General features: G+C 47.5%; 2 protein-coding genes and 1 long non-coding RNA gene across 8 annotated transcripts; 1 reads left to right on the top strand and 2 right to left on the bottom strand.

Moving 5' to 3' along the window:
* The first annotated feature begins 22323 nt into the window (after positions 1-22323).
* On the top strand, positions 22324-25738 carry LOC142043581 (uncharacterized). Its single transcript, XR_012654084.1, has 3 exons — positions 22324-22533; positions 22898-22999; positions 24948-25738. It is a non-coding gene; the product is annotated as an uncharacterized LOC142043581 (long non-coding RNA).
* Positions 25739-26572: 834 nt separating this feature from the next.
* Positions 26573-42915, bottom strand: TMEM268 (transmembrane protein 268). 6 transcript variants are annotated; one of them, XM_075055926.1, is made up of 11 exons: positions 39178-42915; positions 38750-38903; positions 36446-36778; positions 35552-35657; positions 34479-34588; positions 33812-33919; positions 32435-32584; positions 31252-31362; positions 29495-29575; positions 28397-28582; positions 26573-27549 (listed from the first exon to the last, which is right to left on the bottom strand). In XM_075055926.1, exons 4-11 carry the CDS (start codon positions 35589-35591, stop codon positions 27370-27372), a joined length of 966 nt encoding a protein of 321 aa, XP_074912027.1. In that variant the 5' UTR covers positions 35592-35657; positions 36446-36778; positions 38750-38903; positions 39178-42915; the 3' UTR covers positions 26573-27369. The 6 variants fall into 6 exon arrangements, with proteins under 6 accessions (XP_074912027.1, XP_074912022.1, XP_074912021.1 ...); XM_075055921.1 differs by lacking the exon at positions 35552-35657 and having other exon boundaries at positions 39178-40186; positions 40309-42914; XM_075055920.1 differs by lacking the exon at positions 35552-35657 and having other exon boundaries at positions 39178-42914.
* Positions 42916-47622: 4707 nt separating this feature from the next.
* On the bottom strand, positions 47623-51537 carry ATP6V1G1 (ATPase H+ transporting V1 subunit G1). Its single transcript, XM_075055927.1, has 3 exons — positions 51375-51537; positions 49837-49937; positions 47623-48398 (listed from the first exon to the last, which is right to left on the bottom strand). Exons 1-3 carry the CDS (start codon positions 51454-51456, stop codon positions 48225-48227), a joined length of 357 nt encoding a protein of 118 aa, XP_074912028.1. The 5' UTR covers positions 51457-51537; the 3' UTR covers positions 47623-48224.
* Between the last annotated feature and the right edge of the window lie 19080 nt (positions 51538-70617).

Here is a 70617-nt window from a genome sequence, read left to right as displayed (position 1 = left end):
AAACTTGTGTTTTCATTTCTGACAAGGCAGGTAGAGTTTGTGCAGTTGAAGATTATTGCATGTTCTTTCTAAGCATGGAAAGGAGACTAGTGTGGGATCCAAGAAATTCACTCGGTGTTATTCTGTGCAGAAAAGTGTATTTCAAGGGAAGGCATCAGCAAACTTTCCCTCCACCCTTCTGTTATACAGCTTGGGCATAGCAAAGCATGAGCTATTCAGTGTAACTATTTGAGGGGGGTGTCTTCCCTTCAGAAGAAAATTGAAATACATATTTCTATATATTCCAGAGAGACAGAGCACCCAATAGGTGGAAACAGAGAGAGATGTCTTTCCTTGGAGATATATAGGTATATCCCAGTAAATGGAAACAATAAGAATAGGGAATCTTGTGAAAGCTGGACAATGCAGCCTAGGGCTTGGTAGGTTTATATTTTACTTAGACTGCAAATTGCATTTCCAAATACCTGTTTCCACTCAATAGCTAAGATCTCCTTTGCCCATCTGAGATAATTGTGTCTATTGGGGATCAACCTCAACGGCTTTCCATGTGCCAGCTGGCAAGGAGGATCAACTGTAGGATGGCAAATCCTTGACATGAAACATCACCAGAAGCATCCTGAGACAGGCAGGGAAAGCTTTGTCAGGAGCACCCACAGCTGCTTTTTTGAAGCTACCACCCTCTGTGTGCACAACTGCCTGCACAGAGCAGCCACACCAGCAGCTTTGTTTTCAGTTGCCGGGACTGCAGAGAGGTTACCACCAACTGTACTTCTCGGAGCGACTTTGAAGTTGTTTTCACAAAGAAAAGAAAAAACAAACCAGCTTCACTGGGAACAGGCACAGAGAGATGTGACAGTGTGGGAGGCCAAAGCCAAACCCAGCAGAGCGGGCAGCACTGGCACCACACAGCTCTCCACGGGACTGGGCTGGTCCCATCACCTTGTGACAGAGGGCGATACCAGCAAGCAACCTCGGTCTTCTTCTCCAGGCTGGGAGAGGTTCTGGCCTCAGCACCTTCTGCCCAGGGTCTGCAGAGATCAGCTAACAGCAGGGCTTACAGAAGATGGGGGAGAAGAAATGGTTAAAATATGGGAAGAAAATGCAGGTAGGGCTGGATGGCTAAAGGCAGCAACGCTGGGCTTTACAGCTGGAGGGGAGGGTGAGAAGGGGAACCGTCAGAAAATGTTTAGCCAAAGTTCAGACTAATGAAGCTGAATGTTGGGCTGGGAGCTTTATCCCAGCACAACCCCAGTTCCCTTTCAGACGGCCACCACAGAGGTAGCACAGGAACTTAACGGGTGACTTTGGAGCTGTACAGCAAGAAAGCAGCATCTCGCCCTCAAGCAAGTCCACCAGCATGTGGAGGAGGGTGCCCCCAGGACAGTCTAGCACAGAGAATGGAAGAAGCTGTTACTCTTGCAGAGATGTAGCAGAAGGAGCAGGTAGGGGAAGGAAACGAAGAGAACTACAGGTTTGATCCTGCTTCTGTTGGTATTGGTGTAAATCAGGAGCAGGTCCATGGTGCAAGAGCAGCAGAAGACCAACAAGCTCTGAATCATGATGGAGGTCTCAAAAAAAAAAAAAAAGGAAGAAAGAAAAATTCAAGAACTTAATAAAATGTTTTGAGACTTGTTAGGATGGGCTTTTTTCTTTGAATTCTGCTACATGGTACCACCTGGATCATCATAGCAAAAGAGGCAGTGATTGACAGGGATGCTCACTGAAGCAGCAGACACCCAAGCTAGTCACTGCCAGATCTGATTGCAAACGACCAAAGTCAGCAGAAGACCAAAGCAGCCTTGTTGCTGCCCACAAACAGCATCCCAACTGACATTTCACTGCCTGCAGCCTCTGGGCATCTCAGCTCCAAAATTCCTTAGCGGATGTTTGCGAAGTGGGGCACAGCCACTTGGATTAAGAGAATTCTGAGTCAAGTGAACGGTGAGTGCATCTTGTAATGGAAAGGATATTTCTCTAATTGAGAGAGTTTCCTGGCTCTGACGTAGCTGGGAGAATTATTTCTCAATGTGTCAGCTTTACTGTCAAGCCACAGCCACATGCTCACTGTAAAGGCTCAAACTTGTCTTGCTTACGCCATAAGCATGATAGTTATTTATAGCTGGCATTTACACAGCCACCACTCCCAAAGTACCTGAGACCTTCCCAATTTGAGGGTGTTCCTGCATCCTCCATCAGGGATGCAGCCGAGGGATGGAGGGACATGGGGGCTCAGACTCAGCCCCTTGCCCAGACTGTGGCAAATTAGTTATTTCCATGCCAGCCACCTAAATTTCAAATGACTGCCTTAGCTATTTGTCTCTATTTGCTGTGGCTAAAGGTAGACAGAGGTGATGGGAAATGATGAAGTGCAACATTTTGGACACTTTGCATGTCTACCTGAGCAGCAGAATCCTCTAGAGTTTGCAAAACGAGTCCGGAAATTGCTCAATTACAAAATTTCTATTGCTTTCTACTTCCAGTCAGGCTAAAAATAAAATAAAACCTTGTGCCAGGCTCATTTCTGCTGCAACCACACTTGTCTCAGCAGAGTTAAATGGGGGCGAGGATGGGCCTTTACCATGTTGTTTTTCTGTAGCGCAATTTCCAGTCACAGCCAGAACAGGGAAACGGAAACCAGTGGTGAGCCAGCCGGCCCCAGCACCACTCCTCCATGCTCCTCACCGGCAGGTCTCCATGTCCCCAAAACTTGCCCCATCTCCTCCTGCTCAGCACCAACACCAAGGTGTCTGCAATGCAGCTATTAGCAATGTGTGTTTGAAAGACCTGAGGCAAAACTCAGTTCCATCCCACTCCTATCGGTAATGTCCCACCCTTGTGTTTAGGCAGTGGCTGGATGCAGCTTAAGGAGGTTTGAAGCTGTCTTGTTTTTGCAGGGCTCTTTCGTACAGCCTTGCCTTTCCTTGTCTTCTACAAAATTGGCGTATTATTTCGGTTTTGTTTGCTTGGAGATGATTCATTTCTCCTGGAAGTCCCATGCAGCATGTGCTGCAATGGGGAAGAAACTCTATTGTTTCACCAAGGGCGAGAGGCAATGTTGATCAACCTGCTGGACAAATTGCATATGTTTCTGCCTCCCCACAGGGTTATGACCGTAGGTGTGACACAGCTAATGCTACTCGTGGTATTCCTGACCATCATGAGTGTGGTGCTAGGAGTTAGGAACGTGGGATACCAGCCAAGATACAGGGCTTCTGGCTGGACACTCTTTTTTCCAGGTATTTCTCCATTCCAATACAATGACCTCCCCCACAGCGGTATTTTTTGCACCTGGGATACCCATCCCAGCAGCCTCCTTCAGCAGAGCTCAGAACGAAGGGCAAAGCCTACAGCATGGGGCCGTTTTGCTGCAGCAGGTCCCACAGATAGTGATAGAAAGGGGACCTTCAACTCTGGTAACCCTAACTTCTGCTGAGAACAAAACACAAGCAGCACTGGGAAAGGCTGGCTGTCCCACGTGGCAGCTGTGTACATTACAGAAGCCACAGAAGGCCCTTAAGTGTCTCCTGAGAGAGTTTCTGTTGTGCTGAGAGCTGGCTGCATCACTGATGTAAGGGGAGAAGGGAACAGGTCCCATCTTGGGGGTTTTAGAAACCAGTGAGTCAAGTATCTTTGCGGAACTGCTTGGGTATGGCTGTGAGCCAGGGCATGGCTCTTCACTTGGAACATCCTGTGAACTTCTTCCTACTCCCACACTGCCTTCCCATCCTTCAAAGATGTATCCATACATCTAAGGGATGTCAGAGAGCTATGCTCGAACGCACGCATTCATACACACAGAACCTTAGAGTTACTTCAAAACAAACCTTTGGGAGCCCTCATGCTCTTGCTGCATGCAGTAGAAGATGCTCCCATGGAGAAGCCACTCCACTCCGGCGCCATTTGACATCCACAGGCCACCTCTGCAGCACCACCACGCTCACAGAAACATCTCTAAGCACTACAGAAGACAAACCTGTACCAGCATTGCACACCTCCAGCCTGGTTTGGCCTGGTTTGTACCCAATCCTCTCCACCCACCGCCAGGTGAGGGATGGGTTCAGCCAAGTGGAGAGGGTTTGGGGCTCCCTTTCCCGGCTGCTCCAGATCAGCACGGCTCTGCCCAGGGCCAGCTGATGGGGCAGCTCAGGCAATCACCTATGGACCTCGCTGTGTTCCTAGAGGCTGTGTGCTGAGTCTTTCCCAGGGCCAAGGGCAAATGTCTAATGTGACTTGGTCCAGCAAAAGGAATCAGCTGTTCAAAGTGGCAACCTATTGCTATAAACCTTAAATAACTGTGACGTAAATCTTCCTGAGCTTGGTGGAGGCACCTACCTTCCCTCTGCTTTTAAAATAAGGTGAAACCACTGATATTCTGGTATTGGGGCTCAGAGCTTCAGCCAAGAGGTTTAATGGTTTGTCTGGTCCCAAAGCCACAGTCAAGCTAGAAATAAGAGAAGTCCCACCAGACTGAGTGTACCCTAGTTTCTATTAAGGGTGTGGACTTTCTGCTCTAAGTTTAGACCAAACAAAAGAGATGTGCCTAAACAGAATTGGACTTTCGCTCTCTAATGAGCATTTTGCTGAGAGGTTATTGCTCTGCACTGTGTGACAGGAGAGCAAGAACTGAGTCAATTAAGTGACAAGCAAATTCCTAACAAATAAACGGGAACAAGTCTATGTGGGCTGTCTTGTCAGCACACTGGAGGGGATAAGGCTCAGCTCCCACTGCAGAGACTTCATGAGAACTGATACTTTTTTAAACCCTCATCACACCTTGGATGAATAGAAAACATTCTCCAATATTTTATGCTGTCTCTGACAGGGTGAATACAGAGTTGTGCATTGCCCTGGGACAGGAGGACCTGCAGGTCACCCGTAGAGAAAATATTGGATAAGGTTAGAATGACATGCAGATGCTGAAATTTCTCCAACTTTTACTTATTTTTCTAACCAGTTCTGAGCTGGGGAGGGGAAAAAAAATATATCAATCATTTGAAACAATAGGCTGGAAATCGTCCAAAATCAAAGCAGCCGAAGTCAGGATCTTGCCTATGCTTTACTGAGAGCATTCTGCTGCCAGGATGATTTTTGCAGCCCTTTGGGAAGTACCTCCGCTGGCCAGCTGGCAGCAGGGCTGAGGTCTCTATCCTTCCCCAGCTGCGGGTGCTGCGCCTCTGCTTTCGGCAGCCATGCCATTGCTGCTTTGAGACTTGCTGACATGAAAAGCAGAGAGTTCGTGCCAGGCCCAGAATTTCTTGTGTTTGGTCTCATAGCCACTTCCCAGCAGACAGCTCTGTGCACATGTACTGGTCAAGGCTTTACAGATGGCACGGCGGGTATCAGTGCAAGGACATTTAATTTATGCATCCAAACCGATAGTGTCGGGACCTTGGGAGAGTCACATAATTGGATAGTTTCCGAGTCTGACGCCTCTTATTGTTTACCACAAATTACTTCAGCAGCCACCCATTAAATCATTTCAGAAAACGCATGGAAATATTAAGCAACAGAAAAATTCCACCCCATCTTTCCATTCAGTCAGATATACATATATAAACATATTTTGGCAGAAAAAAAGCAAACAGCAATGAGTTAAAACGTCACTTGTAGCTTTGCGGTCCCAGTAAAAGTCCCCCATCCCTTCCTCGGCGCTCTCGGTTGCAAGTTCACAGAGAACAGGTACAAGGGCCAAAGCTTAATCAGGAAATAAAAACTTAGGTAGAATGGAAATTCAACAAACAATGTATGATTGTTGTTCTGAGGTTAGGTTCATCGCCGAGCCTTGGGACTGCTTCCCAGCACATTGTGCCATTGTGACCTTCAAGATAACCACACGAGAAAGGGCTTTTCAGCACTCTGAATCCTGAAATGACTGACTCTGCTTACTCAGGCAGCATCCTCCTGGGCAAATTACTCACTTTGTCACTTGTTCTGGTTTCTTTGCTTTCTTGTTCTCTCTGCAGCGTGACACTGGAAGGCACCTCTGGGTCAGGCCCTGCCGTATCTTCATCACCATCATGCTGCTGCCTGCTCAAAGGGCATGTTAGTCACTTGGGTACAGAAAAGATTAAGCCCAAGACTCTGCAGGACAGTTTTGTGCATCCCGGTCTGTGTTTGCTCATACGGGGGATTTCTGTAAAGATGCTTTATTTTCCTGGCTATTCTTAGCAACTTGTACCATTCGTCCTTTCCCAGAAATCCGCCTGATCAGAGAAATACCCACCAGCCTTGCAATAAATGTTAATAAATTTGTCTCACACTGTAAAGTGTGAATATCTCTGACATGGAAAAGGAAGACTGGAGTTTAGTGGCAGTGGAGTGGTGTCAAAGAGCAGAAATTAGTCTTTTACCAGACATCCCACCCAGACCTCCCTTGGCATTGACCCAAAACCACCTAAAACACTGCAGGGAGGCTCCCCTGCCACAGCCTGAAGTGAATTCCCAGCTTTTGGCCACATCTGGATTTTGACACCGATGTTGCTCTCATGCCACTGGGAGCCCCAGAGCTTCAGGGCACAGACATCTCCTGCTTGAGAGGGTCAAAGAAGTCTCCTGCCACCGAGCTCCCTTGCCATGGGAGGTCCCAGTGCTGTTGCTTGCTGTAGCACACTCAGTGCTCTGCTGGCCCATCCCTAGAGCCCTTTCCCTTCTCCCAACACCTCCCTTCCACATGACCACTGTTCAGCCTGGGGATGCTGCCAGCAGGCACCTTTGTTCCAGGAAGATGAGCAACAGTTTCCAATCAACCAGCTGTGATGGCTTCATTAAATGATTCTTATCCCTTCAAAAACAGCAGACGTGAACCTTTTCTTTGGGTTCTTGTTTTCCCTCCTGTCACTGCTCTGCTATGACCGAGCCTTGTGCTGGAAGGGTTTCAAAAAGGTTGAAAAGCATTTTTGAAGATATATTCAAAAAACTGTGTTCCCACAGGTGCCCCATGATAACCTCGTGGCAACATTATGGACAAACCTGTAGTGAATTTATGCTGCCCTTGAGCCAGCACTGCAGTGAGAGTCCTGCAGCCCTCAATTTTCCTCTCACTCAACTTTTAGGCTCTGAAAGGAATTGTCTGAATTCAGCACTGAGCACACACAACAGACGTCCTGTCTCCCAAAACAGCATCTCTGAGGGAATGCATCCCCTGAAGAGTTCTGCAGACCCCTCTCCACCAGCCCTCCCCGCTCCTCCGCCTATGCAGGGCTGCCTGGAGGAGGCTCCTGCCCCACACCTGGGCAGGGGGGCTGAGCTCAGCCCCCCATGGTCACAGTGGGGAAATACCTATTTCCTAATAGGTATTTCAGCTCCATCCCTAGTCCATGTTATCACCATGCTGGCACTAATATCACATCAAAACCCTATCAGCCTGCACCAAACAGGTTAAATCTACCTTGAATCTTGACTTTCCTCAAGTGCCTCTCATAGCCAAGGCTGCAGGGAGGGACCTGCACAAAATCTGTCCATTCAAGCTCAGCAGCACCCATAAAAACCTTGTGCTCTCTTCCTTCTTTTACAGCAATACAGTTTTGCAAGTAGAAAGGGCTGGTCAGGATGATCTAGTCAGTTTACCTCATCAGCCACAAGATTTTCCTAATTTTGCTGAGATTTGGAACCACCCCAAGAAAGTTGATATCCTTTTTTGTTTGGCTTTCGGTGCTGGCTCAGATTCTTTAATCAACCTTCTGCTTTAACATGAGCCAGAGATGTCTGAATGTTTGCACATGAGATACCTGAAAGGTTGATACACAAACAATTGCTAATCTCAATTACGAGACATAAATCACCCCTGTGTGCTTTGTTACTTGACAGTGGCAACTCTATTCATCAGCAGATCAATTATGCTAATAATGCTCATAAATAACTTTCCTGTTTATTATAATTAGATATTGGTGTGAATGTGACTTGTCTAACATGCTGTTGTGCAAGATCATTCATCCAGTATGAACCTGAGCAGAGTTCTTAAACCAGATTTTTAACCTTTAGCTGGTATAAATCAGGGATAATTCCCTGATAATTCCACCCAAGAAAATTTTTTCATCCATTTGCCTTTATTGTCCTGCATCCATTGTAAGTTCTGAGACACTTCATGACTGCCCTTCCTCTCCTGTCCATTTTGGTCTTTTCCCCATCCCCAAATACTGCCACATCATGTGCGACCTGCATGAACACCCAGGCACCGCTTGTTTGCCCCCAGGAAACCTGTTGTTTGAAAAACATGGTTGGTCTAAAATACTACATCTCACTGAGGACCAGGACTGACCTCCTGCTTTCATCACCAATTTCCTCCATGAGCATAAACCAGTCGCTCGCTCTTCGTACACCTTACTTTACACACAGCTGTGAGAAGGAGATGATGTGTTTTTCTCACTTACTTTGGTGATTCACATGTGATGAACCCTCTTGGGGCAGGGACCTCTGCTTGCTGATAGGGCACCGAGGACTCATCCAGCCCAGCCTGCAACCTACGTGCTTGCAATGAGGAGCACGGTTGCCTGCACTCCCTCCCAATTCACAGAATCATAGAATCATTTATGTTGGAAAAGACCTTTAAGATCAAGTCCAACCGTCAACCATGTCCACTAGATTCATAGGGTCTTTCACCACCTCTGGTGGGTGAATGGGGTTACAGAGGACCCGACTCACCCTCGCTCTGCCCTGCAACCTGGGAGGGCTACGGTCCTGCCGTTGACTTCCCCCGTTAGTGCTAAGTGTTCAGGAAATGGGAAGGCGATCAGCCCACAAAAAGGAAAGACCCTATTAATAGCATCGGCTGGCTAATTGAAGTTGATTGACTTGTGAGCAAACAGCACTGAGGAGATGGCAGGCTGAGTTTTAATTTGAGTCAGCATCACCAAACCAACCCATGGGAGACATAGTACCTGCAGCGCCCAGAGCAGCAGGACCAGGGCTCCCGTCAGGGGCACCAGGTACTCCCAGAAGACCTGGAGCCGTGCCTCCAGGCAAAAAGCTTTTCTGTGCTTGGACTACATCCCAGCAGCTGTACATAACAAAAAGAAGAAATGGGACATCCTCCTTTTGAATTTTAAAGGTGTCAAATGGTCTGTTTGGAAGTGCTGGTTTCTCTCCTCACGCCTGCTCTCAGTCATGAAATAAATATCACCAGCACCACCAGGCAGCCCTTGTGCTGAAATCTGAAGCTAACCCTCTGGGATGGACGCAAGTCTCTGCTCTTAACTGTACCCTTGCAGATACACATCTGGCCACTTTGCTAAGAATGTTTTTCAGCAGCATTCGTATGGTGACTCGCAAATGTTGATAGGATCCACTGGCACCGAGTACCGGTGATATATTGTGTGACACCTTTGCACAGAGCTGACATGCCATTCTGCCAGTGTACCAACAGTACTTGTCATTTCCCTGAATCCCCCCCACCTCCTGTCTTTTCCTGAACAGGCGGATTTTCTGCATACCCAGCTCCTCTGGATGAGCACTATAGATCTGTGCGGAGAAGGGCTGTTTCCCTTCTCCAGCCTCCTGACAGTGCAGCCTTATCAGCACTGTCTTACAGTAGTCCTGACCTGTATAATATACCCAGACATGAAAGCGTTGGCGATGCTGAGTGCACTAATGATAAGGCCAATAATAGACACCTCGTGGGCTAAACACACAGGGATGCATTTATCACCCATTTCCTACAGATAAGGACTTGAAACACAGATAAACCTGGTGTGCGCTGGAAGTCCCAGGTGCATCACCTGCCACCACAAGCATGGCTTGCTCTGTTTGAGGAGTGACTCCGCATGGCAACTTTTACTTTTTTAAAAGCATCTGTATGACTCACCGAGAGCATCCCTGAGCATTATGCCCAGTGAAGCACCACCGATCCCTGGAGGCACTTTTTTTTTTAATCATCCCTCACAGCCAAGGCCTGAGGAAAAAATTGTTAAAAAGGATGGCTTTGCCCTTGGTGTGCTGAAAGATGGGTGCCTCATCTCTGATGCAGGGCATGCAGCCTGCTTACACGAGCAGATCTGGAACAGACCTCTGCTCCCGCAGCACTTGTTTTGCCATCAGCCCTCTCCCCTGGCTGTGTCGTTAACCTGGCGTTTCTGCCAAAGCACGGGAGCTACATGAAAGCCAGCTTGTTTGCTTTTCAGTTTAATAAATAAACCTCATTTCGCAGATTGCTGTTTTGATTAGTGGAAGCTGCTGTTTGAACAGTAAGGTGCTTATCTGAAAATGTAAAGCTTTTGAATAAACTGTTCCAGAGTGGTAAGCTCAGATCTGGTAGCCTGGGCTATTTTTAAGTCTTCATTTTATTTAATGCAGCTAAATTTTCATGCTAGCCCAGGAACTCAGTGTTGGATCTGGGATATAAATAGGAATTAGTCTAACGGGCTGCAAAAATAAACTAGTTTGAGATGCCTGGTTCCAGCTATCTGTCTACAGCCCTTGCTCTTGGCACCTGCACAAGCAACCAGGTGGGAGGAAGGTCCCGAAAGTCACAGCTAACATGACCATCCACTCTGCCGCTTGGCCTTGCTCACCATAAGCAAACTGGCTCTGATGAGGTCACCTGATTGTATAAGGAAAACATGTCTTACCCAGATCAAAAAGAGGCTTGGAATCTCATCCCCTACATAGCCTGGCACCCTCTTTGGGAAGAAAAGGCCCGTGCTTACACCAGTCTGCTCCATTTCTGCTGCAAGCTGCTTTGGTTTCCCGATATCCCCATGAGAAAGACTGGGCACCTCTGGGTGCTAAAATCTCTCTGCCTCCCCCAGGTCAGGGATATGCAGAGAAAAGGATGGTGGGAGAAAATAAAATCCAAAAGCTAGTGCCAGGCATAGGGAGAAAATATTATATGAGCGTGGGACCAATGGCTACAAGAGAATTGCCAAATTTCATCAGCTTCTCTAAAGGCCTGGCTATTTCAGCAAGTGTGGCTACTCAGAGGATTTGTTTCCCTTTTCCAAAATTAGAGTAAACAAGGATGCTGTCAGCTGGCAACCAGGGAAAAGTCTCCACCCAGCAGCGTTCTCCAAAAAAAAGCTGTTTTCTGGAGTGCATCATGGGAAACCACCATGTCATGCATGCTCTGGGCACATCTCACCAACAGCCGCCAAGCACATCTGCACCAGCCCTCGCCTGTGCTTCCCCAGAGCTCCCACCCTGCCCCACGAAGGTGCTTTTGGGTGGGTTTGTACTAACAGCGGTCGGGTGCTCCTGGGTCACCTCCTCCCGCTATGCCAGGCTTCAGAGGTCTGGGGGACAAAAGTGGCTCTGCTCCCTGCAGAAGGCACACAGCATCCATCGCTGATTTGGTTTCACTGCTGCTGGAACAAAATATTTGTGCTTCCCTGTTCCTTCTTTGAACCAGCATCTCCCAGCCCAGCCACTATGAGCTTTTGGCAAGGGGTTGCACAGAGAAGTAGTTAAAAAAGGGGGGTCGCTGCCTTAAATGCTTTGCCGGTGGGATACAGTGGGGGAGGCAGCGTGCATGCTTCCATTTCAGAAATGGCAAATGGAGAAGAAGAAATTGTAGCTGTGTCCCTACAATCACCACGGGCAGAATACCAAAGCCCCAGCTCCCACGCAGTCCCAAAACACAGCGAGGGTTTTGAGAACAACTGGCTCCCGGTCACGGAGAAAGCCTGTGATAAAGCCTGTATGGAGCCCAAATTACCCAAACCCCTGTAGCCACAGGTCTCTGAACTCTCTGACATCAGCAGCTTCAGATCTGCAGAGGGTAACCACACTGATGAGTTTTCTCTGCCTTTCAAGCCTGTTGCAGTAGCTTCTTGCCACAGTAATTTGTAATACAGATTTTCAATACTATCTAGGAGTTAATGCAACCCTGTCTCTAGTGCCAATGGATGTGATACAGCAGAGCTGCTGGAATGGATTAGGTACAGAGCTTTTTACCAACAGAAATATGGATGAATGCAAATTTATGAAAACCCTCTATCTAGCAGCCTATCATAGGAAATGAATTCTAAAGCATCCTCCAGCAAAATACAGTGTTGGCAAAATTCATCAGAACAACATTTAATCTCCTTGGTGCTTTGTCATTTTTTTTATCCCATTTCTCCATTTTTTTTGTTGGGTTCTTACAAAAGAAGAGTAAGAACAATAATAGTGTAAGGTGGCCAAGGGAAAAAATGAGCTAGCTGGAGTTATTTCTATGAACAACTATAGTAATGGGCTTGAACATACAGTGAAGGCAAATGAGACTGTAATTCTTAATAGGTATATATTTAATAATCCAAAGTCTGGAAGGAGATTATTAATTGCCTTTGTAGAGAATTATTTCTTAAGATTTATACAAAGGAGGAAATAACATTTTCCTGGAATCAATGCATCTTTACTAGTATGTTAAAAAAAATAAAAATTAATAATTTTTTGAGACCTCTCTTGACAAAACCTACAACAGCCCAAGCCACATCAGCCATTTAACTCCCAGCTGTGCCCTCTTTCCCTCTCCCATCTGAGTCCTGCCCTACCCGTTGTGTCTTGCTAGCACCCAGGACCCAGGAAGGCGGTTACAGGGAGCAGCAGCAGCAGCACCCCAGGGCCTCCAAGCCCCTGGTGCTTGGGATCCCACGCAGGCACAGATGAAGACCCGCAGCGGGGTCCGTGCCTTAGGGCAGTGCGAGGCCACATGCCCTGGGAGTGAGCTGCTCCTTGCACAACTGCCCAGGGCGAGAGCTGCGACGTGCTGTGGTTTTTTATCCCATCAGCTTCCTCCAGCCTCTCTCACAGGGGGTGCTTTGCCCAAACAAAATAAAGCGCGGTCCCTGCCCAGAAAAAAGCCTTAGCTAATCAGATGTGAAGGAAATGGAGAAATGAAGCTCTTGCGTAAAAGCACAGTGAGAACACAGTCAGGAGTGGAGCTGGCATCTCCTGCCCTACCCCGGGCACCTGACTGTTGTGTCTGTTTAGGAAACCTCCCACTCAATTTGTCACATCTTCCATGTCTGGCTTGTCTCATGGTGAAGGAGAAGAGCGAGGATTAAAAAGGAGGGTCGACTCTGCAGGGGTGCTGCGTGGCTCCACGTGGAATTGCTGAGCACGGCTGGCAGGACAGCCTCAGGTTACCTGCAGAGCACCGGTCCTGCACCGACCGGTGCATCGCCAGAGCTTGCAGGTGGCAGAGGCCTTTTGGCATTTCTTTACCCCAGGAGACAACATCTGTCCCTTATAGGGGTGACTCCTGAAGATCTTTTATCCCTGAATTCCCTCACTCCTGTCCAGGGAAACTGGTTCTGGAGAAATTTTCTTTGCCATGGAAATCAAATAGCAGAGAGGAGAGGCTGGATGAAAAACTTTGCTTGGGAAGCAGAATGTGCAGGCAGCAAGAGGAGTTATCCCGTGATGATAAAGCACAGACCTGGGACAGACCAAGTGCAGCCCAGCCTCAAACAGGACAGCACAGGCACATCTCACAACACAGATCTCAGTCTTTTCACTCATCTTGCCACAGCTAACTCTAGACGTGAGATTTCATCTGTGCCTATTAGACTGTCAGCTGGACTGGACCTATGGAGACAGCATCTGCTGTGCAGCATGGGAATCTCTGCTTGATTTCTTCTCATTACCCCTCAATAATTATTAATCCATTTTTCGTAGGAACACTTTATTCAGAGACACCGGTGGTAGATTTCAGGATCAGGCAGAAAGTCCTGGCTCTATCACCCCAGCCCAGAAACTGCTGCACAGGTAGGACAGGCACCATCGACTGCTGTTACCTGCAAAGGAACTTTTCCTGCTGTGCAACAAGGAGCACAACAGCAGACTCGAGCTGGCCCACGCACCGGCGGCTTTGACTCAGCAGCTGCTCCTCAGTGATCTGGAGCAGAGGCACTGCATTCCCTGTACCCGTGACCAAGCACGACCGATGCGTGCCTTGGGGTCTCACTTAATCCTGATTTTCTGCCCAGGCTCAGATAAGCAGAGCATAACTCTTGCTCAGCCCAACTTTTCTCAGGTAGCAACAAGAGATCCTGTTTTCTCCGACTGGGATCAATCTCCCACCACAAAGCTTCAGCTGAGACAAGCATCACAAGCCGTTTTGACCACCCCTTTTGGAAGACCCATTGTCACCTCCACGCGCAGCATTGCACTCTTAGCATCTGCAAAGAGGCGAGTGACTGCACACAGCACGGAGCAGGCAAGAATCAGGTCTCATCTCCGTGGTCACGCTCAGCGTCATCGCTGCTTATCTGAGGTCTGCCTGAAATCTCTGCAAAACCTCTGAGCTGTGACCTCTTTAGCAAATTTTCAGCACTTCCCAATTCCAGTCAGGCAGAACATCTGACGAGAAGCAGCTTTCCTGCAGTCAGCCTTTTGGTTTCAGGCACCACGGGATCCCCCGTGGTGGGGACTATGGGCCTGAGGGTGCTCCTGTGCCCTGGTCCCCTCCGTGGTGCCAAGTGCTAAATGTGCACCCAGGTGGAAGCAGTTTCTGCCCCACCACTTTGCTCATGGACCCACCTCCTACTGCCACGTCCCTGGCAAAAAGAGATGCTGATTTAGCCAACCTAATTTAGAAAGTGGTTTAATCGACTTAACCTCCCTGTGCTAAGGCTAATGAGTCACTTGAAAGCAGCTTGCCTTAGAGGGGCTAGTCAGGCTTTTTTCTGGGATTTTCAGAGCTTCACAACCCACAAGGTAAGTCCCACTGGAAGTCTTTTAGGTGGTTCTGAAAATCTCACTCTCAATCTGCTCTGAGATTCCAGTATTGCAGAAGCTTTGGCTGGCTGGGCTTTTTGCAAAGACATCGATTTCACCCTCTAATAGGCACAGAAAACTTGATTTCAGCCCCACTTAGTGTGCTGTAAATCCAGACTAACTATATTAGAGTCAAGGGAGCTGACGCTGGAGACTTAAAACTACTATGAGTAAAAGTCACATCAGGTCTATGCAGCTAACAGCCTGGCCTACAGCCATGGGCTGATTTGCAAAGCAGTCCAGAGAATTTTACTATAAATGTTCCATTAATATTAACAGCTAAATCCCTGGCCTGCTCTAAAAACCTCACCCTCATCTAAGTTAGTAGCAACTGTTCTTATTTAATTTGCTCCCAAAGCTGACAGACCACACCATCAGTGGTTGCAAGCTGATGTAGTTCCCTTGGAGTCAATCACATTTATTACTGTCACTAGCAGGGGTATAGTTAGTACACTGGCTAAGGACCAAGTTTTTCCACCATCCCCTTTCAAGGTACTGGACAAAATCTGATCAGAAACCACCAAAGACCTCAGTGCTATGACTTCTCCCTCAATTTTTCATCTAAACTTCACCTAGTGGGAAATTCCCCATGAGTATGAATTCTAGTGGGTTATTTTCTCCTTCAAGAAATGAGTTTTGAGGCTTTCTAGTATTCGCCCACCGTGAGAAAGAGTTTTAAGTAAAACACACCACGAAGCTGATGCATCAGTCCTTGCATTATGCCCAGCACATGAGGTATGCTGGGCAATATTCACCAAATGATATGGCTTATTAATAGGAAGAGAGTAGCCCTTTTTTTTCCCCGAGATAAAAGCAGCAACTGAGCCAACAGCCAAGCACAGCCCTGGTTCATCCTGCACCTAATAAATCCTCTGGCACCAATTTCCCCGCGGCTCCCTGTGATGGTGAAGCAGGGCTCAGCAAGGCACAGTTCACCCTGCAACACTTAAACTTTCCCTGGTCCCTGACTAACGACCTCCCAAACCTGACTAACACCCAAAGCAGGAGTTTCACTCAGGTGAGAAGGAGGGATTAAATACTATTTCACATAAATAATAACCGGCTATTTAAACACAACAGCCCAACCCAGAGGTAATTTCTTGCCTTGGCAAGAATGCCCCGGCATTTCCTATTTGCAGCCTAGAGCATCCTCATCTCCTGTCTTGCCTGCCCTGTGCCCTAACCACCAGACCACATGGCCCCAGTAATAAAAAAAACAAAACAAAACAAAACAAAACAGAAGCTTCAAATACTCAAAGGAAGAGTGCAGCCATTCATTACTTCTCCTGATGCAGCTTTCTTATTATTTCAGCCTGAAAAAAAAAAAAATCTGTGATCCAACTGCATAACAACAGCCAGTGTTGTCAGGCGAGACACTTCCTTTTCCATCCTGCTGCAGTAGTCTCCCTTTTATTACTGGAAGTTCTGCTGTGCATTATGAGCCATGGTTTAGAACTGGAAATTAATCTGGGGTCACAAAAAAATCAAAAAGTCAGTATACTCAGTCATGAGCCAAACATCCTTCCTCACTTGGCTGTCCTGTAGCATTGTAACATGATTTAACCACAGATGTGATTCTTTCCCAATAAAAAACTGCATCACATAAGACTCATTGCAAACATAGTGGTAACATCCAAGGCTTGTGGATAAATACTTTCTGCTTGAATATTTAAGGATCCCAATACTACTTTTGGCTTCAGTCAAAATAGTTGATCTCTTGAAGTCAGGAGCTCTCATTCTTGGCGATAGGCGAACCCAAATGCTGGAAGGGAGGGAGGAAGAGCGTCTGCATCACACTCTGCTATGGCGTGCTCCAGGCAGCACCTGCCAACCCAGGTGATGGGCGGACGGAGGGCTCCCTCGCTCTCCCATGTCCTATTAAATCCAGCCTAGGGACTGGTGCATACTGGTGTGGTTGCACTGATGCCCACGCCAAGTGAAAAACACAACCACAGCTTTTAGAGAGAAGGCAAACTTACTCTTCTAAATTGTTTCAGATCATGTGAACAGTCAGTTTTAGTTTTAGTTCATAACATTAACTGACTGAAAATCTGAAACCAGAAAGTAATCAAAGAGAAGCAGAAGAGTGGGCAGCTCATAAAAGAAAAATAAAGGCAACATAGCAAGCCCTCTCCATGCAGAAAAATAGAAAGTGTTATGAAGAATGAGCATAGTTACAACAAGACTTTCAGAAAATCAGAATGAGCAATACAACACCTAGAAATGAAGATATGTGGGTAAATACCATCTAAGAGTAGCACAAGTACTTAGTGATAAACTCAAATGCTGAGATTCAAACTGAGATATGGAAAGAAAGGGTTAAGAAAGACACCAAAAAAAGGTTTTCTGCATTCATGGGAACTAAGAGGAGAAGAAAAGGAAACACCGAGAGACACAGGGAAAGCTACATATTAGATACCCTTACTGTTTCAGTCTTCAGAGAAAAAAACCAAGCTTAATTCTCACCAGCTACCCAGCAATGAAGCAGGAATACAGCACAAAATAAAGACTGTATACTTTAAAAAAAAAATGCATCAAGTATTTGATATTATTGAATACTGTGGTATTTAATGGATGAAAGACTCTGAAGTGCTAAAGGCCATCTCAAAATCTCCTTGAAGACAGTGATTACCTGGGGGCCAGAGGAAGGGGAGAGACGAGCCACTTGCCAAGAAAGGCGAAGTGGAGCATGGATGGTCAGGAAGATGCAACATCAAAAGGCTGAACAGTCTCTACGCGAGCCCTCCAAGGACACCACAATGCCAAGAGACAACCAAATAGCATTGCTCAAGAGCAAACTGGGTCACGTAACAGCTTTTCTGACAGTTATCTGGCTGTGTGCATAAGAAAGAAGAAGATATGTCCAGTTTCAGCAGGGCTTTGAGCATTGTTTTACATGTATGCCTTTATTGTATGGGTTTTTAAGGCTGCCCTACATGACAGCAGGCTGCTGAAGAAGATGCACACGGGTCCTTGCAGCTCTGACTTGTGTCTTTACTCATTTATGTGCATCCAGAGAAGATGTAGGGGACAGTGATCTTTATCCTGTGCTTTGTGGGCAAATTACCTCAAAATACCGTTCCTTCAGAGGTTGCCAGTAATTGCTAGAAATGCCCAGCCAAGAATGATAACTGCAGCAAGGCCAGGCCAGATAATGGCTCCCACGCCATTAAAATGATTAGCAAACAGCAGGAGACGAAATACACCCCGAGGGATCTCCTCTCTTGGCTCTGCTGCCGGTACTTGCTCAGAGTGCCTGGGGATGAGCCAAGCCAGGCTGGCATTGCTGCCACCCATCTGCCCTTGCTCCACGGGGGACAAACAAATCCACTGTCTCTCCCTGGGGCTCTTACAAGCCCCCATCCTCCTGAAACCCTTCCCATGATGGCTGAGAACTTTTCATGTCATTGTTATCAATTTTTTACTTGTATTGGTGTTTCTCTTCCCTCTCAGCAAGGATGTCACCTTGCCAAGGGCTGGGAAAGGCATAGGTAAAAAACTTTGGGGGTGTTTTGCCATGAAAGGCTTGCAGTCACCTTCATCTCTTCTCAGACTTGCAAATGCCAGGACCAATTATTCAGAAATATGCTTTTTGCAATGACTGCATTCAGGCTGGAGAGGAAGAGCTGGGCTGGGCCAGTGGCAAGGGCCTGCCAGAAGAAATGAGCACCATGCCACAGTGAAGACTTCATCAAGGTGAGAAGAGCCAGTCCCACCTGAGGAATGTTCGATTCAACAGGAATTCCCCACCATCGATGCCAAGAACAAAGCATCCGGAAAAACACGATGCCAGCTTTGGGTCCAAAAAAGCTTTTCCCTGTCTTGTTATCCATAGTCACAAATAATTGCTGTCACAAGAGTCTCACCAGCTCCTGCATACCAAGACCCGTCCATCCCTGCATGCTGGACCTCTGAAGGAAAATCTTGTTTGGACTTGCTGACATTTTGCTTATGCCTTGACTCCTCCTGACGCCAATGAGGTTTTCCGACATAGCGCATCAGTCTGCCTGATGTTGTTTTTCAGCATTTAAGTAAACAGCAGCAGCACCATGTTTACAGAAGCGCATTTTTCCTCCTTGCTGCCCTGCGGCCCACTGAGCTGCTCCAGAGCAGCAGCCACGATGCTCAGCCAGTTTGCAGTGACACAGCCCCCTGGGCAAGAAATATCACCTTTTCTTTCCTCTGAACTGGGCCAGACCCCTAAATCCATCTCGCCCAGCTTATTTCCTCCTAACCAAGCAGGTGCTCAAAGAAAGGTACAACTGTGGAGCTAAGCTGAAGTACTGGGAGAAGGGCAGGTGTAGCAATGCTGAGGGTAAAATCCACCAACAAAATGGGGAAAATAGTGGGCATTTAGCTGTGACCACATCGCTTCTTGCAACAGCTCTAGATTCACTCACACTAAAGGCTTCTCCAGGTCTAGCTGCAGAACCCACAGGTCACAGAGATGGCTACAGCAGAGATGCTCTGAAACGGAGTCAGGCTGATGGCTGGAGATGAGCTCCCTCATTAACTTCACAGGTTGATGTTCCGTGGTCATGGGCAATATCAGAGGTTTTAATGGTAGGTGGCCTGCAGCCCATGGATTAATTGACAACTAATTTTTTAGAGGTTCTTGCACTTCTTCAGGAGGAGAATCAAGAAGCTGAGGAGTCTCATCTTCAGAAAAGCTCAGGTCTCATGTTAGCACTCAGATAACAGCCCTGCTTTTCCCAAAGTCCTGGAGTGCTGGGTGCTGTGCTTTACAGAAAACATGGCCTCGAGTAGCCTGATATAAACTGCAAAGCGCTGAGTGCTTATGACCATAATTTGCTGCTTACAAAGGGACTGAGCTGTTCTGAAAGCCAAGCCCAGATTATGGGTTTCAAATACTAGAAAATCTGTCCCTGAGCTCTTAATCCAGTTTATGGACTCATCACAAATGGAGCTGAGCCATTCTTGGAAGGAGAAGTTGGCAAAAGCAGTCTTTCTCCACTGTATCAGCAGAAATCACATTCAAAGCTCAGGCCAACAAATTTAGATTGGGGAGTAATTAAAACCTGTAACAGCCTCTCTCCATGACTGAGAGAAGCAGTGATGTTGGGGCAGCAGCCAGAGCTAATTGCATAGGAACAGGACCCACACCAAAACTCGCTTCTCAGGTTGCTCTCTAGGTCATGCACCTGGATGGGAGCTGAATGCTCCTTGGCTCCAGTCGAGCTAAGCCTGCTTGTGCCAAAGAGCTGTCTTCTGCAGCCCTACCGAAAACAGCAGGTTATGCCTTGATACTATCGGCGCGTACGAACATCTTTTCCCTCTGCAGAACAAGGCATGGGGAGAGGAGCTCGATTCTCCTCTCCCAGCAGCATTGCATCAGTACAGTGCTATTGTGGTTAATAGAGTTGTTCTCCCCCTACTTATACTTAGTGGGAAGAAAAACAGACCCAAATGTAGCTATTCTTTTTAAAAAGTCTCTTCTAACAATAGCTCTCTTTCAATAGCTTATTTACTGCCCATCTGTGACTCCAAAGTAAAATCTGTTCAGCTGTTGATCTAAAAGACCTCCCCTTTACAGCTAATCCCCAATGATCCTTGCTGTTCTCTGGCAGCAGGCTGAATTCTCTCTCAGTTGCCCACATCAATAAACCATACATTATCTATGCCTGAATTTGGTTAAGATTCTGACTAATGATGCATGAGATAGAAGAGGACTCAGATGATGTAGTCTTAGTTGTGCTGCTCAGTAAAACTGGTTGAAGTGGAAAAAAATAGCTAAGATGGATTTTTGCTGTTAAAAAAAATCAACTACTCTGTTTTAGTGCATGGATAGGAGCAGATGCACTAATTAAAATCGTGATACGTTTGTGGAGCCTCACACATCAGCAAGGGAAATATGAAAGTGGAAGAAGGGCCTGAGAAGTATTTACTGCAAATAGACACAATGAGCGCCATGGGAGAGCACCTGTGCAAACAGATGGGTGCCTCGCTGGGAGCAAGCAGAGAGAGGAGATGTTCTGCTAGTACAGGAGACCTCAGCCAGATGTGCAGAGACAGTGCACCACAGGACAACCTCTCCTCCAAGGCCTCTCACCACCCGCCTTTTCTCTTTAGCTTAGCACCATCTAGAGGGATGCCTCTGCAAACCCAAGGCGTCAGCTCTGCAGTGCACGTTTGGCAGATAACACCCATCTGAAACATGCTGGATTTGGAGTCAGGGAAAACCAAACAATTGAAAGCAAAGCCTCAAAAGAGCAGTTTACTCTTCCAGCCACCTTCACTATTTGTTAAAGCACGAGGCTGTGGTGCAATCATTCCCCTCGTCCTGGTGAGCTCTTCTGTGAAATGGAAGGATGAGTCCTCCAGAGAGGATTGGAGGATAGGGGGTTTGGAGGGGAAGGCCTGGAGGGGGATGCTCAGGGTTCGGGCGTTTTTTTCTTCAATTTTTTTTTTTTCTTAAACACCTACAAATCTTGCATCTGCAGGCTTCGAAGACATCTGATGATGTGATGAGGAGTCCTCTATGGTTTAGAGCAGAGGTCGTTCTTCATGTCCGTTCAACCTTTTCCCTTTCACTAACACCACACAGCAGCATGACAGGACGCCAGCTGAAACAAAGGTTTCTATGCTGCATTTTACAGTTTTCAGCCCAGTGCATCAGAGCTTACTCAAATCTTCCGACATGGAACACCAGAACAAAACCGAGGGTAGGGTGGAGTGACATTAGCTCCTCTCTATCTCACACACAGATCTTGCACTTTCTTCTGCAGCAGCCCAGGCTGCTGACTTGCAGTGCCGTGAGATGCAATACCTGCACTCCATCAACCGTGTCTCTGGCCAACCTTATACAATCCCAAGGCAAGGCCATCGAAACCAAAGTCTGACCTGCCTGAATCAGGGAGTGCTTGGTTTGGAGATAGGAAGCACATTGCCCTGGTCAAAGGGCAAAGCAGAAGCTTTCAGAATTCACCTGACTTCGAGATTAAGGAATAAATACCAAGCATAAACAACCGCAAAGTTTTGCAAAGGATGGACAAAACCTGCATTTCTTTAGTAACTAGCTGCAGTGACCCCAAGGACAAAAATCAAGCAGTGCTCTGGAGATGGTACGGGGGAACGACCGCAGAGAAACCAAGGCCAATGCTACTGCCTACATCTTGTCTGCTAGGGATGTCACCCTTACCTTCCCCTGCATACGTGCTATAAGAGAGTTTGAAGGTCTGGCTGGGGCGGGGAGTCTGCTAGGGATGTCACCCTCACCTTCCCCTGTGTACTTACTATAAGAGGGTTTGAAGGTCTGGCTGGGGCAGGGAGGACGTTTTCATCCCTCCATACCTGCAGTGTTCAGACAGCAGCAGAAAAGGAGAAGAAACGTCCCTTTCTTCACCCCTGCTTCACACAAGCAAAATGTATGCTGCAGCAATCCTCTCCAGCTCAGCTTAGAGATCGCAGCACAAGGTTTACCTCCCATTCCTCAAACCCAGGTCCTCCATCAGCCACAAAGCACCAACAGCAGCTCCTCCAGCTGAGGCCAAGCCATCTTTCCGGCATGGCCGGCTCAAACCTCGGTGCCACTGCTGGCAGCCGATGCCCAGAGCGCTTTCTCCTTTTGGGGAGGTGCAAGGATCCCACGCCTGGCACGGCACAGCCCTGCCTGGAGGCAGCACCAGGCTGAGCCTGCCTCCCCGCGTGTGACCGCGTGTTACTGGAGCAACATCCCCGCGGGAGGGAAGGAAGGAGGAAGCTGGGCTGTAAAGAAATAAAACCACTGCAGAGCTGACTGCGAGAGAAGAGAGAGGAAGAGACAGGCTGGCTGGAAAGGACAGCTTTGCTGAGCCCAGGAGAAAATGGTCTGAGTAATTATCAATGGTAAGGAAACCTCTTGTTTGAGGCAAGAGAGCTTAGAGGGATTTCTGCACGGTAAATACTCTGCATATTTTATAGCCTTGGCTTGTGGGGGGAGAAAGGCTGGTGCTGGAGTGGTTTGAAACACAGCCAGGATACCAGACACGGTTACTCCCTTTTAGCCCTCTAAATCCAGTCCTCTCCCTTTCCTCTGTTACTTTCAGCCATAACCCACCACGGGTCCAGCACAACCCCCAGCCGATCCTCCTCTGCGAGGATCCCCAGCTCACAAAGATGTCCCACTCTGGGCTCTCTGGGGAGGGTTTTTCGGGGTAGCTGGTGTTTTGCATTGCTGCAGCGAGCAGACAGGTCTCCCCTTTTCCACCAGCCTGCCGCTATGTGGCCAGGAAGATGGGGACCCTGTGCCACCGGGAGCACCGGGAGCCACCACCGTGCCCACTGCAGGCAGCCCCCCACCGCCACCACCAAAGTAAGTCTGCAGCTCGCTGGGGATGGGGACATCCACACACCTCGGCCCTGACCACGCTGGGGACGGAGGGGCCAGGGCTTGCCTGGGCTCACGGGGTGGGATGGGGAGGGGGGCACCTCCTGTTGCTGCCTGCTGTCCCAGGCAAGCTGCTGCCCTGCAGCAGGGGAGATGCGCTGGGTCCCTATCCCTCCCTGCCTGTGCTCCAGCGACCATCGTCTTCCTCAGAGCCCGGCACTTTGTCTGAGGAAGAACCGTAACAGGTATAAGTTGAGAAAGTTTATTTTCTTTCCTGCTTTATCTTCCCTTGCTGCGTTTTGCCTTTAAATGTCATGGCTGCCTCCCGGTCCCTGACAGAGAGGATGAGCAAATCGCAGCCTTTAGAAGGGAGGACAGACTTACTCTGGGCGTAATTAGAGGGGTGAGCGGATGTAACCTGCTGAAGCACCACTTCCCCAGAACAACGTCTCCCTGGGGCAATTTTTGTTATTTCAGGCACCCTGCTAATAACAAAATGCATCACCACGCACCCCAGCTGGCAGTGAGAGATTTCTGTCCTTGCTGCCAATCTTCCCCAGCCCCTTCCTGGCCCATTTAAAACACAGAAATCGCTATGACTTTGCAGATCGCTCATGCGATGTCCCCAAGAGCAGCTGCTTCTCCTGGCCACCCCCAATTCAGCACAACGGGTGCAGCAAAGACCTTCCCTGCTCCTCATCCCTGCTCCAGCCGCAGGGGCTGCTCCCGGCGAGGAGGGCTCACAGGGGACCTGCTCCTGCATCGCCCGGCCGTGCTGCTCAAGCGTTAAAGCTTGCTGTCAAAAGGAAATCATTTCTGAACAGCAGACTAAAGAATCTCAGCATGGGAAAGACCTGCCCCACCAATACCAGTTTCACTGGTTTGGCTGAGTCACTCCTGGTTGCTCTTGTGCAAACATGCCCAGAGCCGCACTTAGGCATGAGCACATTCCCGGGCAGCTGCCACAGCGGTCAGGTCGTGCCCCGTGGTCTCCTACCTCTGCCAAGAGCTCAGGGCTGTCACAGGAGACTCGCAGGGAAGATGTCGGGCTGAGCTATTCCCTTTCTGCCGCTCCCATGTGCTGTGCGCGAGGGGAGGAAAGGGAACTGTGTGCTTAGGGGGTCCTATGAAATCTCCAGAAGACTGCCTTTCCCCTAAAATAACAGCTGGAGCCTTAAAGGGGGGATGAGGTGAGGGAAAGGGGATGTCTCACTTCACTAATGCCTTAATTAAGTGCATATGGAGGAAAAGCAGAGGGAGTGGAGCCAGGACTTTGCAGAGGCCCCGAATGGGAAGATCAAGGCAGGCGCTTGGGTGTATTAGCGAGAGGAATCAAACTCCTCCTCTGAGCAAAGAAGTTAAGCTCCTTCTCTGCAGTTAATTCCTGGGTGTTTAATGGCAATCGGGGGAGCTGCCCAGTTGGCACTGGCAGGGGGTCTGGCCCCGCGACTTGCTGGCAGGTTGGGCACACCAGCCCCTCAGCGGCTGTGGATGCAGGGGGCTGCACCAGCGCGAAGGGCAGCGGTGGGCTGCACCGCTCTTCGGCACGGAGCAGCCCACAGCTTTGAGCTCTGCGGCACGCCAGGGAAAGCTGGCCCCGGACAGGGCGCGAGGAGCGTACAGCTCAGCAGAGATCAGATCTGGCTGGGAAATGGGGATGATCTGGAGGCACTGGTGGTGTCCAGGTCACAGCTTGGAAACTGCGGAACTGTATTCCCCTCCTTGCAGCAAGGTGGGCTCTGCTGGGGGGTTATCTGTGTCGTAAACCTGGCCTGACTCCCTCACACTAAGCTAATGCTGTTTACGGTTCCCATCAGGAGGTTTTTCTGAGCAACTTGCCAGTTCACACCCCAGCCTCATCCCTTCAGCAATAATCTTTCCCCTTGGCTAATCCTGAATCCCCCTCTTTTCTCTGATGCTTGTGCATTTGCAGATGTAAAGGCAGAGGTATCAGCAGCCCCCCAAGCACGAGCCTCGCTTCCCAGGAACAGCAACCCCATCCAAGACCAGCCCTGCAGGTCCTGAGGGTAAAAGTGCTCGTGGTCCTGACCTGAAGGCCACGAGCTTTCCTCCCACCAGATTTCCCAGAGAATGCATTTGCTGGGAATCCTGCAGCCCAGGGATTGGAAAATATCAGCAAATCCCTCCTGTATCTGCTCTCAACACAGAAGCACAATGACAGAAAATGTCCTGATCAGTCTCTCGTTACCAGAATTTTCCAGCTGGCAGAAAAAAAAGATTGCCAATGTGTATCAGATGCTCCCAGCACTTTTGGGCTGCGGAGCACCGGGGGAAGAGCATGAGACATTGCATCCTAGCAGCGAATTGGATTTTTATACTATGAAACCAAATTGTGCCCCTAATGATATTAGTATACATTCAGACAATTTCCATGAAGGTAAAATCAGCTCCTGAGCTAGAGTAAGAAGTCTTAGAGCTTAGATCTGTGGAAATTCCATCATGTTTTGTACGACCCCCTTCCCCATGCCCAGTAAGCTGGTTAAGCTGTCCTTACTGGGCAGCCAGCACCCCGGTGTGACGCACAGCACCCACAGAGCAGAGGGCTGCAGGGACCACAGTCGGATCCCCCCACTAGCAAACCCTGCACCGTCACAGAGAGCAATGACAGCAGAATCGCAAACTCCGCATGTGCGGGGAGGAATCTGCCCGACCCCTTCCTGTGACAGCCCAAGCTGAACCAGAAATAAAGACAGATGAAAAGAGGCTGGTTGGGAGCCTGGTGGTTTTTCTCCTGGAAGGGGTTTGCTGTCATTATGGTGTTTGAATAGACTGATGCTTTGGATTGTACATTGGCAGCACTTGGGCTTGCTGCTGAGGCTTGCCTTGCTGCCTGTGTAGGAAGAGATGGATCTTGTCTCACCATTGCTTGTGATACAGACAACAGGGGAGGGAGCAGAGTTATCCTGCACCCCTGGGGAGAGCTGGCTGTAAGCTCCTGGGTCTCCAGGGCTCAGCCTCTTGCTGCCACCCTGAGTGATGGTTTGGCCTTCGGTACCAAAACTTTTCTGGCACAATATCGCACAAAGGGGAGATGCTCAGTGGCAGGATGGGATGTGCACAATGGAAGGATGTGCACAAACTAGTGACCTTAATTTTAAAACCCTCCTGGCTTTGTGCGGGACAAGTATCCCATGCTGAGCTTTGTTAAGGTGGGAGAGGCACAAGCCCTGCCCGGGGGACCGCAGGGCTCTGCCCGAGATGGGGAGGGACGGAGGGCGGGAAGGCTGGAAGGTGAAGAACAGACCCGTATCTCCCATGCACACTCAGCCACAGTAAGGCTGGAAAACAGACCTTAGGACTCTTTATTCTGACCATTGCCCCTTCCTAGGACAGCTACTGCCACTAAACCATGTGGTTAGGTGGTTGGGTAAACATCAGTGCATGGAGTCACCTGAAGTTCATGGAAATGCCTGGCTCTGGGGACAGAGGAGGACATGAGCAGTTCCTGGGCCATACAGCAATTCTCCATTCATGGGTACCACCTGAGCACACAACCTCTTGTAGGCTTACAGCACTTCATTTCCCATGGACTCCACGCAAATGCTGAAGTCTCCTGCTCACCACTGGCTCCTCTTATGTGCTGGGTGTATACGCAGTGGGGAGAAAGGAGGAAGGGAAAAACAAAGGAAATCAGCCTGTCCCAAAATGGAGCAGGAAGGGGAGTCTGAAAAGAGCTGTGCTCCAGCATGCCCTACCCAGTGCCCAGTGCCTTCTTTAAGGCTTAATCCCATGGATCATCAAGAAGTCCATCACCATCCTCCCAGGGGAGGCAGCAGAAGTGGCAGTTACCGAGCACCGTCCCGAGCTAGTTCTTAACTGGAAAGTTTGCCAACTCATCAACTGAGTTGCCTCCCACGTCTGTCACAGGACAAGGCTCACTGTCACTGGCAACTACATGACACAAACATAATCCAGAGCAAATATCACATTTGCAACACTGCTATGCACAGAGTTCCCTGTCTTCCTTGTATTAAAAAAACCCCACGTACTTCATTTCGAAGGCGTGGGGCTGGCACCTGCAGATATTCCCCATGGCTCTCCGAGGCCCCCAAGTAAGAGCAGTGGGAAATTTCCCAAGGGAGCTCCAGGCTGTCCCTGGATTGTTTCTGACCCCCAGAGCAGCTCCTTCACACCAAGCTTGTGGGCAGGCAGAAGGTCTCAAAGGTAAGCAGCTTTCTGGTGAGTGTCTTGCATGTTTTATTAGAGTTATATTTCCACTCATTCATCTGGATAAGTCCAGGATGCACAGTTATAGCCCTCTCCTCTGCCCCATGGCTTCTTCACACTGTTGTGGATGGGCAGCTTTTATTTCAGCGTTTTCCAGCCCCCTCTGGTCACCTGCCCATGAACCAGCTCCAGTGTGTGTTGAGCGCGGTGGTCTTGATGAACTGGCAGAGACAGGGCACGCCGCTGTGCTCCAGGTGCCCCCCTGCCACGGCCCGAGGGAGACGGCCGGTGACCAGGAGCCGGACGTAGCATCCGCTGAAGATAACCAGGAGCTGCTGGGCCATCACCTGGAACAAGCAAGAGAGGTGTCAGAGCAGAGAATCTACCTGCGGGAAGAGTGGATGATACATGAAATACCATTTGCTCCCTCGTTCAAGGACTGTCCTTGTCTGAAGGAAACAGGACAGGAGCCAATGGCATATATAACTGTCCCAGATCCCCTTCTGGTCAGCAGTGCTGGCACACTGTCCCCACGGGGGAGTGACATGAAATGACCGCTTGCCAGTGGGTGGCCAAGGAGCCAGGCTTCTTGGGGACCTGCCTGCTCCGTCACTGCCTCCTGTTGCTTTTTTTTGCCTGTAGATGGCCAGAGAGCTTCAATCTGCAGGGATGTCACCTGCACCAAATTCGCTTAGTAACAGCAAGAGGAAAACTGTAAAATAAATCAAAATCATCCCTTTTGAAACTTCTTGCTGAGCAGCAATGAGGACACATTTGTTGCTCAGCATGGCACAAGTCTTTGAAGGCACACTCCATGGAGGAGACAAAGGCTGAGCACATCCATGCCTCATCCCCAGCCCGGACACAGGTGCTGGGTCTGTGCATGGACCCTGGGAGACGTTGTCTTCCAAAAGAGGACCCCTGGCCACCAGCAAGGAAAAGCCCAATCCATGAATTCCTCAAGGATTAAGCACCTGCTGCTCAGTAAGCATTAGCTGCTCAGTAAGCATTAACTGCTCAGCAGTGTCAGGGCTGGAGAAGGTGTGTGTGGATCTCCAGGCTTCCAGGTGCTTCTACTGGTGAAAAAGGAGGTGTCCCCCATGGCTGGCAGCTGATGAGGGGAGTTTTGGAGCCAAGGTGCCTGGGGAGGTGATTTGGTGCCTCTGTCCATCAGGGAGGGATATTTCTCATTACCTCTGGTGGGCCCTTGGGAACAAGGTGGAGCAGCTCGTTGCATGTCACGGGCTCTTTATTTGGGTTCACTCCACTGGATAAAAGAGGGGACTCTTCACGCAAAGCCTCCTCCTCCGTCCCCAGGTCAGGCCGAACCACCGCCTCCATAACCACACAGAGCTGGTCCAGGCTGCGCTGCAAGCCTGACTGGAAGAGAAAGATATTTGGGGGGGCCTCCAAAGGCAGCAGCAGTGTCCTGAGGACAGCCTTTAAAGAGCACGATTTCCTCCTGCACGTTTTTTACTCCTGGGAGTTATCATCCCAAGAGTCAAAACCAGCATTGGCCAAGAGCCATGCCCAACACTTGGAGCTGAGTGTCTTCATCCCACAGCCCTCCTGCTATCATCAGCTGTGTCTTGTGCCAGCAACTGCTCCCAGCATGATGGTCAGAGCCTGGTATGGAGAATCGTGTCTTTAAAAATCATATGAGTTATATCAGCCAATATATGAATTGATGTGTTACTGTCCATCCCCCGATCTGCATTTGTCAGTTCATCCAGGGAAATGAGCAGCTTTGGGATTTTCGGAGGGTTATATCCCCTCGTCTCTCATCCTGCAGCCATGGTCAGCAAGGGCAATTCAGTGCAGGAGAGTGCGGTGTTTGTATATTTATACAAGCACATAGAGGAAAACATTTTCTTAAGGCCAAGAGGACAAAAATTTTATACAGTTAACCCAGTACAGTGTTTACTTATTCCTCAGGCTATCCCATTTATTTCAGAAGGACAGCTCAAGGTGTCCATTATTTCAAGTTGCGACACATGCTTTCAAAATTTACCCTTGATTCTTGATGACTTTCCTTTATTAAAGTCGTACAGTTAATTATCCAGACATGCACGTACCACAGGACCTAAACCAATTCCTGCTGAACTGGGCACCGACAGATGCAGTTTATCCACCTCCCAGTCTGTCCAGCTCCCAGTTCACAGCAGGGGATGCCCAGGAGGACACTCAAACACTCGGTTCTCCTTGCCCACCTCCATCCCACCAAAGCCGGGGCGTAGGGGTGGACCTGCACGTGTCCCTGCGGGAGCTCGGGCTGTGCCCACCATCATTTACCTCTCGCATCCTCTGCAGGTCCGTGACGTGGGCTGCCAAGGACTGGAGGCAGCGCTCCGGGCTGAAGTGCACAAACCACAGCTGGGATGGTCAGGGTTAAGGAAGGGTCTTTCCACGCTTCCCCCTCCGCAGCCCTCCACCTCCGTGCTGCTCTTGGTACCAACCTTGCAGGAAGCGGAGCAAAGGCAGGTGGTGCCCATGGGGTGCTCAGGACACAGGAACCAATAACACGTCACAGGGCTAATTTTAAGCCAAGAGGGTCTGGGCTAATGCAAAACCTCAAGGGAAAGAGGAAAAGAAGAGGGGTGGCAGGGAATGGGGACATTGCCCCAGAGGGCAGCCAGTCCTCCTGGCACACCTCCTGCATCCTGGTGGGGTGAAAACTGGGATAATCCAGGGCCATTGCCCATCACTTTCTTAGTGGCCTTACATCTAAATAAACTGGTGAGTCACCTTGACTTAGCTCCCCTAAACTCCTTCCTGCTTTCTTTCCTTTGTTTCTAGGGATTCATTCCATTTATTTTTTACAAAATTTACTGTACTTCATGCTTGTCTTCAGGACAGAGGCACTGTTTGCAAAGAGTCTACCAAGAGCAACATGTTGGGGTTGTTAGTTGTGCCAGCTTTGAGAGCAGCAGCCTCCGAGAGGGCAGCCAAAGGTCTGCCCTTGTAAATCTACTCAAGCTGGCATTATCAAGGGGATTCAGGAACAGCATAAAAGCTAGAGGGTTAAAACGGGTATGACATTGGAGCAGACTGAGAAATCATAAATCCTTGGGTTGTTTTCTGCTCTCAGGCAGTTCTGGGACACGTAGGTAGAGGTGAAGGCTTCTTGGATTAGTCCTCGCTTACTGAGGTGCAAAATTATGCTGGTCTGAACAAATGTCTAATTCAGGTTCTTAAGTGTTTTCTCCTCATTCTGCGTGACTTCACCCCTGCTGGCCCTCCTGCGGTATTCCCTGCCCCCTTCTCTGACCCTGTGTTTCAGCCTTGGCTCCCCCTCTATTTCATACCTCTGTATATATGGAGGGGAGTGAGGCCCAGCAGCAAATCTGGGAGACCATCTCTCTCACCTTCCTTTAACGCTTTCATGCTGTCTTAGAACTCTCTTTTTTCCCCTAAATCTTTGGCTAGTCCAGAAAAGGTATCTCTAAAAAGCAGCAAATGAGCCTCCCTCTACCTAGTTTCTTTAACCCACACTTTTAAAAGGCCATGAAGGTCAGAAGTGCTTGGCAGCTACAGACCTGGCTGCCAGAGACACGCAGGGTGAAATCAAGTTCTCTAACATGCCTGAAGGAGGGAGCCCAGGGTTACAAATCACCTGGAGAGCAAAGGCACTTGGATGCTGTTGGCTTAGTTTGTCTCTGCAAGGCAGAACACGAGCTCCCAGGGACAGGCACTCTGTTTTCTCTGTGTTGGTTTTTTTTTGCCATAGGCATATTGCTGTCACTCTGCTTATAATAAGAATCATTACTGTCATGTAAGTATAATACACTTTCAGGAATAATTGCCTGCCGAAAGGACTAATCCCGCTTCGATCTTTTAGACTCATTATTTCCAATTGCCTTTGGGCATATCTCAATCCTCACTTATAGGAGAAGAAAAGATACCCAATCCCTTATGCCATCCAATAGGAGAAAAAATGAATCCTAGAAAACCCACCCACTGGAGATCCTCATGGATCATAACGTCAGTGAATACCTCCATATCATTAGCTACCCAGAAGGGTTACAAATAATTCCCTACAGAAAGGATACTTGTAGGATGTTGTGTGGCCCATCCAGGGCATCTGTAATCCCTACTATTAAACCGTGTTTGATAAAGATTTCATTGACAGCTGCCAGCCTCACATCTGTATTCACGTTTATCTATTAAAGAATGAGGGGAAAATTAACACACTTGACAGCAAAAGTTGGGCCAGCCTAATGCTACAAACTGCAGCTGGATAATCCCAAATACCACAAGAGCAGTCTGCAGTCAGGCAGGACTGTCACCAGCCATCAGTATTGGCCTAGCCACCGCTGGTGGATGTCTGTGGAGCCAGAAATCTCACTAAGGATTATTTCTCTTACAGACAAGATGTCTGAAGGGGAATTGACTTCCAGTATCATGTTCTCTCTTCCTTCCCCAGCAGTCCCTGAGTGAAGGACTCCTTTCCTAAACCTCTGTGCACCTGCATGTTTGCCAGGTTTCCCTTTGGAAGAATCATTGCACAGCTGTCATTAGAGGCTTGCTCCAAAATCCATGCAATTAGAATCAGTGCAAAGACCCCTCTGGATTTTGAATCAAGCCTTTCTAATATTACTCTTCAGATCACTTAGTAATTTCCATACTCCTGTGATTCCTACAACCAAAAGTTGACAACAACCAAGCACTGGATGCTGCAGGCTGGTTGCCTCTCATGCTAACGTCATCTCCCTACTTCCTTCCACTGCCCAGTCTACCTCAGTTTTATAATTTTATTGCAACTTCCATAGGTTAGGAGCTGCCTTTTTGTTCTGGACCTGTTGCAAGGTCCAGAGCACCACAGCAACACGAGTAAACGATGCTATTAGTGGCTGCACACAGCCGAGACTGCAAGGACCATCGACAGAAGCAGGGCAGGAGCCAGCTCTGCTGGCGAGCCCCCGTGGCTTCTCACCGGCCGTGGGAGTGCGAAATGCGCTCTGCAACAGTTGCTTTATCTCCAGTGACAGCAGGCGCTTGGAGCCAGCCTGCTGGGCTCCAACACCTACTTTTGAGGCATTGACACCTAACTTGGCTGTAAAGCATCCCTTGCCTGAACCTGATCTCTGAGCCTGCTGTAAAAATATTCCTTCCTCCCCGGGTAATTCTGTTCTTCATGTGCATCTAGGAGATGACCTGGGTCCCAGCACTTTGGTGGGAGGGAGTCCTGCTCCCCACGCACTGCGTGCCTGCGCACAAGCGGCCTCCTCTTACCTTCCTCTGGCGACAATCAATAACCAGTATCACAACTACAGTGACTGCTACAGCAGCCAGGGTCACCAGCACGCTGGCCTCCCAGTAGCGTCCAAAAGAACACAGCTGGACTGTGGAGTAAATGTTTGTCCAGAGAGACACATAGAAAACCTGTAAAAACCCAGAGAGACTGATGATAGCCACAAAACTATGAAAGTGAGATAAGTCACAGGAAGAAGAAAACTACCAGTCCCTTCTCTCAGGGTAATACCTTACCATAAATCAAGTCACACAAGATTTTCAGAGAGTGAGGAAGGACAGAAGTTCTTTCCAATAATAAATAGGGGAAAGAAAGGACTAGAAGGACTGAGTGAGCCCTGGTTTATTATAAATAATTACTAGTCATCAAAGACAGAGAGTGAATTATTAATGATGATTCATACCTAGGAAGGATTTCGACCGAGTTCTTCCATTTAGATAAGAAATGCACTCACTGAGGCATATTGATAATACTTCTAATAGTCCCTGTATTTAGAAAGCTCCTATGTCAAAGCACTCAAGGTGGTGCAGAGACTACTCAATTACAATAACGCTGAAATAGTGGATACTGACACTGGACTCAAGGACTATGCTAAGGACTGACAAACCTGGTCTTTGCATAAAGACAGGCAAAACTGAAATAATTTGGCCTTTACTTTAGATAGCAGACATTCGGGCAGGAGATTGCCTAGAAGCAAATAAGATGTGTACAGCACAGCGTGTCACAGCATCATCTTGCAATAATAAAACTCATTTGCACTAAACAGGCACCAAAACCCTCAAAACACTGAGCACCAATTCCTACAATATTAGTGAAAGGCGAGAAAACATGTATAATTGCTATCCAAAAAAATAAATGCAACTAAAACAAAGGAATCAGATTTTATCACACCCTCAGCACGCTGCATCTTGCTATAGATGCTAATGATCAGGGTCTCTGGAGAAGCTTCTCTCACCAGAAGACAACAAGCAAGACTAGACAATCACCTCAGTAACCAAAGTTGACTTGTCCATTAGTCTAAATTAGCATCAGAACCAGAATATCTACAGATTTTTAAAATCAAGTTAAAAAATGTCTGATGTAGGTAGTACTACTTCCACATATGCTGGTTATCCAGCCATGGACAGCCTGCTTCAGTGGGACTACCAGCAAGGGGTTGGAGAAGGTGCCTTGCCCTCCATCTACAGAAATTCTGTGAACTGGGATTTCCAAAGGAACCCACTAGGATGTGTAAAAACCACTATCTCCTCCCCACGCAAACCCCTCTCCCTCCCTGGCCACAAGAATCCCAGGTATAGGTCTTGATGCATCTCAGCGAGCGCATGTCTATGGCAAGCAAGAGACCCCACCGTCCTTACCACGGCGATGGCTATCTGGAATGCCCTGGAGTTGTAGAACATGTACCGTCTCACTTCAGGCTTCAGGACAGCGTCCTGGATTAACCTTCTCCACTGATCCTCTGCCACCTGCTCAGGGAGCAAACAGAAAACTAGGTCCACCCTCCAGTTTTGGGCTCCTAGTCCCATCAGAACTAGCCTGGGCAGTCACCGAGGGGCCAGGCTGGCACTGCGACTGAAAGCTCTGTCCCAGAGCACCCTCCTGCAGAGTGCACCTCCAATCTCATCCATACAGCTGTCACAGACCAAGAACTTGTGTTCTTGCCTCATTTGCAGTGAGTAATATCTCCCTGGAAAGTGCAGGGAAAGTCACAAGAGAAAACCACCTTTTTATGACAAAGGACAAGACAAGACAGATTGCCCCAGGGATGCTCCATCCCATCAGAGTGACTTTCAAGCAATTCAATAGAACCTATGTTGAATGGGTTTCTTCATGGAGGTTTAAGTCAAGACCATTACAGTTGACTTGCAGTCCAGGGGGAATAGACTGAAGTTGAACTGAAACAAGCAACTCTCAAACCAAAAAAGAGAAAAGCCGTCTGTGATGTGGGTGCAAATGCAAATGATGCTAACGCAGCTAGCATTCACTCCTGCAGGGTCCCCAGGGGAGATAACACGAGGAGCTTACCTGAACCCCAAGGGACTTCAATTTCTCTGCACAAAGCTCCATGTCAAAGGAGGTGGCTGAGCAGTTGTTGGCCATGCTGAGCACCATGAGCACCTGGCCATTGGGGCGTTCTGCAAGAGTCCAAAGGAGTCATAAGCACAGCTCTGGCATGGGTTTTCCTCCCAGCAGCTAAGTAGCACGTGGCAAAGGGAAGACTGAGGAATGCAAACCACCCTGACATGTTTTAAATGGATCCAGAATACCCCCTTGGACATTTCTAAGAACATCACAAGGAGCTTTGGAAGCAGCCTGATGTCACCTGTAAGGAAACAACCTACAAAGAGGGAGGAAACCCCAAACACATTCCAGGAGTGAGCAGTCAGAGATAACATGATGCTCTGATCTTCAGCAGGATAATGTCTTGTCTCACTGACCCCTGACAGAAAGGACAATGGACTCAAGCTCCTCCCTCTTGCTAAGGCCTCTTAGAGAGATCCCCCATTGCCTACCCACCCCACCCACCACAAGAAAAAACTTGAGCAATCAAATTAAAGTGCTTTCCAATAATCACATTGTCTGCAATGTGGCAGGGCTGCCCTGGAGCATGAGCCCCATAGGTCCTCCAACGTCCAGTTCCCTTCTCCAGCAGTGCTCCTGGGCAGCATGGCTCTGCTCAAGGGTCTCAGCTTCCCAGTTTCAGCTAGGGCTAGGATCAGAGATGTAATCTAGAGACACAACTTGCAGTCAGGAGCCTAGAAAGCGTGAGGACAGCCTGTCCTAGATTTGAGGAGCAGGCTGCTCCGAGCTGAGGCACAGCAGCCTTGGAGCAGCACAGGAGAGCTCTGATCTCCAGGCGTCCCATCTGGCATTCATCTACAGTTTACACAAGCTGTGCTACGTCAAGGGGAAGAGATCGAGTCTAAGGAAGTGGCTTGTTCAGATGAGATCCTGTTTCACTGAAACATTTCACCCTGCTTTCCTTCCCATTTGCAGATCCGGGGTCAGCCAGGTGTCCCCTGGGGCTGCTCCTGCTGACACTGCCACTTAGTGCTCTCCCAGACTGCTGTGCTGGCTGAAACACAGCATGCACTCACCTTCCCCTTCTCTCCCACTTATGTCCTTCATCCTCATCATCTCTTCACTGCTCAGGAACAGGAGATGCCAAGTGAAACGAGTCAATTACATTACAGTAGGGCGTGACTGCATCGAGTAAAAAAGGGAAGAGGACATGCATCTGAAACCTCCAGGATAACAAGGTCCTGCTTGTTTGCTGAGGTTTATCTCCTCCTGACACAGAGCAGTGGAGGCGGTGAGTATAAAGCAAGAATAAAAACAAATGGCCCCAGCCTTGGGCTCAGCTCTCCTGTTCTCCGTGGCTTTGGCCAAGTTGCTTGGCACAAAGTCTAGCAGGTTGGGTGCCAAGCTGAGATCCCCAAGATTTGCAGAGCTCCTTGACCTCTGCTGGAGCCTGCTGGAGTGACAAGAGCTGCTTCACCCCTGCAAAAACTGAGCACTAAGGAGGTGCCATGAACTGAGCAAGCAAAAAGGATGCCCTGCTGAATGGTGCGTGGAGATCTCGGTGAGAACAGCCACCCATGGCACTGCCTTCTGTCTCTGCACAGCACCTCAGGTGGTTTTGGAAGTAGTGCTGCAGAGAGGGAGCAAATTGTTACTGGGGAAGGGAGTCAGTTGGAAAGCACAGGTCAAGTTTCCCAAAGATTTCTTGACTTTTGAAGGCTAAGAGAAGAGGACTTCCAGGGTCCTGGTTTTCAATAGGTGGATGTCCATTCATTCCTATATATCAGGCTTTCCAAAAAAGTCAGTGTCTCCGTCCCCTCCCCGAAATGCTGAAACATCCATAACGTTTAGTCACTTTTGCAAATGAGTTGCTGTTAATGAGCATCTTTGAAAAATCTGTCTTCTGCTATTTTAAGGGCACCGTACTCAGTACTGCCTTTCTCCTTATCATCAACAAGTTGCTCGCTTACCTTTCGCCCACTGCATGGATCCTTCCTTTAAATCACTCTTACAGTAGAGGATGGAGGAAAGCGACCTGTTTTTCTCAATTCCACCAGCTTGGCTTTTATGGGCCATGCTGAAGGTGCCTCTCCTTGAGGGACTCTATGTTGTATTGTCAGAAATCCAGCACTTTGTATATATGCCTTATCTTTCACTGCTAAGAAACACCGGTTCAGCCCCAAGGCAGCAGGCAGACAGCTTGCTCTCCTCTTGGGGAGCAGATTGTGAAATCCTCATTCACATTCCCTCCGATGGCTTCTTCGAGATCCTGCTTTCCATGAGCAAGGAGGCTTTTTCTAGCCCTGAAAAGAGGAAAAGAAAATCCCAGATCTTGCAGAGACAGCAAAAAAAAGGGTAACAGCACAGACTACTTGGGTGTACTCTGCTCTTTGGACCCCGCTCCCTGTGGATGTTATCACCAGTAGGTGTTAGACAGCTATGAGTGGAGTACGCACAGGCTCGCCTTTTGCTGCAATTACTCTTTTTCTTTCATTAATAGGTGGAAAAGTTATCCTTAAATATTCCTTAAATTATCCTGACATCCTTAATTATTCATATTTTGTAAACAATTAGTCAAGAAATAGGCAGGATTTCTCCTTGTGAAGCCAACAGGCTTTTTGCTATTGCTTTCAGCAGGCACTTTCAGAAGAAAGTGGAGACGGTGTAAATGTCCCTCCCTGGAAGTGATGCACCCCACTCACTGACACCGTGGGTAATTCCCCACCACACGAAAGAAGCAGTGCAGGTAAGGAAGAAAAATGCATCCACTGAAGGCAGAGGCAAGCAGGAGCTCTCACCCAGCAGAAGCAAAGCCTTTGAGGGTCTCTGCTTTCCTTTCCCCTCTCCTCTCCACCGCGGGCAGTGCAAGAAGCTGACGGGGCACGTCCCCGCAGCAGGCACCATGCCCACCATTTTTCCAGGCAAATGCTGCTGACGTAGGTCTCTAACCTACTGCCAGGACCTGTGAGTGGTTATTAAAGCAAATGCTTGGAAGACTCTGAAGTTTACTTTTCAATTATCTTCCACTCCTGTGGGTCAGCTGCATCCACACTGGCTCTCCAAAACTACCATTCACTTTTTAACCTCCGCTTGGTCTTACTTTTGCACCAGGAGCCTGTTGCTGTCTCTTGGTGTAAGAGTACCTCACAGAGCTCATCCGCTCTCCTTCCAAAGAGGATTGCTTTATTTTTGACTGATGGTTGTTGCTGCAATTACCCCCTTACACAAAGCCAGGATAGTCACCAGTTGAAGGACTGTCGAAAAGGAAGTTGAGGCAAGAGAAACAACATGAAAAGTTCTTCTGATTGCAGAAAAAACCTGCAGAGGGCTGGAAACTCACACTTAAAGGAATCAAGCCATGGTACACATTGCACAAGAAGTGTGCAGTGTGTGTGTGTGCATACACAGGATGGGCACAGCACCCACTTTTCACCAGCGCAGGTGTGGAGCAGTTCTGCTGTACGTTGAGTGTGGCTCTCCTCTGCGATTTCTTTGCCAGGAGTGGGCAGCCACATGTTACAGAGCACGTCTCCTGGCACCAAAATGTGGATTCAGACAGTGAATTTTCTCACTCTTTTCCCCCTTTTGCCTTCAATCCCTTTGGGTTAGCATCAAACGGAAGGGAAAATGAAAAACAAGACAGAAAAGCCCACACAGAACAGCAGCAAAGCAAAGAGTGAAAAACAGAGGAAACAAAAGGAAAACCTAATTAAAACCTACCACTCTGTTGTTGCTGCTGTCATGTTAAGTTAGAGGTGAATCAAGGCTCTCTGGCTTACATGCCGAGAATTTTGAGTCTCTGCAGGACAGTCCCCAGGAGATGACAGCAAATGGTGCAGCAGGGTGAGGGCAGCTCAGCCTTCCCCAGCCCGTCGGGGAGCTGCAGGAGGGAAACAGCCTTCCCCAGCCAGGACGAGCTCGTCAGCAAAAGCAGCTTTGCTTTTACCTCTTTGTGCAGCATAGACCACGTTTGGTTCCATTGCCTTTTGCTGCAGAACAACTGCCCATTTTTGGAGATGGGTCCCCCCCAAATCTTCCCCTGCCACCTCCTGTGCTAACACCAGGGGCATCCTCTCATCTCCTGCACTCCCCAGGCTCTGTGTCTCTCTACATCTCTTCTTATTCTTTATGCAATGCCGACATGGCTCTGGTGACTTTGCCTCCTTCAGCCTATGAACCTTCTTTTTAGGACACCTCCAAGCCCTAGCTAAACAGCAGAGAAACGTTCAGCAAGTCCTTCTGCTTCATTTCCACAACAGCTGGCAGAGGCTTACCTGGTCCAGCTCGCTTCATGGTCCTGGGGAGCCAGCTCAGCTCCCTCCTCCTCCTCCTCACTGTCCTTTATCTGCCACCATCCCACTCCACACTGCCCAGATGCCGGGCTGTCCCACCACTGTGCAGGGATGTCTCCGGTCCCACAGCCCCGACCTGCATGGAGAAGGTCACTTTCTTCCCTGCATCTCCCGGGGACCACAGGCTAACCAGACAGCTCACCCAAGGCAAAAAGCCTGAGCCCCCGTGCTCCCTCCCATTACCCTAAGCTGCAAGCACCAACTTGCAAAATCTCCCTTGTGCATGTGACATTTCTTTCCCCTAGGCTGGTTTCAGAAACATGGTTTTAACCCTCTAGAGTTCCTCAAAAGTGCTTCCGCACTGAAGACACAGCCATGGGAGGAGATTCTGCCACAGGAGTTATCCTCACCTTTTGCAGGGTGGGGGTCCAGAGCTGGAGCTGGACCCTGAAGGCTGTGAAGAGCTGAAGAGTGGCACAGACAGGATGCTGTCTTCCTCCTCGATCAGCTGGGCAGGACTCACGAAGTACAAATCCCAAGGTTGCGTGAGATTAATTGCCGTGAATATATTAATGAAAGCTAAGCATCGACGATAGGGCTGGAGAAATCGGAAGAGGTGAACGAAGATCAAGGCTGAGAACGGGTCACTGTATATTTAGCAAAAGGTCATGTTAAAGCACAGAGAAACAGGAATAAGTTGCAGAAGGGGGAACCATAACCCTCCTCAAAACAGGAGGCTGCGCTGGTACAACGGGTGGGTGTGAGTTTCCTCTCCAGCTGCTGTACTCTGAAGAAAAGCAGTAGGCTCTAACACACAGTCAGACAGACCCCCCAGAAGAGCTTCAAGTGCTGGGAAAGTCATTCGCTTTCATGCAAAGAGATAATGTTGAGAGACGCCACAGGAGAGAAGACTCCTTTGCCTGGGAATTACGGTTTCACGGCTCACCAAAAGCTAGAGGATCCATGGAGGCTAGGAACGGAGTGAATCAAGTATCTTAGTGACTGTTAGTCTTAGTGAATGGTTTAAAAAAAAAAAAAAAAGAAGAAGCTTTATTGCAGTGCCTGTGTACACTTCCTGGAGAAAATGTCGTTCTCTTGGAGGGATGAATTTCTGCAGCCCTGCTGGCTCCAGACATTGCTGAGCAATGCGTTCATTACATCACGTGGCTGCAAGGGCAACAGACTCCAAAGCTGCTTAACCACATGGGATCTTGTTACACTGGAAACCGGCATCTCACATAGTAACATTGCCCAGGTATTGAGAAAAATCAGATAAATCTCTTGCTGTTGTCACTAGCTCAAGGCCCAGCTCAAATCCCCACCCAAGATAGGGCCATACAAAGCTTTAGGTTTTTTTGCAAACGATTCTCATCAAAAGCTTTGGCTTCGTTTCCTCCTCTTCTCACCCACGTAAAGATCCTGCCAGAGGGAGGATATGACAACCAAAGTGCTTAGAAAGAGCACTGTCAGCTCACTGCAAAGAAATGCCCGAGGCAAAACTCTGTGTGGGCAATAAACTTCAAAGCAATGTTCATAATTACCTGCACCACGTACACTGTACACCTCTTGTTTAGCAAGACGTGCATGTATGGGCTGATCTTGGCATCAACACCTCATCCCACCAGCACAAGCAGAAAAATCGTGCTCATATAAAAGGCCACACACTACTAAATCTTTAGGAATTTTTACACTGACGGGCTTTGTCTCTGAAGGTTTTCAAAGCATCTGTTTCACACCTATCTAAGGAACCAAGGAGGAAGATCCACAGAAGCTTAAACAAACCTAAATGGAATGCAAGGTTTTCCAGTTATTTTTCTGAGATAGTTTTCCACCCAACCACCTCCCTGAACTTGCAGCTCTGGCCCAAAGGAGATGATGGATCTGCAGGTTGCATTGTAAGGAGTCAGGGTCTCCTAGCCCCGACTCTTCCTGACTTCAGCAGTCATCAAGCCACATGCTCAGAAACCTTTTGCAGGTGTTAGTTTTCTGATCACCTTATTTGGGTCACAATTTTTATGTTTTTGTTAGGCAAGTGAGATCCTACCAAGTATCTTCTCAATCCAAGTGGGTATCCTGTAGTCACAGGTCCCACAGAATAGTCTATAAAATATTCAGTGATTAATATATTCCAATAAACACACATTTTAGATTCTAGCTGGACAATAAGCTCCTGTTGTATTTGCACATATGCCTTTGTATCTGGGCTTCTGAAACAAAGATGTGTCTGTAACATTCCTACCCCACCTATTAATAGTCCTACCAAAACTTTAGCATTAGAAATTTAACCCTCTTAAAGCCAAGAAGGAAAGCTGTAATTAACAGCAAATGCAAAGTCAATCAGTAAACTAGGAAGGACTTTGGAGAGAGTCAGGCAAAGGCTCACAAGAAATAGGGAACTATTTGACTGTAAAACAGAGGAGGATGCTGGCAGGATCCCAACGCAGACTGGAGGTGCTTCTGTTTTGTGGAGCCCAGTTGACACCCTCTGAAAGTGGCCCCATTTAAAAATGAAAGTCTGCAAATGAAGGTCTTCCAAAAACTGAAATGAGAATGAATGAAATGAATGAAAATGAATGAAAATGCAGACTTCTCTGCTCCAGGAAGCATCGTGTCGGCTGTATGTTCAGCTTGTGCTGGCTGGCAGGGGATTTAGGGATTTGTTTTATGCAAATCAGCGTTAAGGCAGCTTGAGGTTTGTCTTGAGCTTTACTCACTTGTATTTATGAAGAAGCATGTCCTGATTCACATTAACCCACAACAAAGCTATTTGCAAAGTCTCCCTCTCTCACTTCACTTGCTTTTTGCCTATTTTCTGCTTCCTGGTCTTAACTCTCCCATAATTAAGTGATGAGCTCCCACTGCAGCCTTCTCACGAAGGGACACTTTCACCCTGCTGTCAAATGAGACCTCACCCTTACTTCCAACGTGACTGAAACCAGCTGCCAGGGCTAACAGTTATTAGGGGACAAAACCCAACCGCACAGCCTCAGGACATGGGGTTAGCAGGACTCCAGCGGTGGCGATGCTGGAGCCTCCACAGCCATCTGCCCCACAGCCTTCCTGGTAAAAAGCACTTCTAAACTAAAACTTTCCCATTTCAAATGAAGCTAGTTACTTCTTCTAGCCTCAGTGAATCTGGTGAAGAATTCAATGTCTGTCCACTTTGAAACAACATCTAATTTTTTTCGAGACTTCTCCACTCTCCACTGTCATGGAGTCTTTAGACAAAATAATCCCTTACCTCCCCATCATCATCATCATCATCATCATCCTCATCATCACTCTGAGCCACATTTGCCAAACCTCCCCGGGCCCCTCGATGCTCTATTCAAAGAGCAATTTTTTTCAAAGCTCAGTGTCCAAACAGGACACCGAGACCTCACCACATTCATGAGCATTAACAACTCTCTCTTTCTCACTTCCATCTTACGTAGGACACTTGAATCAATATGCTGTACAGTGGAGACTTCATTTCAAAACCAAAACATTTGCTGAGTCTGGGGGAGTTCACCCTCATTTTCACAATTTCTGCAGTGCTGTACAGCTGGTTATTGATTGCTTGGGTTTTGTGTATTTGATTTCACCTTTCTCAGTTCAGCGTTACACTTCTCTTCAGGGAGTCTCATGCTATTGGTTTCAGATCATTTCTCCCATTTATCAAGATCATTTTGAATTATAATTCAGTCCTCTGTACTGTTTGTATCTCTTCCCAGCTTGATGCCCTGGACATACATTATAACTGTACTCCTTATTCCATCATGCTGCATTAATGAATATATTGCAGGGAACCTGATTCCAGGAAAAAAATATCTGCCATTTGAAGTGCTTTCCCAGACTGACAGTAACCACCGATACCTCCTGTCCTCAGGGATAACCTCATCCTCTATCATGTTCTTAATATCATTTCCGAGATCACTCTTCACTACTTCAAGTCCCGCTGCTTTAAATGCTGAGACATATACTCTTTAGTCTGCTTTTTCCTATTCCAACTCCTAAGACCATATTCTCTCTATATTTACTACATGGTTTGATACACTTAACTTTTTTGCAATATTTGAAAGGCTGATAATGCATCACTTATTCCTGCTTTATTTGCCATGGTCTGCACACGACTGCAGTTTCTCCATACATAAGTCTTGTTTGTGGCTGTGCACACTGCAGCGGTGAGCAGCAGCCAACATGGGCAGATCTCATTTGCTTTTGATGAAACTGCATTTTCAGTGACTAACTGTTCCATCTTTTTTTTTTCCAGTGAGCCTTAATTAGGAGAACAATGTTGTTGAAAGCCTTGTCTTGCCCTTCCCCTCTCTTCGTGCACACAAAGTCTTCTTTCACGGACTCTGGGTTGGGTTGGGTTTTTTTTGTCAAACAGCTCAGCAAAGCTGACAGATTGACAGTCATAAAATATAAAAACTTTATTTCACAATATCCCTAAATTACATGTTTCAAATGAAAAATGACACTTGCTTAAGGCATAAAGTGTAGTTCTTGGGTTTTTTCCCTAGTTCTGCCTTTTTCCTATGAAGACTTAAAGTATTATTCTTTTTATTATGGTAATGTAAAAACCTCTTTCTTGTATCTCAAATTAGGATGGAAAGCTTGCTATGTGCCTTGGATAATGATTCAGCTATTGATCCAGAAGATGCTTTATTAGATTATTTTGAGACAGCTGAATGTAATTTAATACCTATTTATTTTCTATTCCTATGCCAGTCCGAGATACAATCTTTTCTGCATGAAATTAGTACTTTCTCCTTTCAACCTCAAAGAAAGATTACACTATGCTCCTTTCTTGGATTAGTTTGGGGAACTTTTTCAACAAAACATTAATCTTGAGGGTTCTTGACAGTCTTTTAATACTTTGAAGCCAAAACCTCAGCTGGGATCAGTGGGTTCTAGGCTTGTTTTTCTTATTACGCATTAATGCAAGAACTAGTGATGTCAGATAAAAGGGAAAGAGTCCAAATGAGGAAAATAGATACAAAGAGGAAAAATGAGCAGGTTTCATACAGGCAGAGAGAAGGAAGAGGAATGGCATTCTTTTTACATAGTTATTTGTAACCTACAGATAGGACTGTGTGACGGTACACCAGAACAGCAAGAGAGTACAAGAGTATTTAGGTCAGTCAAAATTAGGGTGTGCTTTTATAAGACTGAGCCCAGCTGCTCTACATGCAGCTATTGCTGTGACAATTGCATCTCCCACGAGCTGCCTCACAGGCCAGAAACTGCTGGTTTTTCTGTAGGGTTACTTATTGCCAGCTAATTCTGCTCCCTCTGGGGTCAGATGGGCACCAGTGCAGGAGAAAACAGCAGGAGCCCAAAGTTGTGGATAGAAGGGAGGGGAGAAGGACTGCCAGCACCTTGATGGGCTTATATCTAGCATTAAAAAAAAGCTCCAACTTTAATAAAGATCATCAGGAATTGTGTAGGGACCTCACAAAAGCAGAAGAATGAGGAATTTAGGGTTGCCAAATTTTGGCTTATGCATTGGAATACCTTTAATGATTCATTTATGTTACCATCTAGCAGCCAGCCTGTCACTAAAAGGCAGAATGAGGAACAGCTCGTCGATCTTCAACAGTAGCCACAGTACTGGGAAAATTTAGGGTCCTCTCTCATATTTCTGAAACTGTCCAAATCAAGATTCCAGGGGAGTTTCTGATAAAGCACTGGAAGTCAAAATTCCTCCCCTCTTAATGAAAGTTCTCTCAAACTCCTGGACTCCAGATACAGGGTTATGGGTGACTTTCCCTCCTTTATTGCTCTGTTTGGACCCTGGAAAGGGAGGAAGGGAAAAGAGCAGGGGGGATCTTTAGAGGGGAAAATTACTTTCTCTGAAACAAACAAAAAAAATTACAAGTTAAGTATCACACAAAATGCTCCTACAAAAATAATTAAATGATGATTGCTCTTATGTCACAGGAAGCACCGTGAACCAAATGCAGAAAGGAGCATGCTCCCCTGACATTCCACACTGTCTGAATGAATCTTCCTGCAGTGGCACCACCTTCCCCTTCACCTGCTTTCTGCAGCCCCTGGTGGGATCACCCAACCTGTGAATGACTAGTGAGGGACCTCCCTGCCACCACTGCACACACCACGTTTCATCCTTCCTGTTCATTACCAGACCTTTCTCTCATGTTTTTGTATTTAACTGCAACAAATGCACAGGGGATCGAACCCATACTGGCTCTGAACTGACCAAAAAAACCCCAAGCATCATTAGACAGAGCAGAGGTGGCAGACCTGAGTGAGATCAGGGCCTTTGACATCCCCTCTGCCTCCCCTGCCAGAGGGGTGCTGAGCTCTTTAACTGCTCTTTATTAACTCCTTGCTTGAACAGTGAGAAGGAGATGCTGACCTTCAGACCAAACAGTGCAAGCTGAGTGGGAAGCAAGCTCCGTCAACACAGACGTGCCTTAAAAATTGAACTCTGGCTTCAAGCAGCACAAATGCATGTCCTAATTATACCTCGTACTGCACGTTAAGCTGTCCAGATGACACTCATATTCTGGTGTTAATAAGCCAGTTGTCCATCTGGTGCCTGTACAGATGACACACCTTCTCAATGGCATTTTAAAAGCAAAAAGTATAAACTCTATAAATAGATAATGTCTGAAAAGAAATTCCACAAAAATCAACTCCAAACTGTTGTTGCTGAACATGGATGTGACTGGAGCCAAACTGCACTGTGTAAATCCTAATATGCCTGCACTGATCCCAGAAAGTGCTTATTTGCAAGCAGTTTTAACTGGGAGACACCAACAGCAGTAGCAACTCACTCGACATTGCACAAACAAGACACGAGTGCTGACCACTTCTTACCTCCATACAGCACCAGGACTCTGACCATCCTGGCAGTTGGGTGGCATTTCCAGGGATGAAAGCTCAAACTAAGGGAATCAGACAGCGGTGTACGTACCCAAAGCTGCTTCTGGCCCTTTCTGTGGCACGAGAGCAAGCTATGGCTCATATACATGGGGCCACATCTGCAAGGGATTATGGAGGCAGATGAGCAGCAGGGAGAATTTGGAGAGAGATTTGTACTAGCAGCTGGGGTAGGTTTTACTCTTACTAACCAAACTTGCTGCAAAAAGTCCAGAAAATCAGATTTCAGAGGCAAGGAGTTGTATGCCCAACTCCATACCTCTGTCGGTAGAAAACTGCTCCCTGCAGAGTATTTTTCTGGCACAGCCTGACTTAGGCACAAGACAGCAGTAGATCTCCCTTTCCCAGAGCATCACAGTGCAAGATGAGAGAATCTCAATTTAAAACAAAGTATCTACACTGCAAACAAAGCCAGCCTTCCTGGAGAGCAGTAATTGGAAATACTTGCTTCTGTGCAAAGTTAAGAGTCTGGTAATTCTAACTAGTTTGGTTTCAGGGAAATATTACAGAAAATTTTTATTCTTGCAGCACAGTGTTCTAAAGGGAGCATCTTCACACCACCTTTTGCCAAGAGGAAATAACCAGGGAAGTGTTTTTCTTTTTCGCCTGCCTCTTACTATTCTAGAGAGCAAGGACAGAAAGTCTTCATTAACAAAGGGAAACTTACGAACCATCATGAGAAACTGGGGCATGCGCTGTATTTTTTCTGGACAGAGCAGCAGTCTTTCACTGATAAACAAACGGGATGAAAGTGCTAATTACAGCCCGGAGCTAGGAGGACTTCTATTAGGACTATCATGCTGGAGTCTGAGCACCTGTTCTCAACAGGAAGAAATGTTTCATCTCCAAAGGACAGACTAGAATTAGCATGGCTGCAACCTTTTATGAGGCCATAGCACCTCTCCAGTCATTAGACCAGACTGATTAAAACTGCCTTGATCCTGTTCTCCTTGTACTGACTTGGCTTTTTCCCCAGCCTGGCACATTTACCTTTGCAGGAGGCTTTTGTTTCAATTTTACAACCCGTTTAATAGCTTGAATTCCTAAAGAGATCCTTTCAGAACTACAACACACTATCACAAAATATTACAACAGAAGACACCATAGCAGTCTTCGCTTTCATTGCCCTGTGTGACTGCAGGCAGGCATTCGTTCCTTTGTTATGACTTTCATCCATCCTGCTTTCCTCCCTCCCAATCACAACCAAACTCTTAGAGGTCTGAGAGGCTTTTCAATGCTATACTGAGGGTCTGTAGAAATACAGGACGTTCTGTCTGAGGAACAGCATCAGTAAGGTTTCTTGCCTAGATCCCCAACTGCATGACTTGGGTCTGATCAGGTATGTGCTCATCAAGGTCTCTTTTCTGCAAAAAGCCTTAAACTGAACTCAATAAAAAAGCACAGCTACATTTAATATTCTGCTGGTGAGAGAGGGAGAGGCAGAAACCGCTGAAACATGAAACCTCTTGATATATTCATGTGTACTTTTGATTAAAGAGCTAGAAAGCAATGCACAGACAACACCAACACACTTACTTACTTCCTACTGTTCCCAGTTATAGCAGGATGCTGCAGGATACAGTATGACCTTGGTATAAACAAGCAGTGACCGGTACTTGACTAAAGAAAGGATAATTACTGCACAGTGCCTGGCTGTCAAACTATTCTAGTGAACTGGCAACATTTTATTTCCCCTAATGGTCACAAGAACATTTGTTCCTGAAGGTTTTCGGAATGATCTGGCAGGTAAAGCATCAGACTGGAGCCAAGAGGAGGAGCTCTGTAATGGGTTTTTAACTTAACCTGCTGTGACCTTCAGACATTTGCTGTATCTCTTACTCTTTTTTTTTTTTTTTATCAATACTTGATACTCATTCTTCAGAGTCCAGACTCCCATGCAACACAGTAAGACCTGTCAGTACTCTCAGAACAAGTTAGCAGGAACAACAAGACTGACTAGAGACTTTGGAGTTAAATAAGTGTTTTTACTTTCAAGTGTCATAGTGCCAGACTTGTAACTCAAGCTAACAGCAGAATATACAGAGGATACTCAATACAGAGAAACTCAAGCACCTGAAAATTATCAGCCAACACTGTACAGCCAAAGAATTCTTCTTATAAGATTTAACCCCTGTACAAAGGTTAACACCACACTGAAAATTGCATTTTGGTCAACAAGAATACAGTTACACAGGTCTAACAATTACTGACACAGACTCTCCATTTAAACCTGGCTAGCATCTCTCTTCCCTTTCTACTTTGCAGAGGAAAGCCTCTCACTGAATACTATCGAGATAAAAAGGGAGAATTAATGTGCCAACTTGAATATGTATTTAATTACTTAGCACATATTTGAGACATGGCCTTTTAATGTTTGAATAAGCTCTGAATCTGTGTCAAGAGAGATACTAACAGAAATCCAACAAGACACTGATGACCTACAACTCACTGAAATAATTTAACACGTTTACAAGAACAGTTAAGGTATGGCTAAGAGCTGTACATTCCACCTGAAGCTCAGACGTTACTACCAGCATTTCCAGTATGCTCATTCCTTCTTCCACTACTAGCCATTGATGCGGTAATTCACATGGATTTCAGGTTTGATGTCACACACTAGTGACAACAGCTGGGAGAGGACCACCTCACGGTTCTTCTGGAAGTTCTGCTGGATTACGCTCATCTTTTCCTGGGTCTCTTTCTCAACTTCAGTGGTGCAGCTGCCATGAGATCCAAGTGCCTACAAATTGCAAAGGAAAGAGAAAGCTCACATGCGAGTAGTTTGACAAAGAAAACACTACGCCTACCTCTGTATTTTGTTATTCTGGACTGCCTCAGTGCATCTCAACCATTAATCTTTGCTGAGGGAAGAACTGCACTTAAAAAAAAAAAAAAGGTACTGTTGGATTCTCTGCTCAGATTTCCCACTAAACTTGCCCAAGTTTGTACTTCACCCACAGCCTATGCCTTTTATCCTCTTTTATTCATTATCTATCAGTTTAGAGCATAAGCTTCTAAAGAATGCCTGAAATAAAGGTCCTGCTGCTCTGGTGACTGGAACCAGGAGCCCCTGGGCACTACTGTAGTAGCTAGTGTAAGAAAAGTAACACCCATGATTTAGTTTAAGCCCAGTCTTCACATTATCCCATTGCTTCCACCCCTTGCAGAATCTTTATAAAAATCTCTGCCTTCCTGACAGGACTGTGGGCCATGCAATACACACAGCAAGGAGTCTTCCACAGCTTGCAAAGCCCTTCTTGCCCCATAAGCAAGGGCAGAGAGAGCAAACTCCAATTACAGGGGGACGGGGGTGCAGAAGGCAGAGAAAAAATATGCTGAAAGAGACTAGCACCCTGGAACTCGAATTCAAAGAGCTTCTCTCTCTGGAGAAGGATAAATAAAACAAAACCAGCTGACAGGCAGTGAAGTCCACTTTATTAGCCTGGAATTGCCTGGTATCATATGCCCAGTGAACCAAGCTAACAAGCGATTGTAAAAAATTAATCTTGACCTACTGACATGAAGACTATTGTGCAGGAGAACAGAGGACATGTTATTGTGCTAACCAGAAGATGGACAGAGGGGAGGGTTGCCAGGTCATTTTCTGAAGATTACAGATCTGACAGGGGCACACAAGCAGTGGAAACGACCTCGACTGGTGAAGGGCCTCAGTTCTGCGCCTTTTGGGAATACTTCCTCTTGCTCAGAAGGAATGCAAAACACACCCCTTGATACAGAGCAGGCAACAATGCTAAGGAGAATACAAGCCTTACAACTGCTTCAGCAAGAGAGCAGCATCTACAAGGCAAGTGGTCTCTACCACGTTAGCATTGTAGAAACCAGTGTGTCACAAGAGGAATGAGCTTGGTCTTTTCTTGACACTGCTACATACAGGAGGTTTTGGGAGGCTGCCACGGATCAGGGCACCAGGCAGTACATGAGCTTATAAAGTTAATTCACTGCCAGTCAATAGTTCTGCCTGTTGAGATGCAATACAGCATGTTCTGATTCACTTCCACTGTTTCTTCCGAAACATGTGGCTGCGCATCAGAGGAAGGCAGTTAGGGAAGTACTGCTCCAGCAACACATTCCACCCTGAGGGCTGCTCTCGGGGCAAGTAACCCCAAACACAAGGCTAGGGGCTGGGTAGGTAACAGTGAATGATCTAGAAAACAAACCGCTGCTTCCTTGGCTTTGAACTCCTTCTCCCTCTGCAGGCGGTACTGCTCAATCTCTGCCTGGGCTTCTTCTTTTGCCTGCTTCAACCTCCGATTCTTTCCTGTTTCCAAAGAACATACCAAATGAAATAAAGAAGAGAAAGCATTGAGAGTATATTTCCCCACACCTCTCCAGCTACCCAATGCACAACAATCACTATAGCATTTGCTGTTGCAGCAGCTCCTTCTGTAGGAGGCATCAACAGGACACCACACACCCTCCCAGCCCCTCCAGCTTTGCTGTGTTAGCTGACCTCAGGAGCACGAGGTCGCCTTGTGTGCCACCAAACCATTGCCAAGCTCACCACGCAGTGAGCTTCCACCAGCAAGAACTGGAGAGGTTCTGAGCCATTGGATGCATTAGACAACCTGCAGGTCTGGCCTTGCTCACATGAGCATGCAACATCCCTGAGTGATTCCCAAATATCACAGCCAAGAGAACATTAAGTATTAGTTTTGCCTCAGGCCAATTGTGCAACTGATGGAAAGACTGACTATGGCATCAACTTCCCCTCTTGGACTTTCCACCACACCCTCCTGTCCAAGGTTATCCTCAGAGTGAGCGACAACAATCTACTTCTTACAAAACTATGAGGGGGTAGAACCACAACACAGTGTGGCTTCATTAAAAAAAAAATAGAAAATGCTTGAAGCAGAAAAAATGTGTAAAGGTGGGGATGTTTGTAACCAGAATTTCTCTTGCTTAACAGGAAATGCTAACCTGGCTCCTCAAGGAGTGGCGCTCTCAGCTCTACAAAATGTCTAATCACCAACATGGAAATACACTGGTTTCACCCACGAAAGAAAAGATTAAGAGTGGGAAAGATGCAGATAAGCACAAGCATCCCCCAGCTGAAGACCCTGCTGCCACAAAGGACAGGGTTTGATGGTGGTTGCCTCCTAAGGAGCAGTCCCAGTGGGCCAGGAGCCACTGAGCTCCTCTCAGACCTGTGCAGGCCCCTCCAGCTACAGGCAGGAAGGTTGCCCACAGCTGCCAGGGAGAATCCAACTTCGCTTTCCCTACCTTCTTCACACAGGAGAAAGGTTTCTGCAGGAACAGACCAACGCTGTGCTCCCACAGCACCCACCCCGGCCCCGAGCGGCCCTTCGGCCCTGCTCTCACCGGCCAGCCCCACCGCGCTGCCGGCGCCCCTCACGGTTCCCGAGCAAGGCGGGCCCTGCATCCCCTCCCCGGGGCCACGGGGGGGGGGGGGGGGTCGGGGATCCCCGCTGGCACAGCGGTCCCGCAGACCCCGCTCCTCCGCCCCCTGCGCTGCCCAGCGGCCCTCGGCGGTAGCACGGCCGGGCGGGCCATCGGCCTTCCCCCGCCGATCGGGCTCCCCCACCCCGGCGGCACCTCCGCGCTCGGCGGGGCCGCACCGGCAGCTCCCCGCTCCCCGCCTCCCCCGAGGCGGCCGGGCCTGACAGGCCTGAGGCGGCCGCGCCAGGCTAGGCTAGGCTAGGCCAGGCCAGGCCGGGCCGGGCCGGGCCGTACTCACGCTTGCGGGCCTCGGCCACCTTCTCGGCGGCGCGCTTCTCGGCCTGCAGCAGCTGCTGGATGCCCTGCGACTGGCTCGCCATGGCGGCGGCGGCGGCGGCCCCCTTCCCTTCCCGTCCCTTCCCTTCTTCCCCTTCGCCGCCGCCAACGTCGCTGCGTCAGGCCAGGCCCCGCCTCCACCGCCCCGGTCCCGCCTCCAACTGTCAGGCCCCGCCCTAACCCCCGCCTCCGCCGTCCCGGCCACGCCCCCCTCCGGCAGGGGCGGGGCCAGGGCCGGTGCCGGCGGTCCGCGCCCCGTTCCCGGCCGCCGGGGCAGGGCGGAGGCGGGTGCCGCCTGCCCTGACAGAGGTTTCCGAGGGCTTTCTTCGCCCCCTGCCACAAAATAAGCTCCAAATGCGAAGGGAGCCTCCCTGAGCACCCTTCAGGAAGGCCACGGAGGGGATTTGTTTTTATTTATTTCATGTTCCTTAATCGTTGGCCTTGCAGCAAACCCCGAATGCGCAGTGCCGTTAGCACCGGGCTGCCCACGGGAAGCTTTGGTCTCTCTGGGCAGCAGCATCTCCTCCCCACTGCACAGGGAGCGCGGTCTCACCCCCAAGCATGGAGCCACCGATGCACGGGAGAATTTATCATCGTCCAGGACCATCTTCTGGGGGGGCTCCCGGGACAACCAGGCCCCTCTGCTCCAAACACCCCCCCCCAATTCACCCCAACCCTTGGCCATCACGTCCCAGCGATGATTTAAAGTCCTGAACGCGGCTCCCCCAACACTTCCGAAGCATAAATTACAATTATTGCCTAATAATATTGCTCTGATGAAGCATCAGAGCCACGACAGTGACTCACATCACTGCAGGGAGGAATGGGGGGCCGCTGGTACGCCTCTTCTGTCCCCTGTGCTGGAAGGCACAGGAGATGATGAATCAAATGCGTATTTATAGCACTGAATAGGAATTATGAGTGTTTGGCAGGGTGACCTTCATCTGGGCCCAGGATTAACTAAATGGGCTTAGCGGGCCTGCCCATCGAGTGTTATATTTGCCTCAATAAAAGAAAGATAAAAGGAAAGATGGGGAGAAGAGCTCTGATCATAAATCTGTGTTTTGAAGCAAGCCTGGGACCCGACCGTTCGTGTGACCGGGGAGCAGCAGCAGCAGCCACTGGGTACGAAGGAGCGAGCAGGCACCCACCGTGGCACCGGCTGCTCCCATCAGGCACAGGACTGTGCTGGCAGAAGGGAAACCCAGCACATCTGGTCCCAAGTCGTCTGTCACAAACGGGGCAGGCTGGGCCAAGGGGATGCAGCTCAGGTGCTGCACTGCAGATCGGTGAGCACAGAAAGGACAGAAAATGAGGGTCCAATTCAAAATATGCCACAGCACCTTGGGAGGCAGTGGAGTTCAGCTGGGCTCCAAGTCTGAGTAGCCCCCTACTCAATCATAACGATGCCCTTTTCTGCCCCCAGAAATATCCTGGCTATGATCGCACTAAGTTTTCAGACAAAAATCCCTCCCGAAGTACAGCTTTAGGTTGACCAGAAACAATGGATGAGTTTTTGGCAATTTCATTTTGATGGTTAACAAATGAGGCAATAATAGTTTGTATTTAAAACAATCTTTTGGTTGTGTTGCCTTTTAGTTTAAGATTGCTCAAAAGCTAATTGAAACCTCATGGTGTATGTCACATGAAACACGTGTGAATCTAAAAGCTGTTTGATCACCTTTTCAATCACTTAAAATTTTGAAAAATAGATTCTTACTTGTTGCAAAAAAAATGTGTTTCCAATCCTCAAACTTGCCTTTGCGTGAATAAGAGAGCTGCGTGTACAGCTTTAATTCTATCAGCAATGGATTTATAATTAATTAGCATCACAAGTACTTCTGAACTTGGCTTTTATTCCCCCAGATTCATTGTACATGAGCTTATGAAGTAAGTGGCTATTGCTGAAACTGATACTAGCATCCTGTTATTTATCCAGCACTGATTTCTTAATACCGTAAACCTGACTAATCCTAAATTTCATGTACCTCACATTCAACAAAGACTGGAGGAAGTATATCTTTAGAAGACAAAGGCTAGTCCTGCTCTCTACCATGGGAAAATAAATTGCTAAAAATCTTTCTGCCCCAACCACTTCCCTTTGTGCTGCTCTGCCTGGGCTGGCGGACAACTCAAAGCACGTGAATCCTGCCTGCTCTCTGCCTTCCCCCTCCCTGCTCCTCCTGCCGCACCGAGACTCTGGCCTCTTCGGCTAGATGTACGCTAAGATATTTAAGCAACATGAAAAGTTGAGCATTTTAGAAATGTCATCTCGCTATCTGGAGCCTGTCGGGATCTGAAATGTGCCAATGCCCAAGGAGCGAGGAGGTGTGCTGGGCCAGGGGTTGGCTCACGGCTCACGTGCCGGCTCTTGCCAGAAAGGGGGGACTGTCCTGCAGAGCTTGAAGGAAACAAAAGCATTTTGTTTGTCTTTGGCTGTTCCCACAGATCACATTAAGGAAAGTGAAATTAAACACATTCCTTAATTTTCTTTCTTTTTCCCAAAGCTTTTTTATTTTCTTGCAAGTGCTGAAGACCGAGTTTAATTTTGGAGTGGTGTCTTTCATCTTTCAGCTTTTTGTTCTACACTGGGTCATAACTTCATGCATGTGTTACACTGGTTTCTGAAATATCAGAGGATGTTTCTAGAATCAGGAAGAAAAATAAATAAATACAGTTTTCCTTTTTTTTTCTTTTAGTTTCCAAGCACACAAAACATGTGCCATGTCTTCTGATCCTGCAGTCATTAAGGATTCTGAGACACATTTCCTAAGAATGAGATTTTAAACATTGTGTCTGGCTTCTTTCCAGATCAGGTAATTACATTTTTCCTCTCTAAATTCCCCTGCACTTTCAATTGGATACATTATTATTCTCCATTCCCCAACTTAAACTGTTACGCTGTGCAATTGTCTACTCTTTTAAAAAGGTTTTGCGTTGAATGCCTGGGAACCTAACTGGTTTCTCTCTTCTGAGGTTTAATTCATTAACACAAATCACTCCAAGGCATTGAGATGATGCAGCTGTTGGTTGTTGATAAATGATCATTAGTCGATTGTTAAAAGACTACCAATGAATAATTATTAATTAGAATTCATAGTTTGGAGGGATATTTTAAATTTATAAACTGCATGTTAGAAATGTAAGCACAACATAGCAGTAAAATTTACATAGAAAAATCAACAAAACCTTCAACTGCACACATCAGCACCGCTTGACTGTGTCTGACCTACTTCAAGACTTTGGCCCAAATATCCCAAAATAAGAAGGAATTTTTTATTTGGAGTTTCTTCATGATCCAGGGCAATTTAAAGCCAGGCATAACCTGATTGCACTGATGGAATTACACCAGAAGAATGGACTTAAGTTTATATTGTAAGAATTTTTTTTTAAAAAAGCAGTTCAAGAAACCGTAGTTCTGGTGTCAACTCTTACTATCTTTCTTTGGGAAAAACATGCTGCTTTGTGGTGCTGCTAGGCTTATTTCAATGGTTTGCCAGGCAGCCTGGAGGCTCCCCAAGCTTCACCCACCGAGCAGGGTGCTCTCCCGGGTTACTCTCTCCCACAGCCACATCTTCATTGCACCAAGCTGCGCTGCAGCCCCTTCTGCTGGGCTCCCACGTACCGACCGTGGTGATGAACACGTTCCCCCAGCACTAGCCAGCTGCTTTTGGAGTGTGGTACCAAGGACCAGGTCGCAGCAGTGCCACTGGGCTGTAGCACAGCCCTGCTGCGAGGCTCCATCTCCTGTAGGGGCCCACCCCTGGTACCTGTCACAAACCCACCCTTGCCTCACCACCTAGAGCAACAAGCTGAGGCCTCAGTTTCATATAAACCAGGATCTTTTCATAAGAGTCAGGGAAGCTGGCACCTCTGTTTATGTATTCTTCTGTTGTGATGAAATGTCAGTAGACCTTATTAATTCCTTGTGTATCAAAAGAAATCTCCATTCATATTTCCTTGACATTTACTGGCGTCCATTCTTAATCAGAGGTCAAGTGTCCTTCGCAAGGGATGTGACTGCAAAGTTTAATCTGTTGTTTGAGGAGCGACTGAACGCTCCCCATGAGGCTGTTGCCTCCGAGTTACCAGCTGCCGATGCATCTGATGTCTGTGAGGCCATTGGGGGTGCCGGCATTAGGGAGCACGACTGTGTTGGCCACCACAGACTCAGCCGCATCCACACAGCATAGAGGCTGTCTGGACCAGGATTTTTAGATATGACTGCAAAACAAAGCAGGTCCTGTTATACACTAATAAGTAGCTTCTCCTGGAAGGGGTAGCACCAAAGCTTTGGCTGCTGAAGGCAACTACCAGTTCTTCATCAGCTTCTGCAGGAACAAGAGCATTACTCCTGCTCCACTGGGAAGAAACATGGAGTCCAATATTGTTTTCCCTACCATAAAAGACCTCTTGGCTTTTCAGTTCAGCTTTTTCTGCCCCAAACCACTGAGTAATGTCATTGTGTGCCATGGTACAGCCGCTGCTTTCAGGTGGCTGACTTTCAGTGATGGATGAAATAATCCCTGCATATGTAGATTGTTTGGTGCTTTGAGACATGTTAGAATAAATGAATCACCGCAGTATAAGACTCATTATCAATATTGCTTGGAAATATCAAAAATGTCAGAGGCCTCAGTTTAATTTGGATGTTTATCATAGGCTCCGGAGAAACGGAAAAATGTGACAGTAACAAAACACTGCAGCAGTGATGCCAACCAGCTTCAAGCAGTGGGGGAGAGCTGGTGTATTTCTAGGCCATGAGGGAAGAAGATGTGGGTGCTGGGGGATCCTTCTCAAACATTTGTTCAAACAAAAGTGATGCTGGAGAGCATCCAAGTGACAGCATCTGGGGCTCTAGCAAATATCCTGCTTGCCTCTGGGGCTTGATGAGATGTATAACAAGAGTTGCTGATGTGGAGGTTCCTCACAGGACTGCTCACATCAGTCAGCTACAGGACTCCTGCCTGCTAAATGAAGCAGAATTTCTCCATAAAGAGTCAGTGGAGCGATAGACCCTTCACTGCAGAAGTTCAACCAAATGCTCTGAATTGGCCCAGGAAGGGGAACTTTCCTCACTCCCAGCTCAGCAGAGTTTGGAGCCTGAAGTCAGACAACAAATAGCTCCTCAAGTAAGGTTTTTCAGAGGTATATAAGCACCTATGCATGCAGATAGCTACCTAGTGGAACTAATTTGTTTACAACATTCATGGAAAAATCTTAATAACCAATTTCTATATTAAGTCTAAACGCCTTTGAAAATCTGAGCTTTATACCCCTGTGCTTACTGGCCCCATCCAGTCATGTGGGGCTATGAGAAAGGGCCAGAAATAAACTGACAGCCAGCACAACCCTCCCGTGGTCCTGATGTTTCTGCTGAACAAGACCCAAAGGCTGCTGGTCTGCTTTGGCAATGCTGTATACCTATTTTTGACTCTTAATTTCCAAGGCACGGTTCATTGCAAAATCAGGTCTCCCCAGTTTACCTGAATTACCCCTTTGTTCTCTTACTGCTCTTCCCTCCCCAGATCAAAACCCTACTACATCCCACTTGTTTCCATTGCAATTTGCCAGACAGCTCTAAGCTGCAGGGAAAAATAAAATCAATCTACTTTTCCACCACCTCATCCATCAGCTTCATGCTTCACCCAGCATCAAGCCTTTTGTTGCCAAGACGAGTTCTCCAGCAGCTGGCCACCACCGAAGAAGCCCAAGGCCATTTGGTTTGCTGTATTACAGAGCTGCTAGTGCAGAGGCTGCAATCATCTGCCTGATTGTGTTATGGGCAGCGGCATGGGAGCTGAGTTTGGGCTCTGTGTAATGAAATTGCAGTTCAGTAGGTTTCAGAACATTAATAGTGTGATTAACCTGAAACAACCACGGTAACAAATTGATTATCAAGAACAATAAATCATCTTCTTACACATACAGGTAGCCTGTTTTGGGTTTTTTTGCATTGGAGAGCCGTGAGTCTGTCTACAGGACCATAACAACCTCCAGCACAGAGCAATACCCAGGAAAAGGCCAAACAGCACTTGATTAAACTATTTTGGGAATGCAGAAGAAAGGAGGAGAAGGCTGCTGGCTTTTAGATCTTTAAGATTTGGACATAAGTAATGTGACAGCTTTCATTCTAATTTCCTGCCCCTCCCCACCCCCGTCTACTGGCCAGTCCTTTCCAGAAGACTTTGGGACTGACTTTACAGGGCTTGGAGCCAGGACAAGGTGTAGCTGCTCTGCACATGGACATGGGCAGGAGCATGGCTACTCCAGCATCAAGCAATCCAGAGCCCGCAAGATACACCGAGCTACTGAGTGATGGGCTGGGCCCCCCCTGCATCCCAAAGCCCTGAGCTCCCTGGATTTGCTCGTGCAGTTTTCCATATACAACCCTTTGTATGCAGATTGGGGTATTGCTAAAGGCTCAACCCAGCTGGATCCAGGTGCCTTCCCATGAGCAGTAACAGGGGTCCAACAAGTCTCGCTGTGCTGCAATGTTTGAAGAACCTCGAAGCATCAGATACCCAAATCTCACTCAATGTAAGCCGCAGCTGGAAACTGAACTCATTTCCTTTGAGGCACAAGTGACTGTCTTCTGCACATGGATTATAAGTCATCTGCTCGCATCTCCTGATCCAGAAAGGAAACACTGAGTGAGCCCTGAGAAGGGCCCTGCTGGCACACAGGGAAGATGAGTTACTGTCTTGCCTTGGTGATTGCACCTTTTGTCCAGAGAGGTTCATTAACCATCTGCCGTTGCATTGCAGTGCACATATCTACATCCGAGGAGCTGGAGATGAGCGTGGCTAAGAGGGAACAAGTATGTGCCTCTGATGCATGCTATTTATAATATCAAGGAACATTTCAAGTGATAATTTGCAAATGCTATCCACAAGCACAGAAACAGCAGCAGAGAAATAGCCATTTGACCTGAGGTTAGCACACAGAGTCCTCTGCTACACCCAGTCACCATCTGCATGCAGAGAGGCATCAGGAGGGCTTACATTACACCAGTCCCAGGGCAGACCAGGGCTTATTTCACTTCCAAGTATCTCCTGGGTGCTCTCAAGTGTACTTCAATCATAGCACCTCTGTAGGAGCGTGCTCAGGTATTGCTGTAGCTCAGAACCCCCCATCCATGTCTCTTCCATCAACTCTGATCTGGACTGGGAAACAGCAGATAACAGACCCCTTCATAGCCCTTCTGCCCTGGGAGGCTCTCTGGTGTGTAAGGAGTTACGCAGCTGCTCCGTGTTCCTTGTACCGAAGCTAAGAGTTGAGCAGGAGTCTTCATATAGACAGATGGGACAAGAAGTGCCAACTGCTGCTGTTAATAAGTCAAAGCAAGTCCAGCCATCCAATTCAAATTGCTGGGCCACAGCTCACTGCTTTCATTTGACAATAATTTGCAGCTGGTGACGAAAATTAGATCCAAGCCAAGGAGATCACTAAGACATCCAGGGACTGAGCCAGAGTAAGTTGGTACCATGCTGTCTGTTGACCTGTATTAATATTGGCAGCAGATGAAAGACAGCCTGTGACCCATTTGGGCTTTGAGACCCGTTGGGAACTGCAGCAAAGCTCCCCTGCACCACATTCGCTACCTCCTTCTTCCCAGAAGGAGACTTTCATAGAGACATTTCTGGTCCAGGAGGAATCCAGAAAGAGATTAGCAGATTGGGTATCTCAAAGCCTGCCGCGCATTGCAGTGGTGATCGAGCCAGGACATGGAAAGACTGAGATGGCAGGTGGGAGAACTTGCCCTCGTGCAGCCTTGGCAGCAATGCTCCCAGAGAGGTGAGACTTACCTGTGGAAGAAGGACCAATCACTCCTTCCCATAGCATCTTCTAGCAGAATAGCTTCCAGTTCCTTAATTCAGCTCTGCTGCCATCCCCAGAGCCACTGAGTCAGTGCAGCACTCTTCTCCCACCAAGGAACTTGGACGTTAAATGGACAAAATGTCTTGCTGCTTCTTGGACATGTGTGATGTAAAGGCCATAGCCTTGGATCCAGCTTCCCCACCCTGCCCTGGGAGCCCTTCCCTACAGACAGGGCTCCCTGCAGCCTCACTTCGCTGCCAGGAACTGAGGATGGAGGTGGAGGGAAGAATGATCTGTTATTTTAGTCTGCCAGGGATGAGACACGGGATCCCGAGAGAGACATTACAAATTAATCTTGCAGATAACAACATGATATATGAACGCAGGCAGTTTCTTAGAGAAGGATGCAATCTGTTAGAGCAACACTGGGCCATTGGCATGACAAGCAGAATCCCTGTAGCTGTGCTGTAGCTCTGTATTCACCCTCAACCTGATCCAAGCCCTGACGGCATGGATCAACAAAACCTATTGATTTCAGGGGGGTTTCATGGCAGTCCTAATGCCTGAGGCAGAACAATGCTTCTATAAAGACTTCTTTGCTTCGGGCTTTAAAAGCATCACTTGGGTTTTGCCAGTATGCATGAGCTTGCTCTTTCCCCGTGTAAGGCTCTTCTGTTGGATTGATCTTTTCACTCCTCTTGCAATCAATACATCTAGGCTTAGAAAGAAGTTAGTTATGCAGTTCAGTGGCTAGCTCTGATGGCAGTGCGGGAATACTGCTGTTTGGTTTGTATTCACCTCCATTTGTGAAGGAACAGACCCCAAGGGTTTGCATGAGTGGGAGTTTAAATGGCTTTACAAGGGTCTCCCACTTAGCCAAAGGGATTTAGTAGTATTAGATGCCTTTGATAATCCCACATTATCTTCACAAATAGATGCTGAAATATTCAAACAATGCAAGATCAGGCTTTTAAAAACATTTATGCATCTACAGATGATACTAAGTGCCACTTAGTGAGAAACCCACTTCTGGGACTCTCAGAATAAAGTTCCTAACTCCTAATCACATACAAAGAGGTGAGAGCCTAAACCCCTTAGGCCTTGCCCATGCACCAGAGCTGTGCAGACTTAACCATGCCTAAATCCACACCCACTCTTACTAGTACAAATACAGCCGAGATTGCTCATTCTGCTCTAGCTACTGCCACAGAGAAGAGAATCTCTGACAGTGAAGGCGTCTTCATACAAGTAAAACTGCATTCACTCAAGAATGGTACCTTATATCAGCATCACTAAACAAACAATCAGGACAATCCTCAGGTGATGAACACATGAAACGAACCCTGAGGTGCAGAACTGGAGCAATGGGCATCCCAGCAGCTGCCTACAAATGAGGAGGTTGTGCCTGGGCATCCAGAGGCAGGCATTAGTGGGAAAAAAAAAAGAAAAAAAAAAAAAGAGAAAGCACAGTTGATTTATCCAGGGATAAATTTGCCACTACTTGTGTACAGATCCATCATTTTTAGACTTGTACTACACCTGCTCACATATCTGCAGCATTTTGAAATGGTGACAGCTTACTTTGCCACATGTTAATCCATGGTCCAAGTGACATCTGTATACAAGCAAAGTCTGAAACACCTACACTTTGTACCTTGCCAAAAATCAGCCTTTGCAGCCTTTTACTTCTGTACTTAGTAACCTTTATGCCCCAGACACAATATTGGCGAGTCACCAGTGTGACAAGACAGAGGTCTCAGCATGGTAAGACTGCACTGATACTTGTATTATTAGGCAAGGATGGATAGTTGAGTTATCCACATCTGTTTCAGTGGGAGCTTCTAGCTGATTTATGTAGCAAATTAGCACAATCAAGTGGAGGTCAAACATACATAGAAATAAAAACTCTTCCCAGTTTGTTCACATCTTCATTGCATACATGAAGCATTAAATAAGGACTGATCCCCCACTAGGACCTTTGGGTGCTGCTGCAGCTTTAACAGGCAAAGTTATTTACTTCTGGTACCTGGCTGCAACTTTTACATGTTAATTCTCACGAGACTTCCATGGATCTATTTTTGTGTAGAAAGAAATTGCTTACTAGCATCTAGCACTGCTAGAACTGACATCCTTCTAGGTCTAACTCTGTGCAAACTGCACATGCCCCTTCCCTTCTGATTCCTGCAATGCACTAAACATTCAACTGATCTACACAGCTGCCATCTTTCAATCCTCACACTCCCCACATTTCTGGGGAGCAGCAGACATTAGATGACAGTGGACAAACCCCTGCAATTCAGCCCAGGCAGTAAATTAGGTCCAGTTCTTCACTGCAGAGCCATACCCCAGACCGAAGTTGACGTGAGCCTTGAGTGGTGTAGGAACCTTGAATTCTGTCCTAGTGATAAACAGAGGCAGACCACATGAATATCCTATGCTATACAGCCTCCGTCTCTTTATATCCAAATCACATTGATTTCGTGACCCACCTCTTGATGTAGCCTAATGTAGTCCCTTTGGAGCAGTATATATCAAGCCTACCTGGCAACAGCAGCACAGCTCCTGCTGTGCTACTTGTTAGTTTGGTTGTTCTGCCCAACATAAAATACAATAAAGTGAATTTGCAATAAAAATTAAAAAAAAACAACATGGGGAGTTTCTCTTTGCAACCTCATTCTGCTCTTGGGTAGGACTCTGGCAGACTCCGAACTCCAGCTCTGTTTCAGCCAGCCCAGCAAGGGGGATTGGATCAAAGTTTTGCTTGTTCCTACCACAGACACCCTGTCCATAGCTCTAGGAAACCTGGTCTTGCTACTGCTATTGGTACCAAAAAATACACTTGTGATGGATAAGACCACCCCTTCAGTTCTGGCCCAAGGTAATTGGTATACGAGGCCCAAATCCTGGGATTTTGGTCAAGAGGAATGCAGTTTGTCTGTCTACAGTGCTCCAGCAGATGAGATTCCAAGTGACAGGTACACACCTATCTGCTGCATCCACACCTAGAATTTTGTTTAATGATGGACAACTTAAACTCCCTGGTGATCCTCATTTCAGGTGGAGGCAATGTGCTGGCATGGAAGGAGGGGTTAGTTCCCACTGGTGTTTGTTTTCTGTGTGATTGCCACCATTTTTAATAAAAATGTTTGTTATCAAACCCAAACATTTCATATACATGTAAAATGTTTAGATACACACATCCCTTTCCTCCTCTCCCTCTAATTTAGAGGGCATGCGTAATTTGGTGCTGACACTCTGAATGAATTGCATCTAGCAAAGTGAGATACCTTATGCAGTCAGCTACATATTTCATTAAAAAATGCCCAGAACTTCCTGTTTAAATCCCTTTCCCATGAATGATGACTGGTATTTAAACAAGCACATAGCACTTTCTAAAGCATTTTATCCACTTTAATTAAAAACTAATATTTATAGAGTAAGGCAGATGTGCCATACACCAAAAGAAAATTACAGTCCCCCCTTCTGGATTGCTAGTGACTTTCTGCAGTAACTAGCATATAATCATTGTTAAACTGGAATAAGTACTATTGATTGTTATCTCTAATAGAGAATATGATTTTAAAGAACTTGCAGCACTGGACTGTTCAAGCTCATTGTATTTATTGATTGAGACTATGAAGACTGTAATAACATATGAAAACACAAGGGTTATTTGTCATACATTGGCTGTTCAAAAGATGCATCCTATACTGCCTAAATGAAATAAAACAAGTGCAACTGCTGCTGTGGAAGGACTTTGTCACCATCCCATGACTACAAACTGGAGTGACAGAGTCCATGTGCTGCTGCAGGCATTAGCCACCAGACAGAGCTTGCTTCTGACCTCTTCTGGGAAAACAGAACAGCAAAAGTGAAACCCCATGCCTCACACAAAATACCTTGCCGCTAGAAACAAGAGGAGAGGCAGCATCTGTCTTCTGGTGCCTATAGAGACACGCAACAAACTCAGCTAACAGGTTGCTAGGTAGCATTTCATCCAACATCAAAAGTCCAGAGTTACTTCTTCAGAACTGAATCTGGCTGTGGAACTGGCTGCAGGCAAACAATGAGAATAGGGGCTTCCCATAAAGGAGCTATATGTTCAGCACTAGGGTAAGAAGGAAAATTGTGGAGCAACGCCTCATTTTTTTATGCACTCTTTTAGCTTGCCTCTTCTTGTCTAGTAACTAATACTGTTACTCTGTCCAGCCTCCAGAGTCTTCCACACAACAACACAATTTATTGGTCATTACTCTTTTTTGCAATATCATGTTGCATACGTGACCATAGAAATTGGCCACAGCTTCACAGCTCCTCAGAGCATAAAGTTGCTGCTATAGCTTTAATAGCAACTGCTAAGAAACAGCAAAAGGGGGCTGTTGTACAAGGGAAGGGGAACAGAGAACAAGGGATAGCGTCCTCACCAAAGAGGACACAGTGCCACAGTACCTACACAAGGAGAAAAGAGGAGCTCTAGGTTGGCTAGCAACCCATCAATCTCCAGCCAAGTCCATAGACAACCAGTTAAGAAACCAAGGCACAAAACCACGCACACCACACAACTTGAGTAAAGGACGCAGCTTAAACACATCTCCTGAGCCAACAAGTGAAAGCCGGTGGGTGGACACCCCAGAGGGGGCTGCCCAGGGCAATCAGAGCCAGGTGGAGCATGGGGAGAAGGAGTACCAAAGCGAGGGAGGACACTTCATCTGCACAGTCCTACCCTTTTACCAGAGTAATTAAGGACTTAGTAAGCAAAATCAGTCCTTAAAGGAACTCCATCCCCGGGCTCCGTGCCATCAGGAGTATCAGTGACCCCTTGTCAGTGACTATTGCCATCTCTTCTTTCACCAGATCCTCTCTCTGTTTTTCTCCTTGTCTCCGTTTGCTCCAACTTCACTAAAAATTTTCCACCGCAGCCACATTACAGATGCTTTTACCGAAGAGCACCTACGCAATTTAATGCCTTTCTGGTGCCTATTAAATCAAGCTTCCTACTTAAAGAAGTACTAAATTAGCCTCGTGTGTTCCTTGTCAGATCATTAGCCGTGTTGACTTTTATGCTATTTTCCACTTAAATCTAGGCTTCAAGTGCTTTCCCTCTCTAATCTGTTCTAAAGCATTGTATGCTATATATCAAAGGTCCTCTTTGCTGTTCTTGTGCCACAATGCCAGGGATTTCCTCCTGCGCTGTCCTGAAGTGACAACTTCGAGGTGAGCTCCTATCTGCTGTGGATTGCTGTTTATAGCAAGAGCAAGCACTCAGCCTATTGCAATGCTGGACTTCCTATCTGTGCCTTCAGGAGAAAGAGGTGAGAAGAGTTTGGTGCTTGGGGATAACAGAAGATCTCTGGTGAAGGAGGTTGGTAGTTAAGTATGCAACACTACAGACAATCCTTATTTTGGAGGATGTGTCCTTGAGCCATATGACCTGAATCAGGGAAATGATTTGGTTCTTGGAAGTTCAACAGCGTTTGCAATGATGGTTTTGAACAAAAATAGTCCTCTACAACTTGCTGCTGGCTCAGAAGGGCATATTCACCCATGTTAGAACAAGACACAGACAACTCTGATAGTGTGAAAGATTTCTTTTTGCCTTTCTGTTTCTAGCATTTCTTGTTATAATCCTTGCAAAGTCCCATGTCTGCAGCAAAATAAATGGTAGTTCAGAACTTCCAATGTTAACAAGGGTAACAGCCTCCTGGCCTATCTGTCCGCATTTTTGTACGTATCCCAAATGGATCTAATTTACCACTTTAATGCTCTGGTTTGTAGCAGGAAAAAAAAAAAAATCCTGCCTATATCAAACACTGGGAAGTATCTCCTAACACACAGTGCTAAAATGCTGTGGAACAGGGCTCATTCTGCAGGGAGTGCAGCTCCTGGAGTTGCAGGATACTGCGTTACCCGGCCTGCCAAAGCTGCAGCCTCAGCTACAGCACTGACCGCTCTCTGAGACAAATTAATTTAAATGGAGCAGTGGCCAACCAGCTGCACTGACAGCTCATTTACATGGAATATTTTGTTCAGAGATTTGACAGCCCTCAAAACACAGCACCTTCTCCCACGGAAATCCTAGGAGGGAAAGCAAGAAGGAGCTCAGCCAGTGGAAGACTTCAAACCCTGATGAGGGTTTATTGGTAGAAGGAGAGCACCTGGGAAAGACAGCCTGGAGGTTATAAGAGGGGAGGGCAGTAGCCAGTTACTCCTGGTAGAGCTCAGGTGAGGAGAGTGGTGGCTGTAGCTGCCTTGGGTTTTGTTGGCTGGAAGAGTCAGAGTTCTCTAGGGAGCTCCAGTTTAAGAGCAATATCTTTTCAAAGTAGTGAGAAAATGCAGCTAGTGGAAATGCACTGTTGTGTTCCTAAATTAACGGTCTCTTATCTGTACTGGCTTGTGCGCAAAGTGTTGGAGTTGAGGACAAGCAAGCTCCCGAGTGACTGCAGAGCCCGAGGAGGTGAGCTGGGACTTGGGGCAGGCACACCACAGGGAGGCTGGGGAGAGCAGGAACCAAGTGTTAACGCAGACCCTCATTGTGCTGTGGGAAGCTTAAGGAGATGCGAATTTGGTTCACGAGGGCTGCTGGAGCCCCAGTGTGGCAGTGTGGTTGCCTTTGCAACCCTCCTGCTTGTGCCTAAGGGAAAGGAGGGTGTCAGGCAATGTCTGTCTCTCTCCCTGCCTGTCCATCAGTTGGCAGCTCTCCTCTTTTATCACCCTTGCAAGTTTTATTGCCAAGTTTTTATGCAAAGTAGAAAAGCCTCATTAAGTGATGCTGAAAGTACTCCTCTGTTGACGTTAAATGTGACAACCGCGTAAGTGAGCAAAATGTTCTGGTTGGGTTAACACTTTGTACAGGTACAAAATGACTCTGCAAGGTGCAGAGTGGGGAGAAATCAGGCCTGGAGAGGAAGGTGAACTGACGGAGTTCTGAAACTGTGTCAGTCTCAAAGTTGGGAAACAAGCCCAGACATCCTCATTGTAAGTTTAATATCCAGCTACACATGCCAAATGTCCTCTGACCTCTCTTGCAGAGCTCCAGAGAGCAAATCCAGAAGGACAGTTATGTCCTCTCTGGTATGTCAGCATTTCTTGCAGTCATGGACAGGCAGAGCTTGGTTTCATGAGGCCTTGGGAGTTGCACTGTTGCAATCTTTTGGGGTCTGGTCCAGATCATCAGCTGGTGTAAATTAGGCAGCTTTGTTGCAGCCAAGGGTGCTGTTGTGATTTATACCAGCTGAGATTGTCCTACACTTCCTCATGGCTGGAAGTCCCTCTGTCCATCACCTCCAGGAGCATCTGACCCATAAATCATCAGCTCAGAGCAGGGGTTTTTAAGATCAGGGCAGCATGTGTGCACCTCCAGGGCAGTCCTCACTAGCTGGGTAGTTACAGAGAGTGGGAGCATCTTGAACTGCTAGCAGCCTCCATGGGGGTGGGATTTGCAAATTCTGATTCTTAAGCTCCAGATATTAGGAAAATAAACAGCACTGAGATGGGGAATCACAAATTAAAGCCATATAAGGCTCTGGGCCCTGCAGTGGTGCTTTTTCAGGGCGGGGAAGGGTGCGGAGGGGTTGTAATACCATTGTGCACAGACAGCTCTGGGTTCCACTGCTGAAAGCCAGGACCCTTTCATCTGCTTTGCACGGGAAGGGATTCTGCTGGGCTGGTGCCTGAATGAATCCCCAACACCTCAGAGCAGCTGCTGGCCCAAAAGTGGGGTTGGACAAGGATTATATCTTCTTTTTTTTTTTTTTGTAATTCCTTTATTATGAAGGTTTCCAAAGGTTACAGAAATGGTACCTCTGCAGTTGAGTCTTGTACTGGGAGCAAGGATTTGATTGCTTCTTTTCTGCTTATGCCATGTAAAAATTGTTTTCGTCTGTCTGCTGATGGGCTGCGGTGGAAAGCAGAGCACAGGATGTATAACTGCAGAATTTGTTGTCAGATAAACCAGCGCTTAAAATATCCTTCCTCACTGCATCACATTACATCTCTTCTCCCTGTTGCTCGTCTCATTCAGGATACTATTAACTCAATCGCTTTAGTTGTAGCTCTGCTTACAGCATGGCATTAAGTCAAAATAGAGCAACAGCTGCTTGAGAAGCAGCAAAATTCATCTCTGCTTTCTATTAGCTGGAGGCTGTGGGCCCACACCAGGAAGAAGGTAAAAAAGCAATTCATATAGGAAAGCTGGAAAATTAAATCTGTTGTACCAAAGAGGAAGATTTAGACCACATGAGAATCCATCTACTCCAGTAGTCCTTGCTGTCATTCCTGATTCCCAGCAAGGACATGATGACAGGGGGGATGTTGGCTTGGAGGAGGGAATCTTCATTCAACTGCCCAGGTGAGCAGCTTACTATGAATTTACTATGAATTCAAAACTTACTATGAATTCAGTTATCTCAATATATCTTAGGCTGAATGAAGATATTTTTATTCCAGGCTAAATGAGATGGTTTTAATGTCAGCTACTAAATTATCTCATGTACTCTAGTTGCTGCCTCCTGCTGAAGCAATAACTATCTGTGCTTGGGAGAGACAGAATAATTTCCCTATTAATGTCTTCAGAGCAGCATGATAGTGACCTTACTCTGAGACTTGTTGCAAAGGTGCTGCGTAGCTATCGGGAGCAGATATCTCTTCCCCAGCCCAGGGTAGACTCCAAGAGGTAGAAGAGTGCAGGTGAGGGATTGGGATGTTGGCCTGAGACCTGTTGCTGGCTCTGCCACCAGTCTGTGGGGGGATCCTTTCCTCACTCAGCCACTTAGCTTTTGTTTAGCTCTTGCCAGCTTTTATTTAGATGGGAATCTCATTAATAGTATTTAGGGGCAGAAACTAGGCGGGGCGGGCAGTTCTAGCTCAGGTTCAGACTGGTAATTCGGGAAATGGTCACTAACTGAGCCCATGGACTGAGGCCAGCTTCCACCTTAAGTGTGTTTGGGTCTTGATGGCAGAGGGAGAGAGGATGCTGTATTAGGAGCAAGCTTGAGGCTGAGCCTCCTTTTCTCCCCTTCCCTGATGGCAGCATTTCCCTCTTAGAGCAAGTCACTGTGAATTGTTTCATGTGCAGTGAGGAGCAGTGATACTTGCAAGCTCTCCGTCCACACCTGCCTCTCTGAGCAGTGGGCAGGTCCTCCGGCTGCTTGTGCATCGGTGCTGCAAAGTCCACGGCTGCTTTTTTTGTGTCTTCAGCTGGTGTTACAGGGCTGTCCATGTCCTCGCAGGGAGCAGCTGGGATAAGGGGCTTGAACTTGCAGTTGGGTTTGGCATATCTGTGCCATGTCTTAGGCTCTGCAGCGGAGCTGGAGTGTCCTCACATGCCTGAGTGGCTGTTGTGGTAGTGCTGTGTTCAGGGTGTGTGATTTGTATCTGCTGGATTAACCACGTTATGGCTCTGTAGCATCTTTGGCTGTCAACACCAAGTTAAATCAGTGATGGACAGAGCCCCTCTAACTTCCTCTGCTTCCACAGAGTGAGGTTGTTCTTCAGGTTAGATGAAGCCTGGCTGGCAAGTTGCTGAAAAAAGACTGGGCATGCTTTAGCCTTTGAAAGTGGCTGTTAGAAAGCAGCTTGGGCTGAGCAAACCCAGGTACTCCAGCATCTTGAAAGAGATTCAGACTGGAATTATGCAAAGGGTGTTTAACATTCACAGCAGTGTGCTGGCTGCTGGGCTAGCTGCACTTTGTGCATTACTGCTGCTGCAAGCTCAGGGAGGGCCACAAAGCCAGCTCCTAGTAAAATAACAACATCATTAGGTATAATAATCCTGGTGGCTTTACTCTTTGCATCTAAAATGATGAGAACAGGTGCCATCTAGTGTAAACGCGTTCTCTTAATGCAGATGTGACTCCATCCAGATTTCTGTTATTTCTTCCTTTCCATGCTTTGATATACAAGATCTAAAATCCACAACTGCTGTAACAAAAGCAATTCAGCCCTTCCCCTGGGAGATCCTGCAGTAAAAACCTCACCAAGTGCCTGCTGGTGCTGCCTGCGGTGTTCAAGGGAGGATAGCAGAAGTGCAGAGGTTTCGGACCTACACCACCATCTATTCTACAGCCCAGTTGGGGAAACAAAGCAGAAGCGTGATGAGATAGATGTGCTTTGGGGTTGAATCTGTTGCTGGGAGCTAGCAAGGGTGCCCTGGGCTGTCCCTTCTGCTCTTGGCCAGGTCTCCTCCCCCTGCAAAATGGAAATAGCTTGCTCCTAGGAAAAGTGAATGGGCCTGATCCAGCCTGCATTGAACTTAGTGGGAGACATTCCTTCCCCTGGGACAGGAGCACATGTGCCTGAGACTGGTGCTGTAATGTCATGCTCTGCCCCAGGGTTGCAAAGCATGAAGACTTATTTCACATTGCTCCCCACCCCTGCTGCTCTCTCGGGGGACACTGCTGCTGAGTAGCCACTGGGTACCGGCTGGCCAGGACCCCTCCAGCCACCCCATCACCAACAGGTCAGTAGGCAATGAGGGCAGGAAAGACTCAGGAGGGCAGAAGCCTGAAACCACCCTCTGGGAATAAGGAGGGTTGGTATAAATACAGCTGGTATTGATTAGTGAGGGATGTGTCCATAAATGTTTATTCTTTTCATTCCGGCTAGTTGACTTACAGGAAAAATTGGCTGCTTGTGCCTGCAAAAGTGTTTTATGTTTATTTAACTGGAGCGTGACTGTTCATACACCAAGATGCACAGCCACATACTCGCATGTCTGCTGGTGTGGTTCTCCCTCCTCATGTAAAGGCACGTAGAAAATACTCAGTTTAACTCTAGTCTGAGATATAAAGTCATGTTGAAAATTAGGGAAGGATGAGCTGATACCCTGAAAGCTTGTACCAGGGGAACTCTGCTTTCCTTAGGACACGGGGAAGGGGAGGGCTGGGGATCAGTTCATCGCTGCTGTGTGTGGGAGCTTTGCTTGGAGCAAATCTGCTGGGTTCAGAGCTTCCAGGGCAAGCCAATCCTGCCTCAGGGGAGGAGAATAAATATTTTAAAATGTAATCAGAGTCATTGGGGAAATGTGACAGGATTTAAAAGATGACATAACATGCTTGTTTTGTCTCTGCTGCCTGTGCTAATGAGCATGAATTGAGAGCATTAGAGATCTATCTGTGGGCATTAGTGTGTGTGAGTCAGGGGATCACAGCCTTAATTAGTCTCATCCTCTACTGCCAGCCGAGCCACTTGCCTGTCCGGTGCAGTCAGAAAGGCCCTCCAATGCTCTGGAGTTACGCAGGCTTCAGCATAGTACCATGCTGCGGTCCATCACGTCTTGAGGCCAGAGCAGGCAGTGCCTACACCTGGTTGTAGGGAGTTTCTCTCACTTTTGTCTCCCTAAGAAAAATCTGAGCACTTTTTCCTCTCTTCTGGGGAGTGTCAGAAAT

The sequence above is a fragment of the Buteo buteo genome, chromosome 23 (genome assembly GCF_964188355.1).
Source record: "Buteo buteo chromosome 23, bButBut1.hap1.1, whole genome shotgun sequence".
Taxonomy (NCBI): Eukaryota; Metazoa; Chordata; class Aves; order Accipitriformes; family Accipitridae; genus Buteo; species Buteo buteo.
Note: the sequence above shows the minus strand (reverse complement) of the source record. Positions and strands in the feature narration are given on the sequence as shown.

Bases quoted from the DNA above. Each gene is read 5' to 3' on its own strand.
- ATP6V1G1 (XM_075055927.1), bottom strand. From the start codon at position 51,456: ATGGCGAGCCAGTCGCAGGGCATCCAGCAGCTGCTGCAGGCCGAGAAG. The intron at 49,938-51,374 runs GTGAGTACGGCC...CTTTGGAAACAG, and splicing joins GGTGGCCGAGGCCCGCAAGC to GAAAGAATCGGAGGTTGAAG. The intron at 48,399-49,836 runs GTTTGTTTTCTA...TGCAATTTGTAG, and splicing joins TCAAAGCCAAGGAAGCAGCG to GCACTTGGATCTCATGGCAG.
- TMEM268 (XM_075055920.1), bottom strand. From the start codon at position 36,551: ATGGCCCATAAAAGCCAAGCTGGTGGAATTGAGAAAAACAGGTCGCTT. The intron at 33,920-34,478 runs GTAAGCTCCTCG...CTCCCTGAGCAG, and splicing joins TGAAGTCCCTTGGGGTTCAG to GTGGCAGAGGATCAGTGGAG. The intron at 27,550-28,396 runs GTAATGAGAAAT...TGCTTGTTCCAG, and splicing joins TTCCCAAGGGCCCACCAGAG to GTGATGGCCCAGCAGCTCCT.